The 53,880-nt window shown below is 47.3% G+C and overlaps 1 protein-coding gene across 1 annotated transcript; it reads right to left on the reverse strand.

The window, feature by feature from the left end:
- Positions 1–8,757: 8,757 nt before the first annotated feature.
- LOC140472442 (B-cell receptor CD22-like) lies at positions 8,758–43,340 on the reverse strand. Its single transcript, XM_072567489.1, has 12 exons — positions 43,193–43,340; positions 42,925–43,006; positions 35,527–35,582; positions 29,459–29,731; positions 27,422–27,706; positions 26,271–26,546; positions 25,368–25,634; positions 24,787–25,056; positions 23,139–23,414; positions 16,526–16,795; positions 15,399–15,674; positions 8,758–8,885 (listed from the first exon to the last, which is right to left on the reverse strand). The coding sequence occupies exons 2-12, from the start codon at positions 42,984–42,986 to the stop codon at positions 8,758–8,760; spliced, it is 2,439 nt and encodes an 812-aa protein (XP_072423590.1). The 5' UTR covers positions 42,987–43,006; positions 43,193–43,340.
- Between the last annotated feature and the right edge of the window lie 10,540 nt (positions 43,341–53,880).

Below are 53,880 nucleotides of genomic sequence, written 5' to 3' on the forward strand. Positions count from 1 at the left end.
GGGGGAGTCCAGAACAAGAGTGCACAGGTTTAGGGTGAGAGGGGAAAGATATAAAAGTGACCTTATGGGCAATGCTTTCATGCAGAAGGTGCTGCATGTATGGAATGAGCTGCTAGAGGCTGGGACAATTACAGCATTTAAGAGCCTTCTGGAAAGGTTTAGAGGGATATGGGAAAAGTGCTGGCCAATGTGGCTAGATCAGGTTAATGTAACTGTTCAGCATGGGCAAGTTGGATTGAAGTGTCTGTTTCTGTGTTGTACATCTCTATGACTGTAACCAGTTTAAATTATGGCCCTGGAAACTAAAACTTAATCGAGTTTGAATTTAATGTTTTGCCAACATCAAACCAATGAAATGATCTGACGTTGTGAATATAAAAATCTAAAATTTTTGAATATTGCGGATAGAGCAACTGCCATCAACACAGATCCAAGTAATTAAGAAACACTCTCTGCCAAAGAAACATATGAAACATACTCACAGTAAAAAGAAAGAAGACAACCTGGGGAGATCTTCATCTGGAAAAGACAGACACCGAAGATGACAGCCGCTGTGTGGTTGTGAAATTAAGTTGATGTATTCCAACAAGTGTTTTATTGGAACAGCATGTTGTTATCGAGTTGGAGGCAAGTAACGAGCAGGAAAGAGAAGGGGGGTCTTAGAATTATGAATAATTGTTGTTTAATGTTCACTTTTCAAGTTAAAAAACTAAATGGATTTTTTTTAACATAGTGCAATTTGGGAGTTCTCTGTCACTCATTACAGATTACAAGGCGAGGTGTGCTTTTCTGGGTTTTTGGTTGAACTGACAGAGGGGTTCACCATTGCTTCATAACAATTGACACCTCTTCATTCTGCCGGGTGGAAAACTTTCAAATTGAATAGCTGCAATTATAAGCTCCATCTAAACAGTCTCAACTTTTTCTCCTTAAATGTTTCTAAGAACCTTAAAAGGATGTGGTCAGTATGTACTAACATCTCACACACATTACTAACAATATAAGTGTTGAAATATTGTAACTCCAATACGAAGCTCAAGGTTTCCTTCTTCATTGTGGAACAGTTCTGTTGATGATTATTCAATTTTCTGGAAAAATACCCAATATCCATCTTCTCGTCATCTTCTTGCAAGAGTATAGCACCAATACCTTGAATGGCTTTGCTTGATGAGGTGTGGCTAGCACTGGGGCAGTGGTTAATACAGCTTTCAGGCTGGCAAATACCTTCTGATGGTTTGCTGTCTGCTGATAGGTCAGTCAGTGGAGGAAACACACTGCTAAACCTGGGGATGAAATTCCAATAAAAAACACTCAATCCCAGGAATTATAGCACTGCCCTCTTTGCTGCTGGGATGTAAGACTCCCAAATAACTTCTGTTTTCACATCCTGTGGGCCATCTGTCCGTGTCCACAGACATGGCCCAGGAATGCAAGTTGGCCTTTTACAAACTCACCCTGAGCCAGGTTTATCACCAAGCCCGCCTCTGAAACTCAATCAAACTATTGCGATAAATGCTGCAAATGTTCCTTCCATGTGTGCCTAAAAATCACCAGCTCGTCGATATCTCGCACACAATTGGGTAATCCAGAAATGACTTTATTAATTTGTCTTTGAAATGTGGCTGGTGGATTTTCAGACCAAATGGCATGACTTCAAACTGATATAGCTCATTCTGTGTTACAGAAACTGAAACTGTCTCCACTCATAAAGCTACCTGCCATGTAACTGAGTAGGTCCAACTTAGAAGACTATGTTCCGTGTCCCAACTTCTCAATACAGTCTTCAAAATGTGGAATAGGTTATGACTTTGCAATAAGCTACACATAATCGTTGGGTACCATCTGGTTTTGGCACCATTACTATGAGTGAGCTCCAGTTACTGATGTTGTCTTTCAACGTGCATTCAATTTTTATTTGAACATGTGCCAACTTCAGAGGACAAGTCAATAAGGATGTTGCTTAATTGGAACAGCATTTTCTGGATTGGAATCATGCATAATTTAATTAGTGCTTCCCAGCTATGTCTCTCCATGTGATTGGAATAACTCTTTAAGGCCACTTTGAATTTCCTCTGAAAGATAACTCAATAATTTATCCCAATTTTTGAGAACTTCTTCACGGTCTAATTTGAGGAATGCCCAATTCAGAACAATCTGATCTGAGTTCTGCAAACATTCACCTTATTCAATTTCCTTTCAATTTGATCAGGTCCAGTAATACTTGCCTGTAAACGTTCCCTTATCGTTGGAAATAACGTTACCACTTTATCTCCACTAGCAACATTGCAATTTTTTGATTTCTTGTATACTTCCTCTATCATTATATTCTGAGCTACTTTCAAATGTTGTCGAGCCAACTCACTTGCTCTCTACACTAAAATCTGACACACAGTCGAATTGTATGGTCTCAAAACTCTGACTCATCAATTTTCAATTAATTCATTTCGGTGGACTTCTCAACTTCAGCCCAAAACAAATTCAAATGAACTGAATTTGATAGATTCATTTGGTGCAAACAAATTGCAAAAAAGTACAAATGGAATTCCTTTATCCCAATTCTCTGGATAGTCTTCATGATAAGCCTTCAACATGGTCTTTAAAGTTTCATGCCACCATTCTAATGCTCCTTTTCATTCTGGATGGTATCGAGTGGTTTTGATTTGTTTTATTCCCAAGCTCCTTTATTGGTCAGAACACTGAATATGGGAGTTGGGAGGTCATGTTGTGGCTGTACAGGACATTGGTCAGGCCACTTTTGGAATATAGAATGGAAGAAGGATTTTGTGAAACTTGAAAGGGTTCAGAAAAGATTTTCAAGGATGTTGACAGGGCTGGGGGTTTGAGCTACAGGGAGAGGCCGAATAGACTGAGGTTGTTTTCCTTGGAGTGTCAGATGCTGAGGGGTGACATTATAGAGTTTTACAAAATCATGAAGGACATGGTTAGGTTAAATAGACAAGGTCTTTTCCCTGAAATGGGAGAGTCCAGAACTAGAGGGCATTGGCTTAGGGTGAGAGGGGAAAGATATAAAAGGAGCCTAAAGAGCAACTTTTTCATGCAGAGGGTGGTGCATGTATGGAACAAGCTGCTGGAGGAAGTCATGGAGGCTGGTAAAATTGTAGCTTTTAAAAGGCATTTGGTGGGGTATATGAACAGGAAGTGTTTAGAGGGATATGGGCCAAGTGCTGGCAAATATGACTAGATTAGGTTAGGATATCTGGTCAGAATGGACGATTTGGACTGAAGAATCTGTTTCTGTGCTGTACATCTCTATGATTCTATCCATAACATCCTTGAATGCTTTGGATGTAAATGTGACCCTGATTATATCTCAGTGGGTAGTACATATCTCGTAAAGAATTTGAGTAACTCTTCCACAATCCTTTAACTGTGATACTGCTTAATGGAATTACATCTGATAAATCGAGTAAACTCATTCATTATGGTGAATAAACACTGATGCCCATTCTATGTTTAAAGTTGGGGTCCTATGGAACCAATATAAAAGGTTCCTCAAACATGGGAATGGGCATCAAGGGTGCTGGTTTTATTACTGCTTGAGGTTTTCCTGGCACCCATGACATGCTTGGCAAAACTGATTACATCCTTATGCGGTCTAGGCCAACAAAAATGTTTCTGTATTTTGGCTTGTGATGTCCTAACTCCCATGTGACTTCCTCCTGGTAATTCATGTGCTACCCACAACACCTCCTTTCTTTCACCCACTGGTAATACAATCTGATGGACTTCTCTCCACTTCCCTTCTGCCTGAATATGCGATGGTCTCCATTTCCTCATCAAGAAGTCATTGTTATGGTACTAACATTCTGGGATACACACAGATTCTCCTTCTACATGTGTATTTTGATACAGCTGCTTTAGTTTTTCATCTTCCTGTTGTAATTCATTTACTTTCTCTGAACTAAAGATATCCACTTCATCTTCCACCTGTTCCTGTTTGTTCTCAACCATTGGATCAGACATAGGCTTTGATAATTGAACCTCAACTTCCTTGTCTTCATGTTTTGATTTCTCCTCCTGATTCCACCTGTTGTTTTGTGACTGTCTTACCATACAGTCAGGAAAAATCCCAGGATATCCTTCCCGGTATAACTCAGTTGCCTGATATTCCACCGGCTTTTCAACTGCTGTAGGCATCACTCTCACCTGTGATCCAGCTGTATCATGACCAAGGATAAATTGCATTCCTGGAACAGAGAATTTCTCGATTACTCCTACCACCACTTTGCCACTTTTTCCTGGACTTTCCAACCTCACTTCAAACCATGAAACACTGCATTTCTCATCATGAATTCCACGTATAATTACTTTTCCTGGCAATATGCCTTGTGAACACATATCTCCTCATCTCTCCCGATCAAAAATTGACTTCCTCCCATATCACCGAAAATGTTAATTTTTTTACCTGCTCCTGCTGCCATACATGAGTCAACCTTACCCTCACAAGTAAATTCTTTATAAAGAGATCTGGCATTCTCTTCTCAACCAACCTCTGACTGGATTGTGCGTTCTTTCACAGCTTTTTTTTTAGCTTCCACTGCACTTTCCTTTCCCACAATAACAATATTCACTGGTTTATCCTGTTTTCCCACACCTGTCTTCCCAAAGTGCTTCTCCTATACCAGCAGTATTGTGACTTGATGTGGCGCCTACTTTATTACAGTGAAAACACTGGAGCATTTTTACTCCTCTTTCCCCTATCATGGGGTTCCTTTTCACCCTCTGGTAAACTACCTTTACGATCTTCAATGAGATCTCCTTTCCCTTACCACTTGAGGATTTCTCTTTTTCCCCAATTACTATCCTTCACAGATTGAGATTGATGTCGGAAGTCAAATTTTGATTTATGAATCAATTCATAATGACCTGGCATTTCAGCTGTTAATCTAACAGTTTTAAATCTCTGCTTTTCCACGTCAGTTCTCAGGGCTTCAGGAAGTGATTCTTTGAACTCCTCCAAAATAATCATCCCTCTCAGAGCATCATATGTTTGATATATTTTCAATGCTTTTCTCCCTCTATCAAAATTACGGGGTTTGATCCTTTCGAACTCAATGTATGTTTGACCAGGATCCCTCTCCTGAAACGCTTATGTCAGCTTCTGGTCTTTGTTCATATGCATTGAAGGTGGCATTTTTCACCTCATTACCCTCACCAGGTACCTCCTGTGTTAGCAATGCAAATACTTCACTGGCTCCACATACCAACTTTGTTTAAATCAACAATACCCACATGGTCACTGGCCATTTCATATATTTCGCTATTTTCTCAAATGGAATGAAAAAGGCTTCTCGATCCATCTTGTTGAACGTTGGTGATGTTTGAACATATTTAAACAGATCCCACCAGGCCTTTAACTCAGATGGGATTGCTCTCCGTCACCGCCCTCATCATTCTTCCGACTTTCACCTCGACCTCCTACATTTTAACTTGACTTTGGGCTTTCAGTTCCAACCTCTGAAGTTCAAGTCTTACCTCTTTCTCCGATTCTTCTCTCTCTCCTTCAGTCTATCTTCTCTGTCTCTCTCCCACGCACTTTCTTCTACTAGGGATTTCCTCTCTATTTCTTTTTCCGCTGTTTTTAATCATAATTCAAGCTGTCTCATTTCATTCTCTCTTCATTTTTGTTCTGTCAGTACTATCTTTCCTTTTCTTTTGCCTCTAACCCACACTGCTTCATTTGCAATTACATTTTAGCTATTTCCAAAGATTCTGATGGCATTCCTGGCAATTGTAAATGCTGCGTGATTGCCACACATATCTCCCCTTTCCTCACAGACACAGCCAACCCCAACTCCAGCTGGTTTGCCAATTCCAAATGGTTTTCCTTGCTCACTTTTTGTAAAACTTTCAAAGCAACTTTCTCCACCCCTAAGAAACTCTTCGTGACTGAAAGAGCCATTATTAAAACAAGGTCCATCCTGTTTAAATTAATCAAATTGAACACCCCGAAAAAAGACATAAACACTTACCATTCGCTATCTTTGAGTACAATAATCCTGAACTCAAAGTGGAATTAGAGATTTTGATCCAAATAAGAGTCCCCAGTCTGCTATGGACCAGAGTAAACCCCCACAAAAAATCCAGAACACAGCCTAACCCTCACTTTTTCTTCTTGTAAAGGTACATGCAAGGCTTTGTGTTCCGGACACAGTTTGATCCGTCAAACGACCAGATTTGAAGCAAAACACACTTTATTCATACACTATAGTTAAAAGACAATAAATGGAAAAGGCAATGAGAATAACTTTATTGAAAACTAAACAGAATAAGAAATTATTTTGCTACTAAAGAGTAACTGTTGTAATATCGTAACATCCCATAAACACACCGTTAGCAAAAGGGAAGTTCAGAAAAACAGATTGTCTACATGCAATTCCAGCAGCAGGAAGAAAAAACATCAAGAGGGCATTCAGTGAGTGAATGGAGCTGGGAGAGACATCCTACAGCTTCCACACTCTGTTGAGACCTCAGCAATAACTGTTGAAAGTTAAAACTAAAATCCTCGTTCTGTGGGAGTTTGATCACACCCATTCAGGCTGCTTCAATTCTTCCATCTTTGAAAATACCTAAGCTGTTTTGTAGGTTTTCAATGGACAACAAACCTCTGCCTTAAAACCTTTCTTCAAAACAAAGACAGGACAAAATACATCTCTTAAAGCCATAACTTCATCACAAAGTGATAGGGAGGGAGTATGAGACTTTGTTAGAGGGTTATTCCTTTAAGACCACTATCCAATTGGAGTGTCAGGATTGAGGGTGTGTCCTTTGTCAGAGGGAGTGATGTCATTACTCATGGGAGCACACTGATGAGCTTGATCTTAAAACATTTTTAAGCTCAGTATAAAAATTCCTTTGAAACCCATGTCTCAGAAATTTCAGGGACAGGTCATTCTGCTATAATGTGTGCTTTGTTAATGTAAGTTCACTGCAACATAATTGATGAATTGGTGACACTGTTTCTAAAGCACAAACATTTAAAATGTGTGTTGGCTGTAACGCAATTACATCACCAACACATTAAGCACTGTTTCCAAAGTGCGATTTATCAAAATGCAGGGTTGCACAATAATGCAACTGTTGTGATACAGAAGAATTACCTGTTCTCCATGACATTATTTCCTCCTGCATCTGAGATGCAGATTACAACGCCACCACAGGCAGGAGGCTGTAACTACAATGTGACATGTTTACATTGGAAAGTTGGCCCAGAAATTCAAACAATGTGGGGAAGATGAGAACAGGTGAGGCAATCTTGAGTCAACAATTTTGAATCAAGATGAAGTTGAATTGATATTTATCTACAGATCACCTGATTATTTTATTCCACTTTGTTAATAAAGGTAAAGTTGTTCATTACTAACAAGCTTGTTGCAATTTCTCACTTTTTGCCCAAGTTGCAACATTCAGAAAGCATGTTCAGGTCTGAGTGGAGTCACACTTCTGTTCAGAGCTATTCGGCCATGTTGGCAGCACTCAATCTTGGGTAAGACAGGGTCACACAACAGCACTGGGGGAGCAGAAAGGATGAGGAAAAGGAGAAGCTTTTGTTTGGGGTTTTTTTTTTAGATTAGATTAGATTACTTACAGTGAGGAAACAGGCCCTTCGGCCCAACAATACCACACCGCCCCGCCGAAGCGCAACCCACCCATACCCCTACATCTACCCCTTACCTAACACTACGGGCAATTTAGCATGGCCAATTCACCTGACCTGCACATCTTTGGACTGTGGGAGGAAACCGGAGCACCCGGAGGAAACCCACGCAGACACAGGGAGAATGTGCAAACTCCACACAGAGAGTCGCCTGAGGTGGGAATTGAACCCGGGTCTCTGGCGCTGTGAGGCAGCAGTGCTAACCACTGTGCCACCGTGCCACCCACCGTGCCGCCCACAACCACTGTGCCACCGTGCCGCCCACCGTTTCTGTCCATGCACTAAGAAGCACACACACTGAAGTTTAATTGTACTCCATTTGCTGAAGAATTCTGCTGGTAAATTGCTGTTTGTCCTGACGTACAGAACAAGAGCTTTATAGATTGAGCTGCCAAGGACAAAGGCAAGGAAGTTACGCTGAGTTTATAAAGCTCTGCTTAGTTTACATCATTGTGTCCAGTTCTGGTCAGTGCACTTCAGGAAGGATGTGAGAGTCTGAGAGGACATGGAAGAGATTTCTCTGAACAGCTCCAATGAGCAGGGATTTCAGTGACAGGGTTCATTTGGGGAAGCTGGGGCTGTTCCTCTCAGAGCGACGGTGACTGGGGATGAATCTGACTGATGAGGATGAGATGGGGCCAGGTTTAGATCAGGGAGACAAAGGAAAGCTATTCCATTTGCTGATGATACAAGGACAAGGGGAGACATATTGAAGATTCAGGGTGGGATAGACAGAGCAGGGATTGTGAAGAAGGACTGCTAATACACTGTGAGTGATAATAATCTGGATCTCACTGTCTACAAGGTGGGATGGAAAGGAAGATGCTCACTGATTTCAAACAGAATTTGGATGAATATTTGTGGGAAATAAACTCTCAGAACAATGAGGAGTGAGTCGGGAAATGGCACTGACTGGATTACTGTACAGAGACAGCTGGCATAGCTCAATGGACCGAATGGCTACCTGAGATCTCTATTGATCTCAGACGATCCGTACCAGTGCCCTTAACTGGACTCAGTACAACCTAACCCAACATCCCATTGGATTCGGTTGCACTGATAAAGCTTGAAACAGCCTTTCAGCTTCCTTTAACTGTTTGCCCCTCACAGACACAAACACCAGCAACAGTCAGAACAACAGCTACAATGAATATCCCAGCTCGTATTCCCAGGATCAGGATCACATGCAGACTCTCTCCTCTGCTATCTAGAAAACACAGAGAAAGAATTAATCACTTCCTGTCCGTGTTCAATCTCTCTCAAGCTCCACTTCATTACAAATGTGGCAGTGATGCAGTGAGAATGTCACTGGGTGAGCAATTCAGAATCCAAAGCTAATGGTTCTGGGAACATTGGTTCACATTACATTGTTACAGATGGTGAAATTTAAATGTAATTAAAAATCTGTAATTAAAACGTTTGCCGAATTGAGATCGTGTAACTATTGCTGATTGTTGTAAAAAACCAGCTCGTTCACTTATGGCCTTCCCTTATGAGAATCTACTGAAACTTTACCCGGCCTACCCTACATGTGATTCCAGACCCACAGCAATTTGACTGTCTCTGAACTGCCTTCCAAACCAGAAAAACTGGGATGAAATATAAAATATGTCTTTCTGAGCAACTAATGGTTTCTCAGAGACACCAAAGTATCCAAGATCTTTTCACTGTGAACTTGCTGCAAGTGCCATTCTGACCTTCCACTTTAGTGGGGAGACGATTGTCTAGTGTTAATATCTCGACAGGAATCATCCAGAGAGCGCGGTGCTGTCTGGAGATTGCAGATTGGATCCATTATAGCTGATCGTGGAATGTGAATTCATTTAAAAATCTGGAATTCACAGTCCAATGATAACCATAAAATCATTGAAGATCGTCAGCAAAACCCATCTGGTTCACTGATGTCTGTCAGGGAAGGGCAGTGCTGACATTATCAGGTCTGACTTACAGGAATGAATCTAGTGAATGAATCAAATCAAAGTGTGGGATATTGGAGACAGCGCAGGTTTGTCCTGTTTAATTCCCTGTCAAATGTTTCTCTCGTTTTTGCACACAGGGTTGTGTTGTTGTGAATTGTTGGAGAGAAATCTGGAAACGCTGTTCACAGAGTGTGAAATCTATCTTGGTCTCGTGTAAATCAGCCATGATCTCAACAGACCACTGCACAAAATTTCAGATTCCATTAAATAAACAGCTCCAGACATTACCCAGAGACTGGAGGGAACTACGACAAGTGAGCGTGTGAGAACCCTCCCTATCTTTGTTACCTCAACCCATTCAACAACTGCCACAATCTCTAAACTCAACCAGCCCCTCACCCAACATCACCTCTGTGATATGCCACAGCCCATTCACTCGTCATTTCCTCTGTAACCTCCTCCTGCTGCTACACAACCTCCTTATCTCTGTAGCCTCCTCTAGCCCCTCCAACTCCCTCCCTATCTCTGTCACCTCTCCTTCCATACATCCCTCCCTATGTCTGTAACATGCTCCAAATGCTACACACTACCCTATATGTGTAAACCCCTTCACCCACTACACACCCTCCCTATCTCTGTAACCTCCTCCAGACCCTACAACCCCTTCTTATTTCTGTAACCTCCTCCAGACCCTACCCCCGCTTCTTATTTCTGTAACCTCCTCCAGACCCTACACCCCCTTCTTATTTCTGTAACCTCCTCTAGACCCTACACCCCCTTCTTATTTCTGTAACCTCCTCTAGCACATACACCCCCTTCTTATTCATGTAACCTCCTCCAGACCCTACACCCCCTTCTTATTCCTGTAACCTCCTCCAGTCCTTACACCCCCTCCCTATCTCTGTAACCTCCTCCAGAGCCTACACCCCCTCCCTATCTCTATAACCAACTGCAGCATCTACACCCCCTCCATATCTCTGTAAACCCCTCCCGCCCCTACACTCTCTACCTATATCTGTAATCCCCTCCAGCCCCTACACACCCCTCCCTATCTCTGTAAACCCCTCCAGCCCCTATGCCCGCTCCATATCTCTGTAACCCCCTCCCGCCCCTAAACCCTCTACCTATATCTGCAACCCCCTCCCACCCCTACACCCTCTACCTATATCTGTAATCCCCTCCAGCCCCTACACCCCCTCCCTATCTCTGTAACCCCCTCCCACTCCTACACGCCCTACCTATAACTGTAATCACCTCCAGTCCTAACACACCCTTCCCCCCATCTCTGTAGCCTCCTCCAGCCCCTAAACTCCCTCCCTATCTCTGTAATCCCCTCCAGTCCCTACATCCCCTCCCTATCTCTGGAACCCACTCCAGCCCCGACACCCCCTCGCTGTCTCTGTAACGTCCTCCCACTGCACATACCTCCCTGTTTTGTGTAACCTCCTCCAGTCCCTACAATTGTCACTATCTCTGTAAGGTCTGCCAGCCCTTACACCTCTATCTCTGTTACCTCCTCCAGCCCAATGCTTTGTCAGAGCAGCAGTCGGAGAGGAGCAGAAAGGTTGGAGTCTTCACTCTGTCCAGAGGCAAGTCTCCTGAGGTGACCTCACAATTTAACAATTAGCTCAGGGAAAGAGGATTGGTTGTCTAGGAACCACTTTTCGAGGCTCAGAGTAAAACCTGTCGGGAGACAGAATGTAAAGTCCTTATCCTTGTGCCTTGTCATTCTTTAGGAATAGAGAAAGCACAAGAAATCTGATTTGTTGAGTAATGGGTAAGGTTGGGTAGTTTCTTCCTAGTTTATTGTTTGTACTTGCTAAGGAGAACTCGGCACTGCGGAATGCTCCTCCTACTAGAATGTGTGAAATCAAAGACACTTCCAGTCTCCTTGGTGACCATGTATTCAAGAAGTATATTCAGCTGCAGCTCCTGATTTGGCACAAGGAGCAGATGCAGCTGCAGATGGAGTCATGATGGAGCATCCATGATGCTGAAGACATTGTGGATAGCACATATACTGAGCTGTTACACCATATGTAAGAGCTACACAGGCAGAAAGGTCTGGGGCAACCACCAGGAAGACTGTACTCAGGTCATGCACACGTCCCCTGTGCTATTCCCTCACAAACAGATACCGCGGGCTGGATACGGTTGTCGGGGGTGGCCTATCAGGGGAAAGTTTGCAGTGTCGCAACTGGCTCTGCAGCATAGTGCAGGAAGTAAAAGGCTGGCTGGTCTTCAGTGACAGAGGAACTCGTTTGTAAGAGGAACTGACAGGCAGTTCTGTGGTGCAGAAAATGGGGGGATACTAAATGAGTATTTTGCATCAGTATTTACTGTGGAAAAGGATATGGAAGACATAGACTGTCGGGAAACAGATGGTGACATCTTGTAAAATGTCCAGATTACAGAAAAGGAAGTGTTGGATGTCTTGAAATGCATAAAAGTGGATAAATCCACAGGACCTGATCAGGTGTACCCCAGAACTCTGTGGGAAGCTGGAGAAGTGATTGCTGGGCCTCTAGCTGAGATATTTGTATCATTGATAGTCACAGGTGAGGTGCTGGAAGACTGGAAGTTGGCTAACGTGGTGCTACTGTTTAAGAAGGGCGGTAAAGACAAGCCAGGGAACTATAAACTGGTGAGCTTGACGTCAGTGGTGGGCAAGTTGTTGGAGGGAATCCTGAGGGACAGGATGTACGTGTATTTGGAAAGGCAAGGACTGATTAGGGAGAGTCAGCATGGACTTGTGCGTGGGAAATCATGTCTCACAAACTTGATTGAGTTTTTTGAAGAAGTAACAAAGAAGATTGATGAGGACAGAACATAAATGTGATCTACATGGACTTCAGTAAGGCATTTGACAAGGTTCCCCATGGGAGACTGGTTAGCAAGTTTAGATCTCGTGGAATAAAGGGAAAACTAGCCATTTGGATACAGAACTGGCTCAAATGTAGAAGACATGGGGGTGGAGGGTTGTTTTTCAGACTGGAGGCCTGTGACCAGTGGAGTGCCACAAGGATCGGTGCTTTTTGTCCTCAACTTTTTGTCATTTACATAAATGATTTGGATGCGAGCATAAGAGGTACAGTTAGTCTGTTTGCAGACGACACCAAAATTGGAGGTGTGTTGGACAGCAAAGAGGGTTACCTCAGATTACAACAGGATCTGGACCAGATGGGCCAATGGGCTGAGAAGTGGCAGATGGAGTTTAATTCAGATAAATGTGAGGTGCTGCATTTTGGGAAAGCAAATCTTGGCAGGACTTTTACACTTAATGGTAAGGGCCGAGGGAGTGTTGCTGAACAAAGAGACCTTGGAGTGCAGGTTCATAACTCCTTGAAAGTGAAGTCGCAGGTAGATAGGATCGTGAAGAAAGCATTTGGTCTGCTTTCTTTTATTGGTCAGAGTATTGAGTACAGGAGTTGGCATGTCACGTTGCGGCTGTACAGGACATTGGTTAGGCCGCTGTTGGAATATTGGGTGCAATTCTGGTCTCCTTCCGATTGGAAAGATGTTGTGAAACTCAAAAGGGTTCAGAAAAGGTTTACAAGGATGTTGGCAGGATTGGAGACTTGAGCTCTAGGAAGAGGCTAAACAGGCTGGGGCTGTTTTCCCTGAAGTGTCAGAGGCTGAGGGGTGACCTTATATGACTCTATAACTCTCTATGTCCACAAATGGGACTCTCGAACGGGATATCATCGTCCTGGTCAGAGCTCCAGAGTAGCTGCCAGGCATTCTGAAGGGGGAGGGTGAATAACCAGCTGTCGTGGTACATGTTTATATATAAAAAAAATGAAATGTGGTTCTGTAATACGAATTGAGAGAGTTAGGGAATAGATTAAAAAGGAAGTCATAAAATATCTTTGGCTGAAAGGATCAAGGAAAATCCCAAGGCTTTTTATAAGTATATTCAGAGCAAGTGCAGCATCTCCTCATAAGCTGCCTCTGCACCGAGCTTTAGAAGGTCTGTAATGCTGAATTTTGATCTTACTTTTCATTTTTCTAATTCATACCTAAGATTTTGTGCCTAGATATCTTTGTTCCTAGGATCATGCCAGATATTGGAACTTTGTACACTTTTTGCTCTAGTGCCAGTGTATCATGACAGTTTTATGGCACAAAGTGAAATAACCAAATTAAACCAGCCATTGAACTACTGTATTTGCAACACAGTAACATTGTTGAAGGCCTCAATAAGCACCTCAGTGGTTCCTAACCAGACGTTTGAATAAGCAATCCCAGACTTTGCAAATAATGTAATTTCAGAAACCAGTTTGTACCTGAAACAAAACACTTCACTATTTATTAAATACACAATAAGTTCAGCAAAGAGAAAATGATCTCTCTGTAATCTGACTAATGTTTACGTTTCAAACCCGAAACATTTGGTTTCAGACCCCATTCACACAAAAGACAGACAGATAGACAAACAAACTAACATAAAAGAAATATCATAATTGGCCAGATTGCTAAACCATTTTCATGTTGCATTGTTTCACAGGTCGGAATGGGGCTGCTTTTTCAAAACACTGATTAGGGTCACCTTCTCAGTTCACCCAGGCAAAAGCAGCAATACTTCTAATGCAACTTCCTACTCTTTGGAATTCTAAATGCCTACGTGACAGATTTGGCACAGAGCTTTCAAATCTTCATGCTGCCTTTGTTAGAAGCCAAGCTCATCTACACAGCAAATACACAAAATTACTTCAGTTCTGGTTCTGCCCTGATAGTCTGATCGCCTCTTCCTGAGGTCTCAATAACCATTCAACAACTGCTGTCTGCTTCAACATAGGGCCTCTTCCAGACTTGCTGGAACCAATTCCCAGATACAGACCTTGTTAATAGCCACCTTCTGCTATCTGTTTAAACACAATACCCTTCACTTTGTCTGTTGGAATTCCTTTAACCAAGAATCTGCCTGCAATTAGCCTCCAGGCCTGCCCTCACAAACAAACAGATGCTTGTTGATCTGCGATATTCCTTTTACCACAAGCTGTCCCAAATTCCACAGTTCATTTTCAGTTCATACTTCCCAATTCACAACTCCAACCAAAACTGGTAAAACAATACAAACAAAAATAATGAGAGTTCTAACATTAGTTACTTCCTTTATTATCTGAGGCTGCATCCCATCAGGTCCAGGGGACTTGTTGGCCTTTTCTCCCACTAGTTTCCCTGGTTCATTTCCTCTTGTGAGAGTTACTGTATTTATTTCCTCCCCTTGGTTATTTTAGAATTTACTGGAATACAGTGGGACCACCTCTTATTTCATACTGTCCAGTGATGTGCAGGTTAGTGTGGATTGGCCATGCAAAATTGTCCTATAGTGTCTAGGGATGTGCAAGCTAGGTGAGTTAGCCAATGGAAATGTGGGGATATGAAGCTAGGCTGTATCTGGGATGCTCATCAGGGAGTCAATGTGGACCTGATGGGCTGAATGGACTCTTTACACCCTACAGACATTCTATGATTGATTGTATCTCTTCTCTGCCCCACATTCCAGGATTCAATTTGGTAAACCCTCAATGTGCTGACTTTAAGGTAAGGAAATCCTTCCTCAGCTGAAGTGACTCAAGCTGTAAACTGTCAATACCTCCCAACTGTCATTTGAGGTGACTGACAAATGGCCATAAAATGAAGCACATCTTAAGACTTCCATCATTTTGCTGACATTGGGTCATATCCACGGGGCCCATGCTGTCCTGGGAGTAGAGCAATGTTAACACTGAGGGCTGTGCTGAACACTTAGTGTGAGGGCAGGGAGTCAGACATCAATATCAGGGCTGCTTACTTACTCCCAAACGTTATCCTGCGACCGTCCGATCTGTTGGCACCGACTGTGTTCCCCGCCTCACAGGAGTACACACCCTCCTGTTTGTGAGTGATTCTGTACAAGGTCAGGTCTCTCTCAGATGATTCCAGAGGCTCAGTCTCCTCTCCCTGTCTCAGTTCCCACTTGTACCAGCTGGTTGGGGGGTTGCTGTCGCTGGTGCAGCTCAGAGTGATGTTGTCACCTTCGTGTATCGTACTGTCCGATGGAGAGACTGACACCTGCATGTTCCGAGGGGCATCTGACAGAAAGGAACAAAACTCTCAGTGAGATATAGCATTACTTGAGCATCCCTCACTAAGGGAGACATTGCAAGGGGTGACATAACAGGAATATCGGTCAGAGATCCTACAGGGCAGATAACTTGACAATTCTTCAATTAAAGGGCTCAGCTTTTAAGGAAGAGAAAGGGTGAGAGGTAAAACAGATTAGGGACAGATTGCCAAAGTTCAGGGCTGCGAATGGGAGGGTGAATCGGGAAATACTCAAGAGGCTGAAACTGGAAGGGGTTACAAGGATAAGAGGGGGTGTAGGGAATGGGGATCATTACGGAGACAGAGAGGGATGTAGGGACTGGTGGAGGTCCAGAGTAGGGAGGAGTGTAAGGACCAGTGGAGGTTACAGAGACAGAGAGGGGTGTCGAGGCTGGAGAATGATACAAGGATAGGGAGAGATTTTGGGACCAGAGGGATGGAGAGAAATATGGAGGGGGTAGGTACTAGAGAATGTTATGGATATAGGGAGGAGTGTCGGGACAGGAGGGGGTTACAGAGATAGGGAGCGGGTGTAGGGGCTGGAGGGGGTTACAGAGATAGGGAGGGGGTGTAGGGGCTGTAGGGGGTTACAGAGAGAGGAAGGGGGTGATGGAGGATGTTGAAAGCCAAGAATGGGAATTTTATAATCGATGTGTTGCTGGACTGGGGAACGATGCAGGAGAGGGAGTGAGAGGAGGGTGATTGGGGAAAGGGACTCACTGTGAGTTCAGAGACCGGGGGACAGTGAAGTTTTGGATAAATAGCTCTCATGCAGTGAGTAGTGACAGAGACCGGGGAGTTTACATTGGGAAAAGGTCAACCTAGGAATGTCACTCACAGAGCACCTCGATCCTGAAGCTCTTTGAAGTTTGTTCTCCAATAACGTTTTCCGCTTTGCAGTAATAATCTCCAGATTCCGTTGGGGTGATGGAGCGTATGGTCAGGATGTTCCCTGTCCCCTTGTTAACGGCTGTGTTCACATTGTCCTTATACCAGGTGTAGCGAGCTCCTGGATTACTCCTGGAGTTACAGGTCAGGGTAACCCGGTCTCCCTCCTTCACCTCTCCCTGTGGCTCACTGCGAACAATGGTAACATCTCCAGGACCATCTACAAGAGGAATTACAGCTCGATTCAGGTCAGGGAGAGGAATAAGGCTGTGGAGCATTTTGGAACATTATTCCAAATCCCCTCATAAATGCTGCCTCTGAGCACTGACATTAGTTCAGACAGAGAACACTAGCATTCCTCAGAAATCACATCATGGAATATGCCATTCAGCCCGTCTGCTCAGTTCCAGAATTTCTCATTCTCGACTGCATCTTCATCTCTAATGCCTGATGATCTATCCATACTATGAGGACCAAGGAACTGGGCAATAATGTGCAGATGGTTTGGATGGAGCTGTTTTTATCAGGTGTGTCCAGGAGAGTTTCCTTACTCAGTACGTAGACAGACCGACGAGGGGAGAGGCCATTTTGGATTTGGTGCTCGGCAATGAGCCAGGACACGTGTCAGATCTCGCGGTGGGAGGACACTTTGGTGACAGTGACCACAACTGCCTCACATTTACCATTGCCTTGGAGAGGGAAATGAGCAGTTACCAAGGGAAGATATTTAATTAGGGAAAAGGAAATTATGACACAATAAGACAGAATTTGGAAAGTACAGACTGGGAGCAATTATTCCACAGAAAGGGGGAAGATTAAGAAACCTTGGATGACGAGAACAGAGGAGCTTCTCGTCAAAAGGAAGAAGGCAGCTTCTGTAAGATGGAGGAAGCAAGGATCCAGCACAGCTTTAGAGGATTACAGGCTTGCTAGAAAGGAGCTCAGAAATGGACTAAGAAGAGCCAGGAGGGGGCACGAGAAAGGCTTGGCAGGAAGGATTAGGGAGAATTCAAAGGCATTTTACTCATACGTGAGGAATAGGAGAATGATCAGGGAGAAGGTAGGGCTGATCAGGGATAGTGGAGGAAACTTGTGTGTGCAGTCTGAGCAGATAGGGGAAACTCTGAACGAGTCTTTTTTGCTTCAGTTTTCACAAAGGAAAGGGATCTTGTTGTGAATAAGAATTTTGAGGAGCTGGGATACAGGCTTCACCAGTTCAAGATTGATGAAGTTGGTGTGCTGAAAATGTTGGCAAACATGAAGATTGATAAGTCCCCAGGGACACCCCAGATTTATCCTCAGCTGCTCCAGGAAGCGAGAAAGGAGGTTGCTAAACCGCTAGCGAACATCTTTGCTTCCTCACTCTCCATGGGAGTTGTACCGGAGGGTTGGAAGGAGGTGAATGTTGTTCCTCTTTTCAAGAAGGGTAATAGGGACATCCCTGGCAATTACAGACCAGTCACTCTTACATTTGTGGTCACCAAGGTTTGGGAAAGAATTCTGAGGGATAGGATTTGTGACTATTTGGAAAAGCATAGCGTGATTAAAGGCAGTCAGCATGGCTTTGTGAGGGACAGGTCATGCCTCACAAATCTTATTGAGGAGGTGACAAGACAGGTTAATGAAGGTTGAGTAGTGGATCTGGTGTACATGGACTTCAGCAAGGCATTTGATAAGATTCCCCTTCGTAGCTTCATTCAAGTAGACAGGATAGTGAAAAAGGCGTTTGATGTGCTTTCCTTTATTGGTCAGTGCATTGAGTGTCAGAGGTGGAAGGTCATGTTGCAGCTGTACAGGATATTGGTGAGGCCACTTGCGGAATACAGTGTTGAATTCTGGTCTCCCTGCTATAGGAAAGATTTTCTGAAACTTGAAAGGGTTCAGGAAAGATTTACATGGATGTTGCTGAGTTGGCGGGTCTGAGTTAGAGGGAGAGGCTGAATCAGCTGGGGCTGTTTTCCCGGGAGCGTCAGAGGCTGAGGGAGGTTTATAATATCATGAGGGGCATGGAAAAGGTGAATGGCTAAAGTCTTTTTCCCTAGGGCAGGGTAATCCAAAACTAGAGGGCATAGGTTTAAGGTGAGAGGGAAAAGATATAAAATGGACCTAAGGGTGGAGGCTGGTACAGTTACAACATTTCAAAGGCATCTGGATGAGTATATGAAGAAGAAGGATTTAGAGGGATATGGGCCAACTACTGCAAATGGAACTAGATTAATTTAGGATATCTGGGTCGGCATGGAATAATTGAACCAAAGGGTCTGTTTCCTGCTGTACATCTCTGTGGCTCGATGACACTTGCATTCCCATGTATTTTTGTCTGCTTAGCTTCAGGACATTCACTTTTCCTAACCAAGTCACAAGTAGATTTTGTAAATAATTGTGGTCCCAGCACTGATCCCTGTGATCCTCTCCTTGTTACAGGCTGCCATTCTGAAAATGTCCCTCTTATCCCAACTCCCTGTCTTCTCTTCGTTAGGGAGACCTCTATCCGTGCTCATAAACTACCTCCGTCACCATGGGCTCTGGTCTTATTAAACAGCCTCATGTGTGGAACCTTGGCAAATACTTTCTGCAAACTCAATATATTACATTCACTCCAAGCCCCTTTATCAATCCTGCTTGTAAACTCCTCAAAGAATTCTAGTAAATTTCTGAGTCATGACTTCCCCTTCATGAAGCCATACTGTCTCTGCCTAATCACACTGTGTATTTCTAAACAGCCTACTATTACATCCTTTTGAATCCTCTCTAACATTTTCCCAGAAACAAATGTTAAGCTAACACACCAGTGGGAACCTATTTTTTCTCTCCTCTTTTTTCAACAAAGGTGTTGCATTAGCAGTTTCCCAATCCACTGGGACTTTTCCTGAATCGATGGATTGCTGGGACATTACCATAAGTACCTCTCTGTAACTAATTCCTTGAATATCCTGGGATATATCCCATCAGGATCAGAGGACCTATCAGCTTTTAGTCCCATTAGTATATTTCCTGGTCATTGTAGTGATTTTGCCCATTGGTTATGTCAGAGCTCACTGGAACGCAGTGGGATAGCCTCTCATTCCTGGCAACCCCAGAGAAGATCAGCCTGATGGACTGTATCACTCCTCAGCCCCACGTTCCAGGAATCAAGCAGGAGAACTGCCAACTGTGTAGGGTGAGGAAATCCTTCCTCAGTTAAGGAGACCACAGCAGTAAACCGTGAAAACCTCCCAGTCATCAACTTGAGGGAATTAGCGAATGAGCAATTCCTGAGGCCCTCTTTCATTCTGCCGACATTGGGTAAGGTTTTTCATACATTTGTGGGATATAGGTTTCACTGGCTGGGCCTGGCATTTATTCCTTGTCTCTACTTGCCCCTTGAGAAGGTGGGGGTGACCTGCTGCAGTCCATGTGCTCTGGGATAGACCCACTATGTCACTTTGGGAGGGTTTTCCAGAATTCTGACCCAGGAAGGAACGGCCAATATATTTCCAAGTCGGGATGGTGAGGGGCTCGGGGGGAATCTTTCAGGGGGGTGGTGTTCCCATGTATCTGCTGCCCCTTGTCCTTCTAGGTGGAAGTGGCCGTGGGTTTGGAAGGTGCGGCCTGAGGATCTTTGGTGAGTTTCTGCAGTGCATCTTGTAGCTGGTACACACTGCTGTTACTGAGGGTCGGTGGGGGAGGGAGGGGATGGTACACACTGCTGTAACTGAGGGTCGGTGGGGGGGAGGGAGGGGATGGTACACACTGCTGTTACTGAGGGTCGGTGGGGGGAGGGAGGGGATGGTACACAATGCTGTTACTGAGGGTCGGTGGGGAGAGGGAGGGGATGGTACACACTGCTGTTACTGAGCATCGGTGGGGGGAGGGAGGGGATGGTACACACTGCTGTTACTGAGGGTCGGTGGGGGGGGGGGAGGGAGGGGATGGTACACACTGCAGTTACTGAGGGTCGGTGGGGGGAGGAAGGGGATGGTACACACTGCTGTTACTGAGGGTCGGTGGGAGGGAGGGAGGGGAAGGTACACACTGCTGTTACTGAGGGTCGGTGGGGGGAGGGAGGGGATGGTACAAACTGCTGTTACTGAGGGTCGGTGGGGGGGAGGGAGGGGATGGTACACACTGCTGTTACTGAGGGTCGGTGGGGGGAGGGAGGGGATGGTACACACTGCTGTTACTGAGGGTCGGTGGGGGGGAGGGAGGGGATGGTACAAACTGCTGTTACTGAGCGTCGGTGGGGGAGGGAGGGGATGGTACACACTGCTGTAACTGAGGGTCGGTGGGGGGGAGGGAGGGGAAGGTACACACTGCTGTTACTGAGCGTCGGTGGGGGAGGGAGGGGATGGTACACACTGCTGTAACTGAGGGTCGGTGGGGGGGAGGGAGGGGATGGTACACACTGCTGTTACTGAGGGTCGGTGGGGGGAGGGAGGGGATGGTACACAATGCTGTTACTGAGGGTCGGTGGGGAGAGGGAGGGGATGGTACACACTGCTGTTACTGAGCATCGGTGGGGGGAGGGAGGGGATGGTACACACTGCTGTTACTGAGCATCGGTGGGGGGAGGGAGTGGATGGTACACACTGCTGTTACTGAGGGTCGGTGGGGAGAGGGAGGGGATGGTACACACTGCTGTTACTGAGCGTCGGTGGGGAGAGGGAGGGGATGGTACACACTGCTGTTACTGAGGGTCGGTGGGGGATGGAGGGGAATGAACACACTGCAGTTACTGAGGGTCGGTGGGGGAGGGAGGGGATGGTACACACTGCTGTTACTGAGTGTCGGTGGGGGTAGGGAGGGGATGGTACACACTGCTGTTACTGAGGGTCGGTGGGGGGGGGGGAGGGAGGGGATGGTACACACTGCAGTTACTGAGGGTCGGTGGGGGGAGGAAGGGGATGGTACACACTGCTGTTACTGAGGGTCGGTGGGAGGGAGGGAGGGGAAGGTACACACTGCTGTTACTGAGGGTCGGTGGGGGGAGGGAGGGGATGGTACAAACTGCTGTTACTGAGGGTCGGTGGGGGGGAGGGAGGGGATGGTACACACTGCTGTTACTGAGGGTCGGTGGGGGGAGGGAGGGGATGGTACACACTGCTGTTACTGAGGGTCGGTGGGGGGGAGGGAGGGGATGGTACAAACTGCTGTTACTGAGCGTCGGTGGGGGAGGGAGGGGATGGTACACACTGCTGTAATTGAGGGTCGGTGGGGGGGAGGGAGGGGAAGGTACACACTGCTGTTACTGAGCGTCGGTGGGGGAGGGAGGGGATGGTACACACTGCTGTAACTGAGGGTCGGTGGGGGGGAGGGAGGGGATGGTACACACTGCTGTTACTGAGGGTCGGTGGGGGGAGGGAGGGGATGGTACACAATGCTGTTACTGAGGGTCGGTGGGGAGAGGGAGGGGATGGTACACACTGCTGTTACTGAGCATCGGTGGGGGGAGGGAGGGGATGGTACACACTGCTGTTACTGAGCATCGGTGGGGGGAGGGAGTGGATGGTACACACTGCTGTTACTGAGGGTCGGTGGGGAGAGGGAGGGGATGGTACACACTGCTGTTACTGAGCGTCGGTGGGGAGAGGGAGGGGATGGTACACACTGCTGTTACTGAGGGTCGGTGGGGGATGGAGGGGAATGAACACACTGCAGTTACTGAGGGTCGGTGGGGGAGGGAGGGGATGGTACACACTGCTGTTACTGAGTGTCGGTGGGGGTAGGGAGGGGATGGTACACACTGCTGTTACTGAGCGTCGGTGAGGGAGGGAGGGGATGGTACACACTGCTGTTACTGAGCGTCAGTGCGGGGAGGGAGGGGATGGTATACACTGCTGTTACTGAGCGTCGGTGAGGGAGGGAGGGGATGGTACACACTGATATTACTGAGCGTCGGTGAGGGAGGGAGGGGATGGTACACACTGCTGTTACTGAGCGTCGGTGGGGAGAGGGAGGGGATGGTACACACTGCTGTTACTGAGCGTCGGTGGGGAGAGGGAGGGGATGATACATACTGCTGTTACTGAGTGTCGGTGGGGGAGGGAGGGGATAGTACACACTGCTGTTACTGAGCGTTGGTGGAGGGGGGCGGAGATGGTCCACACTGCTGTTACTGAGCGTCAGTGGGGGGAGGGAGGGGATGGTACACACTGCTGTTACTGAGTGTCGATGGGGGAGGGAGGGAGGGGATGCTTGTGGGTGTGGGGCTAATCCAATGGGGGCTGCTTTGTCCCTGGGTGGTGTCGAGCTTCTCGAGTGTTGTTGGAGCTGCCCCCATCCAGGGGCAAGTGGGAGTATTCCCTCGCCCTCCTGCCTTGGGCCTTGTCGATGGTGGGACAGGCTTTGGGGGGAATCAGGAGGGGAGTTACTCGCTGCAGGATTCGTAGCCTCTGACCTGGTCTTGTAGCCACTGTGTTTATGTGGTGGGTCCAGTTGGGGTTCCCCCAGAATATTGACACTGGAGGGATTCTGTGAGGGACCATACTGTCCTGGGAGTAAAGCAATGTTAACACTGAGGGCTGAGCTGAACACTCAGGGTGAGGGCAGGGGGTCAGAGGTCAATATCAGGGCTGCTTACTTACTCACAACCTCTATCCTGCGACCCTCCGACCTGTTGGCACCGACTGTGTTCCCCGCCTCACAGGAGTACACACCCTCCTGTTTGTGAGTGATTCTGTACAAGGTCAGGTCTCTCTCAGATGATTCCAGAGACTCAGTCTCCTCTCTCTGTCTCCGTTCCCACTTGTACCAGCTGGTTGGGGGGTTGCTGTCGCTGGTGCAGCTCAGAGTGATGTTGTCACCTTCGTGTATCGCACTGTCCGATGGAGAGACTGACACCATCACATTCCGAGGGGCATCTGACAGAATGGGACAAGACCCTCAGTGAGAGACAGCATAACTTGAGCATCACTCACTCAGGGAGACATTGCAAGGGGTGACGAAGCAGGAAAATCGGTCACAGATCCCACAGGGCAGATAAATGGACAGTTCTTCAGTCAATGGGGTCAGTTTATAAGGAAGAGAAAGAAAAAAGGAGGGAAACAGTTTAGGGACAGAATGCCAAACGTCAGAGCCAGAAAGGGAAGAGCGATGGGAAACGGGAAATATTCCAGAGGCGGAAACTGGAGGAGGTTACTGAGAAAGGAAGGGGGTGTAGGTGCCAGAGGGGGTTACAGAGACAGGGAGGGGGTGTAGGGGCTGGAGGGGGTTACAGAGATAGGGAGGGGGTGTAGGGGCTGGAGGGGGTTACAGAGACAGGGAGGGGGTGTAGGGGCTGGAGGGGTTATAGAGATAGGGAGGGGCTGTAGGGGCTGGAGGGGGTTACGGAGATAGTGGGGGGTGTAGGGGCAGAAGGGGGTTAAAGAGATGAGCGGGGTTAGGGGCTGGAGGGGGTTACAGAGATAGGGAGGGGGTGCAGTGGCTGGGAGGGGTTACAGAGATAGGGAGGTGGGCGAGGGGCTGGCGGGGGTTACAAAGATAGGGAGGCATGTAGGGGCTGGAGGCGGTGTAGGGGCTGGAGGGGGTTACAGAAATAGGGAGGGAAGCAGGGATGGAAGGAGGTTGCAGAGATAGAGAAGGGTGTGGCGCCGGGAGGCGGTTACAGAGATAGGGAGCGGGTGTAGGGGCTGGAGGGGGTGACAGAGATAGGGAGGGGGTGTAGGGGCTGGAGGGGGTGACAGAGATAGGGAGGGGGTGTAGGGGCTGGAGGGGGTTACAGAGATAGGGAGGGGGTGTAGGGGCTGGAGGGGGTTACAGAGATAGGGAGGGGGTGTAGGGGCTGGAGGGGTTTACAGAGATAGGGAGCGGGTGTCGGGGCTGGAGGGGGTAACAGAGATAGGGATGGGGTCTAGTGGCTGGAGGGGATTACAGAGATAGGGAGGGGGTGTAGGGGCTGGAGGGGATTACAGAGATAGGGAGGGGGTGTAGGGGCTGGAGGGGATTACAGAGATAGGGAGGGGGTGTAGGGGCTGGAGCGGGTGACAGAGATAGAGAGGGGGTGATGGAGGGTGTTGAAAGCCAAGAATGGGAATGTTACAATCGAGGTGTTGCTGGACTGGGGAATGATGCAGGAGAGGGAGTGAGAGGAGGGTGACTGGGGAAAGGGACTCACTGTGAGTTCAGAGACTGGGGGGGCAGTGAAGTTTTGGATAAATAGCTCTCATGCAGTGAGTAGTGACAGAGACCGGGGAGTTTACATTGGGAAAAGGTCAACCTGGGAATCTCACTCACACAGCACCTCGATCCTGAAGCTCTTTGAGGTTTGACTTCCAATAACGTTTTCCGCTTTGCAGTAATAATCTCCAGATTCCGTTGGGGTGATGGAGCGTATGGTCAGGATGTTCCCTGTCCCCTTGTTAACTGCTGTGTTCACATTGTCCTTATACCAGGTGTAGCGAGCTCCTGGATTACTCCTGGAGTTACAGGTCAGGGTAACCCGGTCTCCCTCCTTCACCTCTCCCTGTGGCTCACTGCGAACAATGGTAACATCTCCAGGACCATCTACAAGAGGAATTACAGCTCGATTCAGGTCAGGGAGAGGGATAAAGCTGTGGAACATTCACCCAAATCTCCGAATAAATGCTGCCCCTGAGCACTGACATCATTTCACAGAAAGACCACCAGAATTCCTCATATCCTGAAATAGGCCATTCATCCCCTCTTCTCCATGCTAGAATTTCTCATTCCCAAGTGCACCTTCCTCTGTAATGCCTGACTATCCAACTGTAGTGTGGAGACCCGGGATCTAAACACAGTGCTCCGAGTGTGGTCTGGGGGCTATTTTCTGGTTATCCCACACCCTCTTTACTTACACTGTACATTAATGTGTTTGGGTGTAGAATCCCGGGAGCTGACAGAATTCCGCGCTCTACAGATGTAGCTACAAGATGCATCAATCCTGGTGGGTTGAATCCTAATCGTGTCGGTATTTTCTCGCAGATTGTTCCGTTGTCTGTTGCACATTTTCCTCCAGCTGTAGGTATGAACCGGGGGGTTGGCTTCACCTCGACACGTTAACGTGATCTCGGTCCCCTCCTTCACTGTATCCTCAGAAATAATCTCCACGTTTCTCGGTCCATCTGTTGGGAGAGAGAGAGAGAGAGAGAGACGTGATTCCAAGATTTCAGAATCCCTCACATATCCAGGTCCACAGAAGACAGGGGTCTCCGAGGGGTGGGGTGGGGGAACACCAGAAAGATCCCTGATCGGAAATGAAACCAGGAAAAGTGACAAAGAGGCAAAAACGCAATATCTGAATTTGCGTAGCGCCTGCTGAAGAAGATGTTGCATTGAAAAGGGTGAAACAGTAATGTGACTGCAAGTTGCTTCAACAACATCAGGAGAATAGGTCGGTGTCATGAATGTCTGGGAGGAAAGAAAGAGATGGAGAGGTGAAGCGAGGGAATATCTGAGCTCAGGGTCGTAGGCAGCCAATAGCAGAGCCGGTGATGGGATTCAGGCGCTACTCTGGAGGCCAGGACTCGAGGAGGTTACAGAGACAAGGAGGGGGTATAGGGACTGAGGGGAGGGGTTGTAGGGGCTGGAGGGGGTTACAGAGAGAGGGAGGGGATGTACGGCTTGGAGGGAGTTAGAGAGATAGGGAGGGGGTGTAGGAGCTGGAGGAGGGTACAGAGATAGGGAGGGACATGAAGTTTTAGCTCAGTATAATGTGGGAGTTTGTTGGTGAGTGGGACTCTCAGACTGATGACACTCACACTGAATATCCAGTCGGATGGGATCAGATTTCTTTTCACCCACGGTGTTCCTCACTGTACAGGTGATCTCACAGTCAACATCTTCAACAGAAGCGTAGAATGAACATTGAGACCTCCATTGTCTCCCAGAACAGAGAGACATCGAACCGTGTGGACACTCCTTCCACCAGCGATAGGAAACTGCTGCTGGATGGCCATCAGACTGACAGCTGAGGGATGTCCACACTCCAGCTCGAACTGAAGGCGGGAATGTGATTCGGACACTGGTCGGAGCATCTGGAAATAAACACCCAACACCATTAGGACTGACCCTCTGACAGTGCCCTCTCCCTCAGCACTGACCCTCCGACAGTGCCCACTCCCTCAGCACAGACCCTCTGACAGTGCCCACTCCCTCAACACTGACCCTCTGACAGTGCCCACTACCTCAGCACTGACCCTCTGACAGTGCCCACTCCCTCAGCACTGACCCTCCGACAGTGCCCACTCCCTCAGCACTGACCTTCCAACAGAGCGGCATTCCCTCAGCACTGACCCTCCGACAGTGCGGTACTCCCTCAGCACTGACCCTCCGACAGTGCGGCACTCCCTCAGCACTGACCCTCCGACAGTGCGGCTCTCCCTCAGCACTGACCCTCCATCAGTGCGGCATTACATCAGCACTGACCCTCCAACAGTGCGGCACTCCCTCAGCACTGACCCTCCGACAGTGCGACACTCCCTCAGCACTGACCCTTTGACAGTGCGGCACTCCCTCAGCACTGACCCTCCGAGAGTGCGGCACTCCCTCAGCACTGACCCTCCAAGAGTGCAGCATTACATTAGCACTGACCCTTCGACAGTGCGGCACTCCCTCAGCACTGACCCTCCGACAGTGCGGCACTCCCTCAGCACTGACCCTCCGACAGTGCAGCACTCCCTCAGCACTGACCCTCCGACAGTGCGGCACTCCCTCAGCACTGACCCTCTGACAGTGCCCACTCCCTCAGCACTGACCCTCCGACAGTGCCCACTCCCTCAGCACTGACCCTCCGACAGTGCGGCACTCTATCTGCATGTGCCCTTGAATGATTAATGTACAGAAGCTGTTTGACCAGGTTTGGAAATACCAGGTGAATGAATTCAGGAGCTGTGTTTCTGGGGATACTCACACTGCACCTTGATGTTGATGGTGTGTGATCTCCCTGTCCCAACGTTGTTTCTAGCCTCACACTGATAATTCCCACTGTCGTCCTTGCTGATGCTTTCAAACAGCAGTATCTGCCCGCTGACTGGCTTGTTCTGAGTGAGTCTGTACCAGCTGTACCCTGAGACTGCAGGGTCACTGTTCTGACTGGTACAGCTAATATTCACAGTGTCACGCTCGTTCACAGACGTTAAATCTCTCCATGCGTCACCATTCACACTGTGTGCAATCTGAAAATCTCTCGGTTTATCTGAAACAGAGGTTTGTTACCAATCTGGTTAATGTTGACATGGTGGGAAATGTTTTACTGATGGTGTTGTCACTGAAGTTTCCATTCGGCCCCTCTGCTCCATGCTAGGGTTTCTGTTCCAGATCAGCTTCCTCAGCACCTCATCTTCATCTCCCTCTCTCCCTCGTGTGTTTAACCAGCTTCCCCTGCACCAATGCATGGAAAGGATTCACTTCCACAGGGAGTTGTCGGAGTGAGTCCCACATGCCCTGCCCTCCAACTCCCTGTCGGAGTGAGTCTCACATTCCCAGCCCTCCAACTCCCTGTGGGAGTGAGTCTTGCATTCCCAGCCCTCCAACTCCCTGTCGGAGTGAGTCTCACATTCCCAGCCCTCCAACTCTCTGTGGGAGTGAGTCTCACATTCCCAGCCCTCCAACTCCCTGTTGGAGTGAGTCTCACATTCCCAGCCCTCCAACTCCCTGTCGGAGTGAGTCTCACATTCCCAGCCCTCCAACTCCCTGTCGGAGTGAGTCTCACATTCCCTGGCCTCCAACTCCCTGTGGGAGTGAGTCTTACATTCCCAGCCCTCCAACTCCCTGTGGGAGTGAGTCTCACATTCCCAGCCCTCCAACTCCCTGTGGGAGTGAGTCTCACATTCCCTGGCCTCTAACTCCCTGTGGGAGTGAGTCCCACATTCGCCTCTCCCCCAACTCTCTGGGTGAAGATGTTTCTCCTGAATTCCCAATGGGAGTTATTCAGGACTTTGTCTTACCGACGGCCTCTCCTTCCGGTCACTCCCTCCCACTGTACCACCTCCCCTCACCAACACACACAGAAGTGGAAATATCTTCCATCTGACTCCCCGAGAGAAATCCTTTTAAGAATTGTAAACACATCGATCAGGTCACTCCCTCAGACCCCTCTTCTCGAGAGAAACCTGCCTCAGTCTGTTCACAATCTCCCAATGGTTATAACCTCCAGATTGGGTATCGTAGTTGGAATAATGAGATAGGAAATACAGACCGAGTTTTGAGTGTGGTCTATCCAAAGGATACAGACACTGGACCTGTGCACAGTGCTCCAACTGAGGATCTATCTGAGGGATACAGAGACTGGAACTGTGTACAGTGCTCCAACTGAGGGTCTATCTGAGGGATACGGAGACTGGAACTGTGTACGGTGCCCCGGGTGTGGGTCTAACTGAGGGATAGGGAGACTGGAACTGTGTACGGTGCTCCGAGTGTGGGTCTAACTGAGGGATAGGGAGACTGGAACTGTGTACGGTGCTCCGAGTGTGGGTCTAACTGAGGGATATAGAGTTCTGCGGAGCTGTGCACTGTGCTGTGAGTGTGGGTCTAACTCAGGGATATACAGTCTGGGGAGCTGTGCACAGTGCTGTGAGTGTGGGTGTAACTGAGGGATATACAGTCTGGGGAGCTATGCACAGTGCTGTGAGTGTGGTCTAACTGAGGGATATACAGTCTGGGGAGCTGTGCACAGTACTATGAGTGTGTGTGTAAGTGAGGGATATACAGTCTGGGGAGCTATGCACAGTACTGTGTGTGTGGGTGTAACTGAGGGATGTACAGTCTGGGGAGCTGTGCACAGTGCTCCCAGTTCTCCACTTGTGCTCACCTCTCATTGTGTTGCCTTCGGCCTTCCCTCCATCTCCCTCTGATTATCCCCATCCTGCCGCGAGTATTTCCTCACTGGGTACCTGAACGAGACTCAGTTCCCCCAATAACCCTCCACACAGAGGTCTGTGGCACTTACACTGCCCTCTCAATTCAATACCCTCCGACCTGCCGCTCCCAATCCTGTTCCTCACTTCACAGAAATATTCCCCAAACTGTGAGTAGCTGATGTCTCTGATTTCCATGGTTTGACGCCGAGCGCTGGGGAGCCAAGCTCCGTCCTGATACCAGGAATACCCGGTGATGGCTGGTTGACTGTAGAGGACATCACACTGTAAGGTAACAGAGTCCCCTTCCTGCAGTCTGTCTTTGTGTCCCTCGGTCAGTGAGATACTGACATTGCGAGGTTTATCTGAAAGTGAACAAACAGACAGAGTGAGCCATTCTCGAGAAGGTCACACCTCAGACACCTAGGGAGGGGTCAGGGAGAGAGGATCCGAAACATTCAGTCAGTGTTTAGCTGTAAGGAGGAGAGACAGTGGGAGGGAGGGACAGAGTGGGGGAGGGAGAGAGATGGAGAGAGAGAGAGAGAAAGAGAGAGAGAAAGTGAGGGAGAAATGGAGAGAGAGAAACCATGAGAAAGTATGAGAGAGAGAGAGAGAGAAACAGAGAGTGAGTGAGAGAGAGAGAGAGAGAAGGTGGAAAGATTTCCGGAAGGAATTCCAAAGCTCTGATCTCCCAGCCATGTGAGGCACAGCGCCAATGGTGGAACGCTGGGAATTGGGGGATACTCGAGTGTGTGGGATTGGAGAAGGTCCCAGAGATAGGGAGCGTAGGTAGGGGCTGGAGGGGGTTACAGAGATAGGGAGGAGGTGCAGGGTCTGGAGGGGGTTACAGAGATAGGGAGGGTGTGTAGGGGGCTGGAGGGGGTAACAGAGATAGGGATGGGGTCTAGTGGCTGGAGGGGATTACAGAGATAGGGAGGGGGTGTAGGGGCTGGAGGGGGTTACATAGATAGGGAGGGGGCGTAGGGGCTGGAGGGGGTTATAGAGATAGGGAGGGGGTGTAGGGGCTGGAGGACATTACAGAGATAGCAAGAGGGTGTAGGGGCTGGAGGAGGTTACAGAGAAAGGGAGGGGGTGTAGGGGCTGGAGGGGATTACAGAGATAGGGAGGGCGTGTAGGGGCTGGAGGGGGTTTCAGAGATAGGGAGGCGATGTAGGGGCTGGAGGGGGTTACAGAGATAGGGAGGGGATGTAGGGGTTACAGAGATAGGGAGGGGGTGTAGTGGTTGGAGGGGGGTTACAGAGATAGGGAGGGGGCATAGGGGCTGGAGGGGATTACAGAGATAGGGAGGGGGTGTAGAGACTGGAAGAGGTGGCAGAGAGAGAGAAGGTGTGCAGGGGCTGGAGGAGGTAACAGAGATCGGGAGGGGCTGTAGGGGTCAAAGTAGGTTACAGAGATAGTGAGGGGTGTATGGGCTGGAGGAGGCTACAGAGATAGGTAGGAATTATTTGAAATCCCATGCAGACTAATCCTATGCTCCCCCTTGCTTCCTGTTATGAAGATGTGGATGTACTGCGCTTGTAAGAGAGTTAAACACTCACAGAACCACCTGACAGCACCAAATGTTCTCAATGACCTAACAATATAACACTTGGTCGAAAGCTAGGTTTGCTGGGTTGCTGAGAATTGACAAAACAAATTCGAGTGAGGCCAATCAGTTTAAATTATACCCTGAAAAATACCAAATTCCAATCAAGTTTGAATTTAGTTTTTTGACAATTTTAAAGGTCAATGACATAATCCGATGGTTTGGGGGTAAAAGACTGAGGAAAATCGAACAGTTGGGAGGAGAGCTGCCAAGCCAGTAGCATGTAGAGATTGCCTGAAAAATCGCTCTCTTAAAGGTACCTTTATCGATGAATGACCTGTGAAGCAGAATCCCCTAGAAGGAGGAATGAAGACAGGAATACAGAGAAGAACACAACGCTGTCTTTTGAGATAAGAAGTTTTGTTTTGTAAATTTTAATCGGGGTTTAATTAGACTAGTATTGCAGAAGGGAAAGTAAAAGATAGGTTATAGGAAGGAGATGAAAACAGTTGCTGGTTAGTTATTCTCTCGTATACCTTAAGAAATAAAGTTGTTAATTTTTCTTTCAAATAGTTCTTGACCTCTCGAATTTTCACAGATTACTGCAGGGGATAAATCTTTTTTGTGTTGCAGGTTTAAATTAAGCAGGAGGGGTTACCCATGTCATAATACTCCTCAATCCTCTTAATATTCCACCCAGTCTAATCCCACTCTCCCCTCACTCCTCACATCCTTTAATATCCCACCCAGTCTAATCCCACTCTCCCCCTCACTTCCCACAACCTATAATATCCCACCCAGTCTAATCACACTCTCCCCCTCACTCCCCGCTCCCCTTAATAGCCCACCCAGTCTAATCCGACTCTCCCCTCACACCCTTAATATCCGACGCAGTCTAATCCCACTCAATCCCTCATTCCCCACACCCTTTAATATCCCAACCAGTCTAATCTCACTCTCCCCTCACTCCCCACTCCCTTTAATATCCCACCCAGTCTAATGCCACTCTCCCCTCACTTCCCACACCCCTTAATATCCCACCCAGTCTAATCCGACTCTCCCCTCACACCCTTAATATCCCACCCAGTCTAATCCCACTCTCCCCCTCACTCCCCACACCCTTTAATATCCCAACCAGTCGAAACTCACTCTCCCCCCTCACTCCCCACTCCCTTTAATATCCCACCAAGTCTAATCCCACTCTCCCCCTCACTCCCCACTCCCTTTAATATCCCACCCAGTCTAATGCCACTCTCCCCTCACTTCCCACACCCCTTAATATCCCACCCAGTCTAATCCGACTCTCCCCTCACACCCTTAATATCCCACCCAGTCTAATCCCACTCTCCCCCTCACTCCCCACACCCTTTAATATCCCAACCAGTCGAAACTCACTCTCCCCCCTCACTCCCCACTCCCTTTAATATCCCACCAAGTCTAATCCCACTCTCCCCCTCACTCCCCACTCCCTTTAATATCCCACCCAGTCTAATGCCACTCTCCCCCTCACTTCCCACACCCCTTAATGTCCCACCCAGTCTAATGCCACTCTCCCCCTCACTTCCCACACCCTTTAATATCCCACCCAGTCTAATCACACTCTCCCCCTCACTCCCCGCTCCCCTTAATATCCCACCCAGTCTAATCCCACTCTCCCCTCACACCCTTAATATCCCACCCAGTCTAATCCCACTCTCTCCCTCACTCCACACACCCTTTAATATCCCAACCAGTCTAATCTCACTCTCCCCTCACTCCTCACATCCTTTAATATCCCACCCAGTCTTATCCCACTCTCCCCCTCACTCCCTAATCCCTTTAATATCCCACCCAATCTAATCCCACTCTCCCCACACTCCCCACAATCCGCACACCCTTTAATATCCCACCAAGTCTAATCCCACTCTCCCCCTCACTCCCCAACCCCTTTAATATCCCACCCAGTCGAATCCCACTCTCCCCCTCACTCCCCGCTCCCTTTAATATCCCACCAAGTCGAATCCCACTCTCCCCCTCACTCCCCGCTCCCTTTAATATCCCACCCAGTCTAATCCCACTCTCCCCCTCACTTCCCACACCCTTTAATATCCCACCCAGTCTAATCCCACTCTCTCCCCACACCCTTTAATATCCCAACCAGTCTAATCTCACTCTCCCCTCAGTCCTCACATCCTTTAGATTACTTACAGTGTGGAAACAGGCCCTTCGACCCAACAAGTCCACACCGCCCCGCCGAAGCGCAACCCACCCATACCCCTACATTTACCCCTTACCTAACACTACGGGCAATTTAGCATGGCCAATTCACCTGACCTGCACCTCGTTGGACTGTGGGAGGAAACCGGAGCACCCGGAGGAAACCCACTCAGACACGGGGAGAATGTGCAAACTCCACACAGTTAGTCGCCTGAGGCGGGAATTGAACCCAGGTCTCTGGCGCTGTGAGGCAGCAGTGCTAACCACTGTGCCACCGTGCCACTCTCCCCTCACACCCTTAATATCCCACCCAGTCTAATCCCACTCTCCCCTCACACCCTTAAGATCCCACCCAGTCTAATCCCACTCTCTCCCTCACTCCCCACACCCTTTAATATCCCAACCAGTCGAATCTCACTCTCCCCCCTCACTCCCCACTCCCTTTAATATCCCACCCAGTCTAATCCCACTCTCCCCTCATACACCCCACTCCCTTTAATATCGCACCCAGTCTAATCCCACTCTCCCCCACACTCTCCACCCTCTTTAATATTCCACCCAGTCTAATTTCATTCTGCTCCTATCTCTCCACACTCCTTGCTCCCTTTAATATCCCACCCGGTCTAATCCTTCTCTCCCCTTCACTCTCCGTTCCCTTTAATATCCCACCCAGCCTAATCCCACTCTCCCCCATCACTCCCCACACCCTTTAATGTCCCAACCAGTCTATTCCCACTGCCCCCCATCACTTCCCACACCCTTTAATATCCCACCCAGTCTAATCCCACTCTCCCCCTCACTCTCCACCCCCTTTAATATTGCACCCAGTCTAATCCCACTCTCCCCCTCACTCTCTACCTCCTTTAACATCCCACCCAGTCTAATTCCACTCTCCCCCGAACTCTCCACACTCCTTAATATCCCACCCAGTCTAATCCCACTCTCCCCCCTCACTCCCTGCTCCCTTTAATATCCCATCCAGTCTGATCCCACTCTCTCCCTCACTCCCCACACCCTTTAATATCCCATCCAGTCTGATCCCACTGTCTCCCTCACTCCCCACACCCTTTAATATCCCAACCAGTCTAATCCCACTCTCCCCCATCACTCCCCACACCCTTTAATATCCCAACCAGTCTAATCCCACTCTTCCCCTCACTCTCCACTCCCTTTAAGATCCCACCTATTCTAATCCCACTCTCCCCCTCACTCTCCACCCCCTTTAATATTGCACCCAGTCTAATCCCACTCTCCCCCTCACTCTCTACCTCCTTTAACATCCCACCCAGTCTAATTCCACTCTCCCCCGAACTCTCCACACTCCTTAATATCCCACCCAGTCTAATCCCACTCTCCCCCCTCACTCCCCACTCCCTTTAATATCCCACCCAGTCTAATCCCACTCTCCCCTCATACACCCCACTCCCTTTAATATCGCACCCAGTCTAATCCCACTCTCCCCCACACTCTCCACCCTCTTTAATATTCCACCCAGTCTAATTTCATTCTGCTCCTATCTCTCCACACTCCTTGCTCCCTTTAATATCCCACCCGGTCTAATCCTTCTCTCCCCTTCACTCTCCGTTCCCTTTAATATCCCACCCAGCCTAATCCCACTCTCCCCCATCACTCCCCACACCCTTTAATGTCCCAACCAGTCTATTCCCACTGCCCCCCATCACTTCCCACACCCTTTAATATCCCACCCAGTCTAATCCCACTCTCCCCCTCACTCTCCACCCCCTTTAATATTGCACCCAGTCTAATCCCACTCTCCCCCTCACTCTCTACCTCCTTTAACATCCCACCCAGTCTAATTCCACTCTCCCCCGAACTCTCCACACTCCTTAATATCCCACCCAGTCTAATCCCACTCTCCCCCCTCACTCCCTGCTCCCTTTAATATCCCATCCAGTCTGATCCCACTCTCTCCCTCACTCCCCACACCCTTTAATATCCCATCCAGTCTGATCCCACTGTCTCCCTCACTCCCCACACCCTTTAATATCCCAACCAGTCTAATCCCACTCTCCCCCATCACTCCCCACACCCTTTAATATCCCAACCAGTCTAATCCCACTCTTCCCCTCACTCTCCACTCCCTTTAAGATCCCACCTATTCTAATCCCACTCTCCCCACACTCCCTGCAATATCCCACCCAGTCTAACTCATTAACATGCTGACCTTCATAATATCCCAGTCTCTCCACATTCCATTTTCTAATTAGGATCTGTCTTTGCGACTGATATTTCCTCATCCTTTCTGCCTTTAGCTGTCTCTCTGTGTGTGTGTCTCTCTCTCCCCGCATCCCTCTCTTCCCCCAACCCCGCTCTCTTTCTCTCTTTCCCTCTCTGTCTCCCCTCCTCTCTCACAAGGTTCCTCTGTATATGTAGATGTACATTGAGAAAGACACATACCACAGGCTGAAGGCAGGAACACTGACAAGAGGAGGAACCACTTCATTAGCAAAGACCTGAAGAGAAATGGAGACAATTCATGAAAAGATTTACATCATCATTGTTGAAATTCATACTCCCTTCTGAACCAACCCATTAAGGAAGACATTTGAGAGGTTCATCACTGAGGGAATGCCACACTGTCGGAGGGTCAGTGCTGAGGGAGTGCTGCACTGTCAGAGGGTCAGTGCTGAGGGATTGCCGCACTGTCGGAGGGTCCGTGCTGAGGGAGTGCTGCACTGTCGGAGGGTCAGTGCTGAGGGATTGCCGCACTGTCAGAGGGTCAGTGCTGAGGGAGTGCCGCACTGTTGGAGGGTCAGTGCTGAGGGAGTGCTGCACTGTCAGAGGGTCAGTGCTGAGTGAGTACCATTATGTCAGAGTGGTCAGTGCTGAGAGAGTGCTGCACTGTTGGTGGGTTAGTACTGAAGGAATGTTGCACTGTCGGAGGGTCAGTGCGAAGGATGTGCCGCACTGTCACAGAAAGCGAGCAAGGTGAAAACAATGAGTGTTTTTACGTAAGTGTTAGAAATTATTTTAAGTTCTCATCAGTATTTATTGGAGAAGATTCTGAGAGACAGCATTTACTCATATTTGGAAAAGAATGTTCTGATGAAGGATATCCCCATGGCTTTATGCAGGGGAAGTCTGTCTCACAAACTTGATTGAGTGTTTTGAGGAAGTGATGAGGATGACTGATGAGGGAAGGGCAGTGGATGTTGTCTACTCAGACTTTACTAAAGCATTTGACAAGGTCCCTCATGGTAAACTTGTTCCGAAGATTAAGGCACACAGGATCCAGGGTGAGTTGGTCAGTTAGATACAAATTTGGCTTGATCATAGAGCACAGAGAGTCACTGTGGAGGGATGTGGGGGAAATGGGGGTCTGTGACCAGTGGTGTTAAACAGGGCCCAGAGCTGGGCTCCCTGTAGTTGATGAAACAGATAAATAATTTGGATGATAATGTCAGCAGTCTGTTTAATAAGTTTGCAAACATCATGAACTTTGGTGGAGTTGTGGATAGTGAGGAAGGTTGTGAATGGATTCAGCAGGGTATAGATCATCTGGAAAGTTGGACAGAGAAATGGCAGATGGAGTTTAATCTGGATAAGTGTGAGGTGATGCATTTTGCCAGGACAAATGTTTAGGAAAATATCAAATAAATGGCAGGACCCTAAGGAGCGCTGATACACAGAGGGATCTTTGGGTGCTGTGGGTCTGGAGTTACATGTAGGGTGAGACTGGAGAAGAATGGCAGATTTCCTTCCCTGAAGTATATCAGTGACCTCAATTGGTTTGTCCAACAGTGTTCATATGGCCATCATTAGATTATGATTTGGAGATACCAGTGTTGGACTGGGGTGTACAAAGTTAAAAATCACACAACAAAGCACTAGCTTTCAGAGCGCTGCTCCTCCATCAGATGGTTGTGGAGCATAAGATCACAAGATACAGAATTTACAGCAAAAGTGTAGTATGATGTAACTAAAATTATATCTTGAAAAAGACCTGGATTGTTTGTTAAGTCTCTCATCTTTTAGAATGAACATGTTGGTTTCAGTTCTTTCATATGTAAATCGCAAAAAATGTAAAAGTTATGTTCTCAATGAACTTTAACAACTGGTGTCATGTCAGCCCAGATAATGCATTGAAGGTGTGAGCTGTCCTGTGGGAGACTCTGTGCCACAATAAACAGAGAGGTAAAAACAATGACTGCAGATGCTGGAGAGCAAATACTGGATTAGTGGTGCTGGAAGAGCACAGCAGTTCAGGCAGCATCCAACGAGCAGCGAAATCAACGTTTCGGGCAAAAGCCCTTCATCCGGAATAAAGGCAGTGAGCCTGAAGCGTGGAGAGATAAGCTAGAGGAGGGTGGGGGTGGGGAGAGAGTAGCATAGAGTACAATGGGTGAGTGGGGGAGGGGATGAAGGTGATAGGTCAAGGACGAGAGGGTGGAGTGGATAGGTGGAAAAGGAGATAGGCAGGTCGGACAAGTCAAGGAGACAGTGCTGAGCTGGAAGTTTGAAACTAGGATGAGGTGGGGGAAGGGGAAATGAGGAAGCTGTTGAAGTCCACATTGAAGCCCTGGGGTTGAAGTGTTCCGAGGCGGAAGATGAGGCGTTCTTCCTCCAGGCGTCTGGTGGTGAGGGAGCGGCGGTGAAGGAGGCCCAGGACCTCTATGTCCTCGGCAGAGTGGGAGGGGGAGTTGAAATGTTGGGCCACAGGGCGGTGTGGTTGATTGGTGCGGGTGTCTCGGAGATGTTCCCTAAAGCGCTCTGCTAGGAGGCGCCCAGTCTCCCCAACGTAGAGGAGAGCGCATCGGGAGCAACGGATGCAATAAATGATATTAGTGGATGTGCAGGTAAAACTTTGATGGATGTGGAAGGCTCCTTTAGGGCCTTGGATAGAGGTGAGGGAGGAGGTGTGGGCACAGGTTTTACAGTTCCTGCGGTGGCAGGGGAAAGTGCCAGATTGGGAGGGTGGGTCGTAGGGGGGTGTGGACCTGACCAGGTAGTCACGGAGGGAACGGTCTTTGCGGCAGGCAGAAAGGGGTGGGGAGGGAAATATATCCCTGGTGGTGGGGTCTTTTTGGAGGTGGCGGAAATGTCGGCAGATGATTTGGTTTATGCGAAGGTTTGTAGGGTGGAAGGTGAGCACCAGGGGCATTCTGTCCTTGTTACGGTTGGAGGGATGGGGTTTGAGGGCAGAGGTGCGGGATGTGGACGAGATGCGTTGGAGGGCATCTTTAACCACGTGGGAATGGAAATTGCGGTCTCTAAAGAAGGAGGCCATCTGGTGTGTTCTATGGTGGAACTGGTCCTCCTGGGAGCAGATATGGCGGAGGCGGAGAAATTGGGAATACGGGATGGCATTTTTGCAAGAGATAGGGTGGGAAGAGGTGTAATCCAGGTAGCTGTGGGAGTCGGTGGGTTTGTAAAAAATGTCAGTGTCAAGTCGGTCGTCACTAATGCAGATGGGGAGGTCCAGGAAGGGGAGGGAGGTGTCAGAGATGGTCCAGGTAAATTTAAGGTCTGGGTGGAATGTGTTGGTGAAGTTGATGAATTGCTCAACCTCCTCACGGGAGCACGAGGTGGCGCCAATGCAGTCATCAATGTCGCGGAGGAAGAGGTGGGGAGTGGTGCTGGTGTAATTACGGAAGATCAATTGCTCTACGTAGCCAACAAAGAGACAGGCATAGCTGGGGCCCATACGTGTGCCCATGGCTACCCCTTTGGTCTGGAGGAAGTGGTAGGATTCAAAGGGGAAATTGTTAAGGGTGAGGACCAGTTCGGCCAAACGAATGAGAGTGTCAGTGGAAGGGTACTGTTGGGGACTCTGGAGAGGAAAAAACGGAGGGCTTGGAGGCCCTGGTCATGGTGGATGGAGGTGTAGAGGGATTGGATATCCATGGTGAAGATGAGGCGTTGGGGGCCGGGGAAACGGAAACCTTGGAGGAGGTGGAGAGCGTGGGTGGTGTCTCGAACGTATGTGGGGAGTTCCTGGACTAGGGGGGATAGGACAGTGTCGAGGTAGGTAGAGATGAGTTCAGTGAGGCAGGAGCATGCTGAGACAATGGGTCGGCCAGGGTGGTCAGGCTTGTGGATCTTGGGAAGGAGGTAGAACCAGGCAGTGCGGGGTTCCCGGACTATGAGGTTAGCAGCTGTGGTTGGGAGATCTCCTGAGGTGATGAGGTTCTGTATGGTCTGGGAGATGATGGTTTGGTGATTGGGGGTGGGGTCATGGTCGAGGGGGTAGTAGGAAGAGGTGTCCTCGAGTTGGTGTTCGGCTTCAGCGGTGTAGAGGTCAGTGCGCCAGACTTCCACTGCGCCCCCTTTATCCGCTGGCTTGATGGTGAGGTAGGGATTGGAGCAGAGGGATTGGAGGGCTGCACGTTGTGAGGGTGAGAGGTTGGAGTGGGGGAGGGGGGTCGACAGGTTGAGGCGGTTAATGTCCCAGCGGCAGTTGGAAATGAAGAGGTCGAGGGCAGGTAATAGGCCAGCGCGGGGTGTCCAGGTGGATGCAGTGTGTTGGAGGTGGGTGAAGGGGTCCTCGGAAGGTGGACGGGAGTCCCGATTGTGAAAGTAAGCTCGGAGGCGGAGGAAGAAGTGTTCGACATCACGGCGTGTATTAAATTCATTGATGCATGGAGGGAGGGGGATGAAGGTGAGTTCTTTGCTAAGGACTGATCGTTCGTCTTAATCCACCATCGTCTCATGCAGAGTTCCACCAGGGGACATCAGGAAACAGGTGACAAAAGGTTTAGTCAGAGAGGACATTGATGACATACTGTGGTGAAATGTTGGAGCAAGAGAAAGAGAGAGATACAGAGAGAGAAAGAGTAAGAGAAACCAACAGAGATAGAGATGACAGAACCAAAGAAAGAATGAAAATATGAGAGTGAGAGACAAAGAGAGAGTGACACAGATTGACACAGAGAGAAAGAGAGAGAGAGAGTTAGAGAGTTTTAGGAACTCGTCCCAGAGTTCAGGGCCCCTTGGCAGCTGAAGGCAAATCAGAGAATAGTGGAGCCAAGGAATCAGGAGGTACTCGGAATCGGACAGGCACAGAGATCTCGAAAGTTCATACCCACTGGAGGGGGTAACAGAGTTAGGGAGGGGGTGTAGGGGCTGGATGGGGTTAGGGAGATAGGGAGGGGGTGTAGGGTCTGGAGGGGGTTACAGAGATAGGGAGGGGGTATAGGGGCTGGAGGGAGTTACAGAGATAGGGAGGGGGTGTAGTGGCTGGAGGGGGTGACAGAGATAGGGAGAGGGTGTAGGGGCTGGAGGGGATTACAGAGATAGGGAAGGGGTGTATGGGGTTACAGAGATAGAGAGGGGGTGTAGGGGCTGACGGGGCTTACGGAGATAGGGAGGGGGTGTAGGGGCTGGAAGGGGTAACGGAGATAGGGACGGGGTGTAGGGGGTGGAGGGGGTTACAGAGATAGGGAGGGGCTGTAGGGTCTGGAGGGGGTTACAGAGATAGGGAGTGGGTGTAGGGACTGGAGAGGGTTACAGAGATAGGGAGGGGGTGTAGGGGCTGAAGGGGATTACAGAGATAGGGAGGGGATGTAGGGGCTGGAGGAGATTGCAGAGATAGGTCGGGGGTGTAGGGGCTGGAGAGGGTTACAGAGATAGGGAGGGGGTGTAGGGGATGGAGGAGCGTACAGAGATAGGGAGTGTATGTAGGGGCTGGAGGGGCTTACGGAGATAGGGAGGGGGTGTAGGGGCTGGAGGGGTTAGAGATAGGGAGGGGGTGTAGGGGCTGGACGGGGTTACAGAGATAGCGAGGGGGTGTAGGTTCTGGAGGAGGTTACAGAGATATGGAGGTATGTAGGGGCAGGCAAGGTTACAGAGATAGGGAAGGGGTGTAGTGGCTGGAGGGGGTTACAGAGAAAGGGAGCCGGTGTAGGGGCTGGAGAAGATTATGGGAATAGGGAGGGGGTGTAGGGGCTGGACGGGGTTACAGAGATAGGGAGGGGGAGTAGTGGCTTGAGGATGTTACAGGGATAAGGAGGGGATGTAGAGGCAGGAGGAGGTTACAGAGACTGGATGGAGGGTGGAGGGGGATGAGGAGGAGTGGGTGGAGAGCATCAAATTCCTCAGAGTGACGATAACCAACAATGTGTCCTGGACCACCCCATGTAGATGCGACAATGAAGAGGCACATCAATGTGTCTTCTTTGACAGGAGGTGAAAGAAATTCAGCATTAGGCCCCTCACCTACCTTTCCAGATGCATCAAGAAGAGCATTCTATCTGGATACATCACGTCTTGGAACAGCAACCGCTCTGCCCAGGCCTGTAAATAACTACAGAGGGTTGTGAACACAGCCTGGACCATCACACAAGCTGATCATCTGTCCATTGTCTCCATGTACACCTCTCCTTGCCTCAGAGAGACAGCCAACATCATCAGAGAGCCCTCCCCACCCTGGTTCTAATCTCTTCCAACCCTTCCATCAGGCAGGAGATACAAAACCTTCCACACAGATACCGACAGGTTCAAGTTCAGCTTCTTCCCTGATGTTAGACTTCTGAATGGACCTCTCAAATTTCAAACCTAATTCTTTTTGTACAAATTCTGAGCAGCTGTATTTCCCACTCTGTACAATCACACGATGGTCTTTGTACAGTGTGATGTTTATGTACTGCGTGGAAAACCTTTCACTGTACTGATGTGCATGAGACAATAATAAATCAAAACCTCAAAACAAGAGGATTTGTAAATTAATGTCGGGGTGCCTGCAATCTCCTCCCTTCGCCTCCCACAGCAGTCTGAGGTACGTGTGATCTGGGCCAAAGGAACTGATCCATTTTCGAGTCAATTAAACCGTCGATACCTCCTCCATCTCAATGCTAATTCATTAAAATATATGAGAGTCTCCCTCCCTGAGTCCCAGATTTACCTTGTCCCTCTCTACAGTGAATACAGATACAAAGTACTCATTTTGAACCTCAGCTGTGTCTTCTGGCTCCACACACACAGTTTGCCTCTTTGGTCCCTAATGGGGCCTGCTCCTTCTCTGACCCCGAATATACTTATAAAACACCTTTGGGTTTTCCTTCATAGTACTCACCATTACTTTGACCTGTCCCCTGGTTGTTCTCCTAATTCCCATTTTCAGTAACCCCCTGTATTTCCTCTGCTGAGGTATCCAGTGTTTTGAGCCCTCGGTGTCTATCAAAAGGGTTTTTTTTCCCGTATCCAATCCTGTGCATCCACTGACATTCAGGGTTCTCTCAGCCTATTGGTCCTGTCCTTCACCTTTTTGGGAACATGTCAGCCCTGCACTCTCCCTTCTCTTTGTCGCTTATCGGACACCCTTATTGAGGTTTCTAGCACAGTGAGAATGAACAGGAAGTGCGATGCTGACCAGTCTGTCTATTCTCGGAGCTGCTGTACTTTCTTTGTAGGAAATTCTAACTAAACCAGTAAAAAACATAAGTTTCAGTAAATTGTAACTGAACTTGCAGTGTCAGAATAAACATTATTCCCCAGTATTTATTCCAGTTCATCCTCATGACTGAATCCTCATTCACTGAATTCCATTGGTCAACAAAACTTCAGCTTTATGATAATCACCACTGCTTTCCCATCTATCTGTCACCGCTCTCCACTCCCTCCCTCTGTAACCTCCTCTCGATCTGCAATGTACACTGTGGGATCTCTGTGTTACTCCACGACTGTTGTCAGGATGGGAGCCAGTGTATATCAGTGAGCACAGGGTGATGGGTGACCAGGACTAGGTATGGGTGTGTACACTGCCTCACTGCTGCACTGGTTCCCAAACACACCTCGATAAGAACAACCTTTTACAAAGACTATTAACCATGAGCGTGTCCGAGCTGACGATGTCATTACCTTGGAGAAGTAACAGCAGGATGTAAAATTTCTTGATCAGTGTCTGCTCCCAGATATTTCATCAGCCTCACCCTCTCAAGCTCTGAAAGACAAAGGAGTTAATGAGACCTCACCTCTTGTCAGCAGCTCTCGAGAGATCAGAACTGCTTTTGGACCATGTCCTTGTAGACTACTTTGATTCTCTGTGGGCTGATAGGTGCTCCTCAGAGTCAGGAGGCTTCAAGAAGGTAAAACAACAAAATGTTTGAAATTTTATTGCAGCTTTCACCTCTTCAGGATGTCCCAAAGCTCCTGTCTCGGCATTACCCACGTTCCTTGATCGAGAAAGATATCCTGTATAACAGACTTGAGCCCTACAGTGAGATCTTCCTAACAACCGAAATTGTTCATTGGAATATATCTTCACAACATCCCAACATCAGCAAGACTTTAGTTCCCCTGAACCTGTCCAACTGCTCGCCTGGGGAGGGTGGAATTGCCACTTCCTGTATTGTTCCCCTTGAGTATTTAATCAGAACTGTTTTCTGTCACAGTGAGTGAAAGCAGCAAGTTGGTTCAAAGTGAGAAAGCAGCAATTAGCCCCGGATTACAAACAAACTGTTAACCCTTTGTGTTTCCTGATATTGTCTCTCTGTAGACCTGGACAGCATTAAACATGGCGGGGCTGGGGGCGGGGTGGGGGGAGAGGTGGTGAATGGAGCTTCTCCTGTTCCTCTCTCACAGACCTGAGAGGCTGAATGGGCCTCCTCCTGTCCCTGTGCTAAAGGCTTCTGGGGCTGGATGGACCTTATACTGGTCCAATGTAACGAGCTAAAGGGGCTGAGTGGTCTTGTTTGTGTCTAATAGGAACCGCGAGCCTGAAGTGGAATTGTCCTGTTTGTGAGTAACAGGCCCAGAGCTCAATAATAAATAGCAATTTATTGAAGGCGTCGATCACTGGAATCTGTGTGTGTCACATCACATCATCAAAGATATTGGTTGTGGAAGTCAATTGCAATAGCCTCATTACTTACTAATGACCTTCCTGACTGCTTGCCTGGGGAGGTACTGCCAGGACCCTCTGCTTGGACTGAATGAACTCCTCCTTTGTTGCTACCCCCTGCCTATTTAATGACATACAGTAAACCGCTTCCGGATAAATACCTAAACCCTCGCATTAGAGGGACTTTCTCAGTGGCAGTTGCAGTGGGAGGAGCGATGCAAGGACCAGAGACCCGTCAGGAAAGTTGGAGTAAAGTTTATTAACTCACCTCGTGACTAGGCAGAGCACACACTGAGCAGGAGTGGACACAGGACTTATGGGTAAGTGAGGCCTTATGTTTGGGTGGTTGCTTTACCCACAACACTACCCGAGTAGTATCTCCCACCTGTCCTCTGCCTCGAACTGAGTGCCAGATTGATAAGGTGACTCGTTTTTTCCTCTTTTTAGTTTTTCAGTCGGCTGGTTTGGAATTTGGAATGTTGGGAATGGTGGTTAGAGCAGTTGAAGGTTCCTCATGCAGAATGTGGGAAGGAAGGGTCACCACTAGTGTCTCTGCTGACTGCATCTGTGGGAAGTGCACCCAACTCCAGTTCCTCGAAAACTGCGGTAGGGAACTGGAGCTGGAGCTGGACAAACTTCAGATCATTTGGGAGGTAGAGGGGGTTATTGTAAGGAGTTATAGGGAGGTAGTCACATCTCAGGTAAAAGAAGAAGGTCGATGAGTTACCGTCAGGGGACTGAAAGAGAACTGGCAGGCAGTGCAGGAATCTCCTGTGGCCGATCACCTCAACAACAAGGAGACCATTTTTGGCACTGTTAAGGGAAACAACTTACCAGGGGTAAACAATGGGGCACAGGTCTCTGACTCAGATTCTGTCCCTGTTGCTCAGAAGGGAAGGCAGAAGAGGAGCAGAGCATTAGTCATTGGAGACTCCATAGTTAGGGGGATAGAGAGGAGATTCATTGGGAATGAGACAGACTCATGGTTGGGGGTGTGTTGCCTCCCAGGTACCAGGGTGCGAGATGTCTCTGATCGTGTTTTCAGGATCCTTGAGGGGGTGGGGGAGCAGCCCCAAGTCATGGTTTACATAGGCACTAATAACATAGGTGGGAAGAGAGATGTGGACTTAAGGCAGAAAGTCAGGGGGCTAGAATGGAAACTTAGAGCTAGGATAAACAAAGTTATTATCCTTAGTTTGTTACACGTGCCACGTGCTAGCGAGGTGAGGAATAGGGAGAGGGAGGAATTGAACATGTGACTACAGGGATGGTGCAGGAGGGAGGGTTTTGGATTCTTGGATAATTGGGTCTCTTTCTGGTGTAGGTGGGACCTCTGTAAACACGATGGTCTTCTCTTGAACCAGAGGCATACCGATATCCTTGGGGAGGAGGGGGAGAGGGGAAGGAGATTTGCTCATGCAGTTTGGGTGTCTTTAAACTAATTCCGCACTGGAATGGGAAACTAAATTACAATTTGAGGATAGAGGAGGTTGAGAATAAGGAGGTCTGAAATAAGGTTTCAGAGTCACAAGCAAAAACGTTGGTTTTAAGTGTGTCTATTTTCAATGTCAGAAGCATTGGAATAAGGTGGGTGAGCTTGCAGCATGGGTCGGAACCTGGGATTTCAATGTTGTGGCTATTTCGGAGACATGGATAGAGCAGGGATAGGAATGGTTGTTGCAGTTTCGGTAAGAACAGAGAAGATGGTAAAAGAGGTGGGGGTGTGGCATTGTGAGTCAAGGTCAGTGTTACGGTTGCAGAAAGGACTTTGAAGGACTCGTCAACTGAGGTAGTGTGCGCTGAGGTTAGGAACAGGAAAGGAGAGGTCACCCTGTTGGGAACTTTCTATAGGCCTCTGAAAAGTTCCAGAGATTTAGAGGATAGGATAGCAAAGATGATCCTTGATAGGAGTGAGAGTGACAGGGAGTTGTAATGAGAGACTTCACCTTCCCAAACATTGAATGGGAATACTATAGTTCAAGTACTTTAGATGGGTCAGTTTTTGTCCAATGTGCGCAGGAGTGTATTCTGACACAGTATGTGGACAGGCAAGAGCTACAGCTGGGGAAATGCAATTACGATGCAGTTAGACAAGACTTAGGATGCATAGGATGGAAAAGGAAACTGCAGGGCATGGGCACAATCGAAATGTGGAGCTTATTCAAGGAACAGCTAATGTGTGTCCTTGATAAGTATGTGCCTGTCAGACAGGGAGGAAGTTCTCAAGCGCAGGAGCTATGGTTTACAAAGGAAGTTGAATCTCTTGTCAAGAGGAAGAAGAAGACTTATGTTAGGATGATATGTGAAGGCTCAGTTAGGGTGATTGAGAGTTCCAAGTTAGCAAGGAAAGACCTAAAGAAAGAGCTATGATCAGCAAGGAGGGGATGTGAGAATTTGTTGGCGGATAAGATCAGGGAAAACCCTAACTCTTTCTATAGGTATAAAAGGGATTAAAGAATGACAAGACTAAGATTAGAGCCAATCAGGGACAGCAGTGGGAAGTTGTGCTTGGAGTCAGAGGAGATAGAGGAAGTGAAAAATTAATATTTTTTGTCAGTATTCACACTGGAAAAAGACAATGTGGTCGAGGAGAATACTGAGAAACAGGCTACTAGACTAGATGAGATTTCGCTTCACAAGGGGGAGGTGCTAGCAACTCTGTAAAATGTGAAAATAGATAAATCCCCTGGGCCAGATGGGATTCTCTGGGAAGCTAGGGAGGAGATTGCGGAGCCTTTGGCTTTGATCTTTATGTTGTCATTGTCTACAGTAATAGCACCAGAAGACTGAAGGACAGCGAATGTTGCTCCCTTGTTCAAGAAGGGGAGTAGAGACAACCCTGGTAATTACAGACCAGTGAGCCTTATTTCAATTGTGAGTAAAATGTTGGAAAAGATTACAAGAGATAAGATTTATAATCATTTCGATAGGTATAAGTTGATAATGGATAGTCAGCATGGTTTTGTGAAGGGTAGGTCGTGCCTCACCAACCTTATTGAGTTCTTTGAGAAGGTGACCAAACAGGTGGATGAGGGGAAAGCCATTGATATGGTGTATATGAATTTCAGTAAGGTGTTTAATGAGGTTTCCCCCATGGTAGGCTACCGCACAAAATACAGAGGTATGGGATTGAGGGCGATTTAGTTGTTTGGATCAGAAATTGAGTAGCTGAAAGAAGACAGAGAGTGGTAGTTGATGGGAAATGTTCATCCTGGAGTTCAGTTACTAGTGGGGTACTGCAAGGATCTGTTTTGTTCCACTCTTGTTTGTCATTTTGATAACCGACCTGGATGAAGGCATAGAAGGATGGGTGAGTAACTTTGTGGACGACACTAAGGTTGGTACAGTTGTGCATAGCACTAGAATATTTTGGAGGTCACAGAGGGATATAGATAAGCTGCAGAACTGGGCTGAGAGGTGACAAATGCAGTTTAATGCAGGAAAGTGTGAGGTGATTCACTTTGCAAGGAGTAACAGGAATGCAGAGAACCAGACCAATGATAAGATCCTTTGTATTGTGGTGAGCAGAGAGATCTTAGCGTCCACATACACAGATCCCTCAAAGTTGCCACTGAGGTTGATTGGGCTGTTAAAAGGCATAAGGTGTGTTAACTTTTATTGGTAGAAGGATCGAGTTTTGGAACCATGAGGTCATGCTGCAGCTATACAAAACTCTGGTGCAGCCGCACTTGGAGGATTGTGTGCAGTTCAGGTCACCACATTATCGGAAGGATGTGGAAACGTCTGGAAAGGGTTCAGTGGAGATTTACTAGGATGTTGACTGGTATGGAGGGAAGGTCTTATGAGGAGAGGCTGAAGGACTTGAGGCTGTTTTCGTTGCAGACATATCAGATAATCAGAAGGTTAGATTGAGTGGACAGTGAAGCCTTTTTCCTCAGATGTTGGTGGCTCGCATAAAGGGGCATATCTTCAAATTGAGGGGTGATAGATATAGGACAGATGTCAAAGATAGTTTCTTTACTCAGAGAGTAGGTGGGGCATGGAACAGTAGTAGACCCGTCAACATTACGGGCATTTAAATGGTCATTGGATAGTCATCTGGGTGAGAATGGAATAGTGTAGGTTAGATGGGCTTCATCGAGGCACAACATTGAGGGCTGAAGGGTCTGTACTACGCTGTAATTTTTTATAGAGGACTTGTACGCAAAGTTGGCAAGGGGGAATGTCCTTCATGAAGCTGGACATGACCTATACATACCTGCCATTGCAGTTCAATGAGGATTCCCAGCGGTACGCAACAATTAATACTCATAAGGGTTTGTACCAATATATGAGACTGCCATTTGCGGCATCATCAGCCTATGCCATATTGCACTGTAGGGTGGAGAGCATTTTACAAGGTTTATCTCAGGTCACCAGTTATATGAGTGACGTGCTAATAACAGGTGTTCTGGACCAGACTAGACCCCTCAAAATACATTAGGAAGGTATACTAGAACCTAATTTCTTATTTCAAAGGTAAATGTGATGTTCCAGATGCAATTTGATTGGTCAAAATATTCAACTTTCAGCAAAACACAGTTTATTCAAGCACTTTTTGTTAAATTGCAAACAAAAGAAAGAGGAACTTAACTACTTAACTACTCTTACGAATTACTTAACTACTCTACGGGAAAACTGAACAGAATAACAGATTATTTTACTCTTAAACTGTTACTGTTCCAATATAGTAACATCTCATAAACACACCCTTGCCAAAAGGTATATTCAGAAAACAGAAATGTCTCACACACAACTCCAGCAGCCCTGGAGGTAAAAACAAATCCAGAGAAAATTCAGAGACCGCGTGTAGCAGCTGAGAGAGATCTATTGCTTTCTAACCCTACTACCATAGTCTATTTTAGTGCATTTTTCTCCATCACCACCAAATGCCTCCTTCTTGCTTTACGAAAGTCACAACAATGCATTGGTGTTATGATGTTGAAGGCATGTACTGGACCATTAAGAGAGAGTGAATGCTATTCTGAACTGAGAGATGACAAGCACATAGATAGCAGTCTGAAATGGATACCTGAGTAGTTTGCTGTTTTGATAATAATTCAGATTTCACCAACGGTGAAACTTGAAGGGGTTCAGGAAAGATTTACAAGGATGCTGCCAAGGTTGAGTGGTTTGAGCAACAGGGTGAGGCTGAATAGGCTGGGGCCGTTGCCCGTGGAGTGTCAGAGGCTGAGGGGTGACCTTATAGAGGTTTATAAAATCATGAGGGGCATGGATAGGGTAAATAGACAAGGTCTTTTCCCTGGCATGGGGGAGTCCAGAACAAGAGTGCACAGGTTTAGGGTGAGAGGGGAAAGATATAAAAGTGACCTTATGGGCAATGCTTTCATGCAGAAGGTGCTGCATGTATGGAATGAGCTGCCAGAGGCTGGGACAATTACAGCATTTAAGAGCCTTCTGGAAAGGTTTAGAGGGATATGGGAAAAGTGCTGGCCAATGTGGCTAGATCAGGTTAATGTTACTGTTCAGCATGGACGAGTTGGATTGAAGTGTCTGTTTCTGTGTTGTACATCTCTATGACTGTAACCAGTTTAAATTATGGCCCTGGAAACTAAAACTTAATCGAGTTTGAATTTAATGTTTTGCCAACATCAAACCAATGAAATGATCTGACGTTATGAATATAAAAATCTAAAATTTTTGAATAATGCGGATAGAGCAACTGCCATCAACACAGATCCAAGTAATTAAGAAACACTCTCTGCCAAAGGTACTTATTCATATGAAACATACTCACAGTAAAAAGAAAGAAGACAACCTGGGGAGATCTTCATCTGGAAAAGACAGACACCGAAGATGACAGCCGCTGTGTGGTTGTGAAATTAAGTTGATGTATTCCAACAAGTGTTTTATTGGAACAGCATGTTGTTATCGAGTTGGAGGCAAGTAACGAGCAGGAAAGAGAAGGGGGGTCTTAGAATTATGAATAATTGTTGTTTAATGTTCACTTTTCAAGTTAAAAAACTAAATGGATTTTTTTTAACATAGTGCAATTTGGGAGTTCTCTGTCACTCATTACAGATTACAAGGCGAGGTGTGCTTTTCTGGGTTTTTGGTTTAACTGACAGAGGGGTTCACCATTGCTTCATAACAATTGACACCTCTTCATTCTGCCGGGTGGAAACGTTTCAAATTGAATAGCTGCAATTATAAGCTCCATCTAAACAGTCTCAACTTTTTCTCCTTAAATGTTTCTAAGAACCTTAAAAGGATGTGGTCAGTATGTACTAATATCTCAGACACATTACTAACAATATAAGTGTTAAAATATTGTAACTCCAATACTAAGCTCAAGGTTTCCTTCTTCATCGTGGAACAGTTCTGTTGATGATTATTCAATTTTCTGGAAAAATACCCAATATCCATCTTCTCGTCATCTTCTTGCAAGAGTACAGCACCAATACCTTGAATGGCTTTGCTTGATGAGGTGTGGCTAGCACTGGGGCAGTGGTTAATACAGCTTTCAGGCTGGCAAATACCTTCTGATGGTTTGCTGTCTGCTGATAGGTCAGTCAGTGGAGGAAACACACTGCTAAACCTGGGGATGAAATTCCAATAAAAAACACTCAAACCCAGGAATTATAGCACTGCCCTCTTTGCTGCTGGGATGTAAGACTCTCCAATAACTTCTGTTTTCACATCCTGTGGGCCATCTGTCCGTGTCCAATGACATGGCCCAGGAATGCAAGTTGGCCTTTTACAAACTCACCCTGAGCCAGGTTTATCACCAAGCCCGCCTCTGAAACTCAATCAAACTATTGCGATAAATGCTGCAAATGTTCGTTCCATGTGTGCCTAAAAATCACCAGCTCGTCGATATCGAGCACACAATTGGGTAATCCAGAAATGACTTTATTAATTTGTCTTTGAAATGTGGCTGGTGGATTTTCAGACCAAATGGCATGACTTCAAACTGATATAGCTCATTCTGTGTTACAGAAACTGAAACTGTCTCCACTCATAAAGCTACCTGCCATGTAACTGAGTAGGTCCAACTTAGAAGACTATGTTCCGTGTCCCAACTTCTCAATACAGTCTTCAAAATGTGGAATAGGTTATGACTTTGCAATAAGCTACACATAATCGTTGGGTACCATCTGGTTTTGGCACCATTACTATGAGTGAGCTCCAGTTACTGATGTTGTCTTTCAACGTGCATTCAATTTTTATTTGAACATGTGCCAACTTCAGAGGACAAGTCAATAAGGATGTTGCTTAATTGGAACAGCATTTTCTGGATTGGAATCATGCATAATTTAATTAGTGCTTCCCAGCTATGTCTCTCCATGTGATTGGAATAACTCTTTAAGGCCACTTTGAATTTCCTCTGAAAGATAACTCAATAATTTATCCCAATTTTTGAGAACTTCTTCACGGTCTAATTTGAGGAATGCCCAATTCAGAACAATCTGATCTGAGTTCTGCAAACATTCACCTTATTCAATTTCCTTTCAATTTGATCAGGTCCAGTAATACTTGCCTGTAAACGTTCCCTTATCGTTGGAAATAACGTTACCACTTTATCTCCACTAGCAACATTGCAATTTTTTGATTTCTTGTATACTTCCTCTATCATTATATTCTGAGCTACTTTCAAATGTTGTCGAGCCAACTCACTTGCTCTCTACACTAAAATCTGACACACAGTCGAATTGTATGGTCTAAAAACTCTGACTCATCAATTTTCAATTAATTCATTTCAGTGGACTTCTCAACTTCAGCCCAAAACAAATTCAAATGAACTGAATTTGATAGATTCATTTGGTGCAACCAAATTGCAAAAAAGTACAAATGGAATTCCTTTATCCCAATTCTCTGGATAGTCTTGATGATAAGCCTTCAACATGGTCTTTAAAGTTTCATGCCACCATTCTAATGCTCCTTTTCATTCTGGATGGTATCGAGTGGTTTTGATTTGTTTTATTCCCAAGCTCCTTTATTGGTCAGAACACTGAATATGGGAGTTGGGAGGTCATGTTGTGGCTGTACAGGACATTGGTCAGGCCACTTTTGGAATATAGCATGGAAGAAGGATTTTGTGAAACTTGAAAGGGTTCAGAAAAGATTTACAAGGATGTTGACAGGGCTGGGGGATTTGAGCTACAGGGAGAGGCTGAATAGACTGAGGTTGTTTTCCTTGGAGTGTCAGATGCTGAGGGGTGACATTATAGAGGTTTATAAAATCATGAAGGACATGGATAGGATAAATAGACAAGGTCTTTTCCCTGAAATGGGAGAGTCCAGAACTAGAGGGCATTGGCTTAGGGTGAGAGGGGAAAGATATAAAAGGAGCCTAAAGAGCAACTTTTTCATGCAGAGGGTGGTGCATGTATGGAACGAGCTGCTGGAGGAAGTCATGGAGGCTGGTAAAATTGTAGCTTTTAAAAGGCATTTGGTGGGGTATATGAACAGGAAGTGTTTAGAGGGATATGGGCCAAGTGCTGGCAAATATGACTAGATTAGGTTAGGATATCTGGTCAGAATGGACGATTTGGACTGAAGAATCTGTTTCTGTGCTGTACATCTCTATGATTTTATCCATAACATCCTTGAATGCTTTGGATGTAAATGTGACCCTGATTATATCTCAGTGGGTAGTACATATCTCGTAAAGAATTTGAGTAACTCTTCCACAATCCTTTAACTGTGATACTGCGTAATGGAATTACATCTGATAAATCTAGTAAACTCATTCATTATGGTGAATAAACACTGACGCCCATTTTATGTTTAAAGTTGGGGTCCTATGGAACCAATATAAAAGGTTCCTCAAACATGGGAATGGGCATCAAGGGTGCTGGTTTTATAACTGTTTGAGGTTTTCCTGGCACCCATGACATGCTTGGCAAAACTGATTACATCCTTATGCGGTCTAGGCCAACAAAAATGTTTCTGTATTTTGGCTTGTGATGTCCTAACTCCCATGTGACTTCCTCCTGGTAATTCATGTGCTACCCACAACACCTCCTTTCTTTCACCCACTGGTAATACAATCTGATGGACTTCTGTCCACTTCCCTTCTGCCTGAATATGCGATGGTCTCCATTTCCTCATCAAGAAGTCATTGTTATGGTACTAACATTCTGGGATACACACAGATTCTCCTTCTACATATGTATTTTGATACAGCTGCTTTAGTTTTTCATCTTCCTGTTGTAATTCATTTACTTTCTCTGAACTAAAGATATCCACTTCATCTTCCACCTGTTCCTGTTTGTTCTCAACCATTGGATCAGACACAGGCTTTGATAATTGAACCTCAACTTCCTTGTCTTCATGTTTTGATTTCTCCTCCTGATTCCACCTGTTGTTTTGTGACTGTCTTACCATACAGTCAGGAAAAATCCCAGGATATCCTTCCCGGTATACCTCAGTTGCCTGATATTCCACCGGCTTTTCAACTGCTGTAGGCATCACTCTCACCTGTGATCCAGCTGTATCATGACCAAGGATAAATTGCATTCCTGGAACTGAGAATTTCTCGATTACTCCTACCACCACTTTGCCACTTTTTCCTGGACTTTCCAATCTCACTTCACACCATGAAACACTGCATTTCTCATCATGAATTCCACGTATAATTACTTTTCCTGGCAATATGCCTTGTGAACACATATCTCCTCATCTCTCCCTATCAAAAATTGACTTCCTCCCATATCACCGAAAATGTTAATTTTTTTACCTGCTCCTGCTGCCATACATGAGTCAACCTTACCCTCACAAGTAAATAATTTACAAAGAGATCTGGCATTCTCTTCTCAACCAACCTCTGATTGGATTGTGCATTCTTTCACAGCTTTTTTTTTTAGCTTCCACTGCACTTTCCTTTCCCACAATAACAATATTCACTGGTTTATCCTGTTTTCCCACACCTGTCTTCTCAAAGTGCTTCTCCTATACCAGCAGTATTGTGACTTGATGTGGCGCCTACTTTATTACAGTGAAAACACTGG

This window comes from Chiloscyllium punctatum, unplaced genomic scaffold (genome assembly GCF_047496795.1).
Source record: "Chiloscyllium punctatum isolate Juve2018m unplaced genomic scaffold, sChiPun1.3 scaffold_327, whole genome shotgun sequence".
NCBI lineage: Eukaryota > Metazoa > Chordata > Chondrichthyes > Orectolobiformes > Hemiscylliidae > Chiloscyllium > Chiloscyllium punctatum.

Bases quoted from the DNA above. Each gene is read 5' to 3' on its own strand.
- LOC140472442 (XM_072567489.1), bottom strand. From the start codon at position 42,986: ATGAAATATCTGGGAGCAGACACTGATCAAGAAATTTTACATCCTGCT. The intron at 35,583-42,924 runs GTAATGACATCG...ATTTCTCTTCAG, and splicing joins CCTGCTGTTACTTCTCCAAG to GTCTTTGCTAATGAAGTGGT. The intron at 16,796-23,138 runs GTAAGTAAGCAG...TTCCTCTTGTAG, and splicing joins TCGCAGGATAGAGGTTGTGA to ATGGTCCTGGAGATGTTACC.